General features: G+C 45.2%; 2 protein-coding genes across 3 annotated transcripts; both read left to right on the forward strand.

Moving 5' to 3' along the window:
* The first annotated feature begins 2,449 nt into the window (after nt 1–2,449).
* On the forward strand, nt 2,450–22,420 carry LOC120978033 (protein kinase C delta type-like). The gene is made up of 7 exons (XM_040406271.1): nt 2,450–2,618; nt 3,651–3,904; nt 4,020–4,111; nt 4,354–4,416; nt 4,702–5,161; nt 22,156–22,286; nt 22,369–22,420. The coding sequence occupies exons 1-7, from the start codon at nt 2,450–2,452 to the stop codon at nt 22,418–22,420; spliced, it is 1,221 nt and encodes a 406-aa protein (XP_040262205.1).
* A 5,347-nt stretch (nt 22,421–27,767) lies between these two features.
* Nucleotides 27,768–36,703, forward strand: ZNF628 (zinc finger protein 628). Of its 2 annotated transcripts, none has more exons than XM_040405549.1 (2): nt 27,768–27,937; nt 33,134–36,703. In XM_040405549.1, exon 2 carries the CDS (start codon nt 33,148–33,150, stop codon nt 36,424–36,426), a length of 3,279 nt encoding a protein of 1,092 aa, XP_040261483.1. In that variant the 5' UTR covers nt 27,768–27,937; nt 33,134–33,147; the 3' UTR covers nt 36,427–36,703. The 2 variants fall into 2 exon arrangements, with proteins under 2 accessions (XP_040261483.1, XP_040261484.1); XM_040405550.1 differs by having other exon boundaries at nt 33,137–36,703.
* The last annotated feature ends 35,386 nt before the right edge of the window (nt 36,704–72,089 follow it).

Below are 72,089 nucleotides of genomic sequence, written 5' to 3' on the forward strand. Positions count from 1 at the left end.
TGAGGGGTCTCCTGACAGATGTTGGTTCAGGTTCCCTTGATGGTATAGGGTTTAAGGTGCAGGGAAGGCAGGGTCCCTGAGGTGCGTGATGCCAGCACCCTTGGGTGCAAAAGAGGTGGTAAAATAAATGCCTGGAACATTTACTGAGAATCACTTGCCTTGAGGTAGATGTACAGATTATTGCAATGCAAAGCAGAAGTTGGAATTCATTCAAAGGACATCACAAGTTAGCTGTGGCTGTAATCCTAATAACAGGCTCTTGGGGAGGTATTGACTCTGCTCACACTCAGGCTATTGTCACTTTTGGCCGATCTTCCAGGTGTGGCGTATACTTCCATAAACTTCTCTGTTTCACATGGCCGGTACATATACACCTTCCAGGCTTACTCACAATTTCTAATAACACGTCCACACCGTCCATGGAGGAATGTGGCTCCAAATGCAGCTTCTACTTCACTGCAGAGTGTGAACAGGCACCGTAGGCCAACTCCTGTCTCACAGTGAGTGCTAATGGAGTCTATAGGCTGAGGTAACCCTCTCACCTCCACTAGTCTCTCCTTATACTCTACAACACTCTGGGTTTCTGTTATTCCTGTCTTGAGGCCTACCCTTGGCCTGCGCACAATTCAGAGGGGTAGCTACTTGTCAACTTAGGCTACTTTCACACCAGCGTTTTCAATTCCGCTATTGAGATCCGTCATAAGATCTCAATAGCGGAAGAAAACGCTTCAGTTTTGTCCCCATTTATTGTCAATGAGGAAAAAACTGAACTCAACGAAATGGAATGCACCAATATACATTCTGTTCCGTTTAGTTGCGTCCACATGCAAGCAGCGATGTGGTGCGGAGCAAGACGGATCTGTTCTGGCACACAATGTAAGTCAATGGGGAAGGATCCGTTTTCTCTGACACAATAGAAAACGGATCCATCCCCCATTGACTTTCAATGGTGTTCATGAAGGATCTGTCATGGCTATATAAGACATAATACAACCGGATCCGTTCATGACAGGTGCATGCGGTTGTATTATTGTAACGGAAGTGTCTTTGCAGATCCAGGACGGATCCGCAAAAAACGCGAGTGTGAAAGTAGCTGTCTTCCGGGTTCAGCAGGTCCAATCCTAGCTTTGGTTGGTTGCTTATTTTGTCTGACTCTGCAGGAATTACAGCAATTGTCCATACAGATCATGAAATGACATACTGCAGATATATATATATATACACACAGGGCCCACTACTGATACGGAGTGAGACACTGCACGACCACTACTCCATGAAGATTTCTCCAGCGGCCTAAAATAACCAATAACATTCAAACATTCATCATGTAAACTACTGATTAGATACGACATCGGGTCTCATCTGTGGAGGCTACGACCACTGGGATCCCACCAATCCCAAGAATGAGAGGACTTCATGGTCCTTGGAGAAGCACATTGGCCCCTTTGGTTTCTGTCACCATACAGGGCCACTCGCCACCAAGCACCGTGATATAACACGCAGCACATTTACATTCAAGGAGGTTACAAGTCGCACACAGTGATAGATCAGGAGCGGTGCCGTCTCAGGAAAAAGCCAAAGAGCCATTGTCCCTTATGGAGCGTCACAGACCCTTCATTGTGGGCATCGGTCGGGTCCCAGCGATCAATCCCCACTGATCAGGCCATGACTGTAGATCTGATCAGTACAGTGTAAATGTCATTGTGGGATTGTTCAGTCTAATGCAGAGAAAGCTTAATCGTTATGTAATAAAAGGTTCTGCAAGTTTTTATTAAACTAAATTTTTAGGATCCTTACATCTCATGTGAAGATCTCTGCTTCATGTCAGGAGATGAAAATGTGGAAAGCCATCCTGTACACCTGGTCCAAATGTCACCCACAGATATCAGCGATGTGTAAAGTTATGTACAGATATAGTATAACAGGCCTTAATACAGGGGTACACCTGGGGTACCCCACACCGCCACTCTCTCAGGACCCCCAGTGATAATGGGAGTAATAAGAGCAGGAAATACACAATCACTGACAACACACTGTCCTGACTACTGGACACAACTGCCCCTCACAAGGATTATTTCATTCCTTTATTTCCCAAACCGTCGTCATTTCCAGCAAATTTACTGATTATCAAACCCTATAAAGGCCTGAAATGAAATATGAGCGCCACCTCCACCCCAGATATACCCGTCACATCAGCTCCATCTTGTATGTTTTATATCAAATCATATACAATTTCTAGGAATTTCTATCTCTACCGCTCATGGTGTCCACAGTACAATGTATGTGGCAGAGCGGGCACACGGGGCACCTACATGGCAGGTGCCAGCTGAAGGTTCTATTGCCTGTCCTGAGGTCATGTGACTGGCGCACGCTCAACTGCCGTTCACTTTCCAACTGTCAACTGCCGCGAGTGGAAGAGAGTTGGATTGCCCTGCGAGATTTGTGCGAGATGACGTCCAGTGCAGAAGAAGACGAGGAGAAGAGGAGCGAAGAAGAGAAGAAGATGAGTGGAGGAGAAGAGAAGAGGAAGAGGGAAGATGACAGCCGACAGAAAGACACCAAGAAGAAGAGGATTGCACCCAATGCCAGAGTGTTGGAGGATGAGGAGCCAAGAGCAGGTAATGGGGGCACTGTCTTCATATGGGGCACTATTTCATCTCCACACGTTTCTTCCACAATGTGGATGGAGATTTATTTGCAGTACATGTTCCCATATAGACAAGATGAGGAGATCTGTACAGGAGCCATGTATTAGATGTCACTACATTTATATGGGACTGCAGATATTAATGTCATTGTATTATCAGCACTATGCCCCGGTCATACATTGCAGTGAGGGGGAGGGGGGGTTCTTCGGGGGGCGGTACGTTACCTCAGGGGACGGATGGTCCTTATGTACAGTAAAGCTGTATCAGTAACAGGACGGCTGCAAAGTGACAGGTTACAGTTAGGACATCAGGTAGAAGGGTAATGTCTGAAATATGGGAAATATTCAAGACAGTGCCATGTTTAGTTTTCAATTCCATGAAATACACCCATACGGTTTTGCAAAAAAAAGAAAGATCAGGCAGACTTATCATCCAGCATCAGCCACTGTAATAAATCTGTCTAGGGTAAGTTCACCCTGTATAACTATTAAACAGCAGTAGTAAATCTGCTCCATATTTCACAATGTATTTACACCAGTCTACTAGCATCAATCCATTGATTTACTCTTCTACATCTTCTGTTTCTCATCACATAGTATATTGTAAAACTGCTCCCTGCAGCCACCACTAGGGGGAGCTCACTGCACAGGAATTTATACAGTTACCATTGAACCTATAACAATCTCTATGCATTGAGCTCCCCCTAGTGGTGGCTGCAGGAAAATATATTTGTTTTATCTTGGAAAGGAGCTCAGCAGTAGTGTGGTCTGCCTCCATGGTGAGTGCACCACTGTCTATACATTACTATATATTATTTTGTTGGCCGATGTATTAGTAAGTTTAGCCTTTTTCAATATATGTGATGCCAGGTATGAACACGTCCTATGATAATATGGATGCAGCATGTAGAAAAATCATTATATACAGTGAATATACGTTTATCGGCTTATCGACTGATCTCATGTTCTCTGCTAATATTCTATTCCTTATTTTTGCCTCCAGGACCCAGCACGGCTATAACACCCAGAGCCAACACCCGACTTTCCATCAGCGGGTTCAGATTCCATCAGGTGCTGGGTCGGGGCAGCTTCGGCAAAGTGGTCCTGGCTTCCGTCCGTGGCCGAAACATCTACAAGGCCATCAAGATCATCCCCATAGAGGACAATGCGGAAGCCCTACAGCGAGAGAGGCAGATACTCCTGGAGGCCAGAGACTGCCCATTCCTATGTCATCTCTCTGACGCTCTGCAGTCTCAGGTACAGAGAGGTCTCCCTGCTCCACTCCTCTTCTCCACATACAATAGACTATGTGTTACCTGGAATCTCATGTTCTGCTTTATACCAGTGATGTTACTGCTCCTTTCTTGTACAGGCCCATGCCTATTTCATCATGGAGTACTTGTCCGGTGGCAGCCTTGAGTCACTGATCGACATGAGCGGCAAGCTGAACATCGAAAATGTCCGGTGAGTGACTAATGGCGAGATATGGGAAAGAAAATGTCCTGAAGAAGGTCCATCATGGGGGATAACACTCATGTCCTGCTCCTGATGATCTTGGGTAGTGTAGTGGTTAATACCTGGTACCTGGTGGTCAGTGGTGATCCAGGATTACTCTACAGTCAGCAGATGAGGTGACATCTTCCTTTACAGCAGTTATACAGATGGTTTCAGGCCCCCGATACTAAATCCTCCCCTTTCTACATCAGGTTCTACACGGCAGAAGTGATCTGCGGCCTCCAGTTCCTCCACGGCCATGGCATCGCCCATCGGTAAGAGGAGCAGTAATCATATTGTCTAGAGGACAAGTCGCATACAGAAGATGAGAGAAATTTCTATGACTGAATATCAGTTCCATCTATCTGAATAGGGCTGTTTCTGCAAACCACATTCAGATGAATGGGACAATCAAAGAAATCCCTGCAACAAATCTGCTACTCCAATATAACACGTGTCTGCATTTCTGACCTTCTGCCAGTCTCTTCTGGTGCTCAGTCTCACCTACTACATGTGTCTTGTGTGACGTCAAAGCCAGAAATCTTTTTATTTCTTTGCAGAGACATCAAACCAGCCAACATCATGCTGGACACAGATGGTCACATCCGAATTATAGACCTGGGGCTGGCGCAAGACGGTCTGACCGCGTCCACTAAGATCTATGGACGGGCGGGAACATACCGCTACATGGCCCCAGAGGTGCACCTGGATCAACCATACACCGTAGCAGCAGACTGGTGGAGCCTGGGGGTTGTCGTGTCCAAAATGTCAACTGGACATTTCCCATTTAAGGACAGCCACCAGATGCAATTGGTCTACCTGGCAATCACCAAAGCAAAGCCAAGATTTCCAACATGGCTGGAGGTAGACCTGAAACATCTCATCAAGAAGCTGCTACGGAAAGATCCAGAGAGGCGCCTGGGTGTGTCAGGAAACATCAGAGACCACCCATTTTTCGGAACCATCTGTTGGGAGGAACTGGAGATGAGGAGAGCGCAGCCTCCCTTTAGACCTTTCCAAGTAAGTGATGACTAGTTATAAACTAGAACTAGAACCACAGTTAGAAAGTGAAATGACGGATATCTCTGTGCACTTCCTTCTCTTGCAGCACGCTCTAGAGAGGAGCCATCTGGAGTGGCCGGAGGATGAACCACCTCTTCACCCCATGTCCAGCTTTTCATTCCTGTCACCTAGCTGGACAAAGTAGGATGAAGCCGGCCTCTCCAGAACCCTGCGCCTCCTCTGCCCGCTGCCTGTGTAGCTGACCTTGGCTTGCTCTGGACTATGCCTCTCTCTGCTGATACACTGCCGTCAATGTCACCATAATGCTGCCCCGGTCTCTTGGCTCCGAATCCTCTGAACTCTGGCCTAACATCTCTTCAAGACGGCGTGTCAAGAACTCACAGCTTTCCATCTCTACACCAGACATGTGAGTATGTATATGGGCATCTGATCCAGGGACTATTGTCCCACTGCCATATTTGCAGTCAGTAAGGAGTGTTTTTCCCCTTACAGTAGGACAAATTGGCATCGTCATAAAGGGTTTTTTTCTCGCCTTCCTTTGGATCACAGAGCTGCCCTCCCCAAATTGAAAATACAATTCGGCTAGCCTTTTTGGGGACAAATTATTCGGTCATTGTTTCAGGGACTAATCTGACTGCCATACGTGGAGTCGGGAAGGAATTTTTCCCCCTCCTGGGGGTTTTTTCGCCTTCCTCTGGATTCATAGGATCTGATCAAGGGAAATAGTCTGACTGCCCAAAGTGGAGTCGGGAAGGAATTTTTCCCCCTCCTGGGGTTTTTTTCGCCTTCCCTTGAAATCAATGAAAGTCAATGGATGTAACATATCCTTGACTTGGAATATACATCACAGCATCTGTCCCCTCATTAATACAAATATACCTGAAATAAAATTATTTTTTCCACCCCTATATCTTTGTGTACCTGGTTTTATTTCCATTGACCCTTCGTGTGCTGATCAGGACAGGGGCAGAGACTGACGGCTATGGGGCCCTGCGCAGGAAGAGTGTCTGGGCCCCTATCTCTTCAAGGAGAACAAAGCTAGACGAAGATACGTAGAAACATACACGTCACACACATTGGAAGACACTGCACAGAAGCCACTCACATGTATGTGCACACGCCACTCACACATACGACACATGTTGCACACATGCCACTTAGACATAAGGCAAATTGTACACACATCACACCCGTAGAACACATGCCACTTAGACATAGGGCGCATGCAGTGAACACACTTGGGCCTCGTTGTGGAACTACAACTCCCAGCATAATTCTGTGCAGAACTACAAATCACACACAGCCGTGCACCACACAAGTAATCATAAGAAGCAGGTACCTTGCAATCACACTACCAGCCTAGTACTACATGTCCCAGCTTGACTGATCAGGGGTGACTGCTGAGAGTTGTAGTTCACCCAGCTACTGAGGGGACATGGACTAATGCTGACACACCACCCCCTACTGTCAGTGTGCGGAATTACCTGATCACAGCACAGCTGGGGAACGGCCTCATGTACCGCCATCTTGTCACAGTGGACACCACAGATATTTTCTGTATATTGAAGACGCATCACTTCAAGAAGAAGGTAAGGAGGGCTGGAATTAGGTTATATGGATCCCTGTGCGGAAATGGGTATCCCCCCCCCCCCCCTTCCCTCCACAACAAATTGGATTGGTGTCTGTCTCACTGTCAGAGACTTACAATATGAGCTATTACACAGGTCGGCCCATGAACATTTATCCTCCAATACACAGTGCACCATAGAGTCTGGGCATCTATTCATATCACTGTGTGTTGTGCTATTCCTCTATTATTCTCTCTAGAAGTTTAAAAATGAATTGTCAGCAGTTTGCAATAAAGGTTTGGATGGGTGTCACCAGTTGAGGGTGTGCCCCCTGCAGACTGTGCAGGGACACCCCTCAACTGGCATCAGTCAAATGGACCTTTACTGCAGGCTGCTAGTAATTCATTTATTAAATTCTAGAGGGAATAATAGAGGAATGGCACATCATAGAGTTATATGAATAGATGCTCCAGAAATGTTATTACATGGGGGAATACAAGTAGTTAATAAAATAAAACATGGCAGGAGAGGGTATAGATGGTTTTTAAAGGGACGAGTCTACCACCAGACTCCTTTAAGACCGTACTTTCAACCAGACGGCTTAGCATCCAGCTGTACAATCTCTATATGTCACTGACAACATAGAGACCAACTCAACTAGATTATTACTACTAGCGCTAGTAGAGCTGTGACTGGTTCTAGAGCTAGAGGCTCAGCTAATGACAGCTGCCGCCCCCTAGTGGGGAAAGACTAATACTGTTCTCTGATCTGTATCCTGGCCTACAAGGGTAGACTGGCCCCTGTGTGCATATATTTTCTCCATGTAACCGGCTTGTACTCTGCTCCGAACATGAGACCCGGACATTAATTCACATTGAGTCCTGGGTGAAGCCCCAGATTTGCAAACTCTTACCAAATGCTAATTATCAACATGCCCAACTGTGTCGTAGAAACCGTCCATTATGTACATATCCACGTAAAAATGTGTTAATCCCCTGAGCGGTGCCACGCTGGCCATACACGGTAGATAACTGCCGGCTGAATATTGCTGCGGCCTGCGGTTAACCCTGATTACTCCATTAACATGCATGACTAGCCCGGCCAAAAACACGCATGTAACCTCTAGGCAGGCGGAAGATGAGTGGTTGTCAGACAAGTCTCTTTCCTAGGTATAAAAATATAATAAAAACACATCGATGTCCCAACTGAGGAGTAATGGCAATTTTAATTTTTGAGGGAAAAAAAAAAAAGAGGAGTTTAAATCCGCTCCTCAGTGTGTATTGCTGCCTCCCAGTGGATAGAATTGGTCATTACATTTTTTTTTTGTAAAGGCATAAGGCCAGCACTAACCCAAAGCTTGAGAATTAGGCCTCATGCACACGACCGTTGTTGTGTTCAGTTCCGCAAAATGGGTTTCTGTTGTTCCGTGATCTGATAATGACTGTACCAGCTTTTCTGATTGGCTAAGAGGGATCACCTGACCTGATCAGGAAGGGCTGTCAATCATTCTACTGGTAAACCCACATTGAGCTGCTCAGCATTGTAAACAGTGGGGACAACACAGCAGGAATCAGTATATTTTTTCATACTATGCATTAACCCCTTCACGATACATGACGTACTACTATGTCATGAAAGTCGGTGACTTACCGCATCTTGACGTAATAGTATGTAATGGATTTCACACCTGCGTTCAGGTGTCCGCTCGTGCGCTCCGTTTGAAGGGGCTCACGAGCGGCCCCGAACGCAGCCGTTCAGCTCTAATGCATTCTCAGTGGAGGCCGATCCACTGAGAATGCATCCGCCTGCCAGCGCTCAGCCTCCGCTCCGCTCAGTGAGCGGACACCTGAACGCTGCTTGCAGCGTTCGGGTGTCCGCCTGGCCGTGCGGAGGCGAGCGGATCCGTCCAGACTTACAATGTAAGTCAATGGGGACGGATCCGCTTGAAGATGACACCATATGGCTCAATCTTCAAGCGGATCCGATCCCCATTGACTTTCAATGTAAAGTCTGAACGGATCCGTTCAGGCTACTTTCAGACTTAGAAATTTTTCTAAGTTATAATGCAGACGGATCCGTTCTGAACGGATGCAAACGTCTGCATTATAGGAGCGGATCCGTAGCAGAAAGAACCGTTGGTGCCTCTCTGCAGGCAGCCATTCTAGCCTGGTGACTGCTTGCAGAGAGGACCTGTGCCCCTCTGTGCTGCTCGTTGTCGGCTGGGACTTGTGGTTCTACCACATTAATCACTGCTTTTCATTCAGAGCTTTTCAGAAGAAGAAGAAGAAGAAAAAGAACAACACCTTGCACAGCTGTAGTAATCTTTGGTTCATCTGCAGCTGTTACAGATCCCCATTCCCTGTCCCTGTCCGCCCCCTCCCCCCCTTCTCCGTCCTTTTTTGTTTTTGTTTTTTTGGCTATGCACCACTTTTTCTGATCAGCACTTGTGTTTTTTTTTGTGTGCCAGATAGCTATATATATAAAAGTCAATTTTAGTTAGTAGTATTTTTGAACCCACACACATGCCGTCTGCTTGCGTGTGTCCTGCACCTGCTGAGCGCCGGTCAGTACTGTCAATTACTGACTGCGTCTGCTCAGGTTTAGTGCCTTTTTTTCAAAATTTTTATCTTATTCTTTAACTTATCTTTTTCTCTTTTCTTTCTTTCTCTTTTTTAGTTGCAATAGATTTTTTTTGAGTGATTTATGCAGTAAAACGAACAAACACTGTGGACGCAGCCACATGATACAAAATAGTACATAAATTATGCATTAATATACTCTAATATTGTCACGAGTTGGAGGTCCCAGGAGAGACCACCGCGTCGTCAAGCAATAAACAAACGGAAATCAGGTACAGACACACAAGAGTTTATTGCACAAACAAAAACCAGGGAAGGCAGCACAGATAAAACATGAGCTCTATGTACTGTCAGCACAGTGGGAGAAAAGCCCCACTGCGCCACTGTCTAGTAATACTCCAGAGGGGCGTGACTAAGCAACTCCTGGTATTCACTAGGGCCCCAGATGGTAGGGTTAGGCTTTGCAGCAGGAAGTTGCCAGGGTCCACTCTGGAGCGTGAACTAGACAGTGACAGCAGGAACGAATGGACAACAGGTACCAGAAGGTACCGACGGCACATAGGCATACATAACATAGACAGGCAATACAAACAGGGCAACTAATAACACAAGCAGGAGTACATAGCAAGGAAACAGGAGTGACAATGAGCAGAGAAGGACTTGCTCCACCAGTAGTAAACTGCATGGCCTTACCCATGGCACTCTGCTGCAAAGAAAGGTGCAGCAAGGGCTTGCTGAACAGAGACATGAATACACACAAGGTAACTAAAACATAACTGGCAGGACAGATAACAGAAACACAGGAAAGAGGACATCAATTAACAAGTAGGAAACCCACAGAGCACAGACAGACAGACACAGATCCCATGGGTCAGCAGCATGAGAGAGAGTACAAACAAGGAGCAGGACAAGACAACACACACCAGGAGAGCTGACACAGAACTGAGGAAACCTCAGCCTTAGGCCTCATGCACACGACCGTTTTGTGCATCCGTGGCCGTTGTGCCGTTTTCCGTTTTTTTTCCCGCTGACCCATTGACTTTCAATGGGTCCGTGGAAAAATCAGAAAATGCACCGTTTTACAGCCGCATCCGTGATCCGTGTTTCCTGTCCGTCAAAAAAATATGACCTGTCCTATTTTTTTGACGGACAACGGTTCACGGACCCATTCAAGTCAATAGGTCCGTGAAAGAACACGGATGCACACAAGATTGGCATCCGCGTCCGTGATCCGTGGCCGTAGGTTACTTTCATACAGACGGATCCGAAGATCCGTCTGCATAAAAGCTTTTTCAGAGATGAGGGGTTAATTATGCACATCATAGCCCCCTATAAGAGATCAGGGGCTGCCAGGCAGAAGGGGGCAGACCACCCTCCCTCCCCAGTTTGAATATCATTGGTGGCCAGTGTGCGGCCCCCCCCGCCCTCTATTGTAATATCATTGGTGGCCAGTGTGCGGACCCCCCCTCCCTCTATTGTAATATCATTGGTGGCCAGTGTGCGGCCTCCCCCGGCCCCCCTCCCTCCCTCTATTGTAATATCATTGGTGGCCAGTGTGCGGCCTCCGTGCGGCCCCCCCTCCCTCCCTTTATTGTAATATCATTGGTGGCCAGCGTGCGGCCCCCCCTCCCTCTATTGTAATATCATTGGTGGCCAGTGTGCAGCCCCCCCCCCCCCCGGCCCCCCCTCTATTATATTAATATCATTGGTGGCCAGTGTGCGGCCTCCCCTCCCCCCCCCATCATTGGTGGGAGCGGAGAGTTCCGATCGGAGTCCTAGTTTATTCGCTGGGGCTCCGATCGGTAACCATGGTAACCAGGACGCTACTGCAGGCCTGGTTGCCATGGTTACTTAGTAATATTACAATATTAGAAGCATCATACTTACCTGCTGCGCTGTCTGTGACCGGCCGGGAGCTCCTCCTACTGGTAAGTGACAGATCATTAAGCAATGCGCCGCACAGACCTGTCACTTACCAGTAGGAGGAGCTCCCGGCCGGTCACAGACAGCGCAGCAGGTAAGTATGATGTTATTAATATTGTAATATTGCTAAGTAATCATGGCAACCAGGCCTGCAGTAGCGTCCTGGTTGCCATGGTTACAGATCGGAGCCCCAGCGATTAAACTGGGACTCCGATCGGAACTCTCCGCTGCCACCAATGATCGGGCGGGGGGTGGGGGAGAGGGGAGGCCGCACACTGGCCACTAATGATATTACAATAGAGGGAGGGAGGGGAGGCCGAGGGAGGCCGCACACTGGCCACCAATGATATTACAATAGAGGGAGGGGGGGTCCGCACACTGGCCACCAATGATATTACAATAGAGGGGGGGGCAGACGGAGGCCGCACACTGGCCACCAATGATATTACAATAGAGGGGGGGCCGGGGGGGGGCCGCACACTGGCCACCAATGATATTCAAACTGGGGAGGGAGGGGGGTCTGCGCCCTGCTGCCTGGCAGCCCCTGATCTCTTACAGGGGGCTATGATGCGCACAATTAATCCCTTCAGGTGCGGCACCTGAAGGGTTAATTGTGCTGATCACAGCCCCCTGTAAAAGATCGGGTGCTGCCAGGCAGCAGGGGGCAGTCATCTACACAGTTCGTAGTATATTCTAACTAGAAGCGTCCCCATCACTTTGGGAACGCCTCTGTGTTAGAATATACTGTCGGATCTGAGTTTCACGATGTAACTGAAATCCGATGGTATATTCTAACATAGAGGCGTTCCCATGGTGATGGGGACGCTTCAAGTTAAAATATACCATCGGATTGGAGAAAACTCCGATCCTATGGTATATTAACTCCTGACTTTACATTGAAAGTCAATGGGGGACGGATCCGTTTGAAATTGCACCATATTGTGTCAACATCAAACGGATCCGTCCCCATTGACTTGCATTGTAATTCAGGACGGATCCGTTTGGCTCCGCACGACCAGGCGGACACCAAAACGACTTTTTTTTCATGTCCGTGGATCTTCCAAAAATCAAGGAAGACCCACGGACGAAAAAACGGTCACGGATCACGGACCAACGGAACCCCGTTTTGCGGACCGTGAAAAAATACGGTCGTGTGCATGAGGCCTTATATACAGGTTCCATGGGTGCAGCAGAGAGGCCTAATAGGCACACAGGGGAGTTAACCCATACAGAACCACAAATACACAGGAACGGAACTGCAGCGAGAGCATAGACAGGTCACAGCCAGAGGTAACGACTGTGACAAATATACTTGGGCACCAGGGCACCCGCTCGGGTGCTGCCAACCTGGTACATTTATTTTGCTCATTACATTCAGTTGAGAGTAATAGAGAGCATCAAATGTGACTATCCGCGTTAGCGGTAGTGTACATATATGTAGTCGCGTGCACAGAAACAACAGTACATGAATAAAAAATATATATAAACCAACAAAAACCGTAGTACAGGCATACGGAAATTGTGCATAGACTCTTAGCTTATCCATATGTGGGATAATGAGGAGGGGAGGGGGGGGGGCAGGGGGGATCTAGGGATCCGGGGAGCATACCGTAAACTCTTATAAAATAGCATCTGGAAGAGGTGAAGCATGGGAACTTGAGAGCCAGGACAACCATTGGTTAAGGGCCTTAGTTCTGGAATGTAGGTCAAGTAAATACATTATTTCATGCTGCATATGCTGGTTTACCAATTGTTGGACCTCAGTGATAGGGGGTGTGATGCCTTGTTTCCAATGGCGGGCTATTACTTTACACGTGGCCGTAAGGATATGTGCCACTACCCATCTTTGTTCGCAGGGAATGTCGGATAGACCAATACATAGTATAGCTAGTTTTGGGGATGGGGAAACACGCATCTCAGTCACTTCTGAGATAAGAGCAAAGGATTGGTGCCATAGAGGAGAGATGAGAGGACAGAACCACCACATATGGGTTGGGTTACCCCTATATCCGCATCCACGCCAACATACAGGAAGATGATCCTCAATCAAATGTGCTAGTCTATCGGGTGTGAGGTACCATCTTAGTTGGATTTTTCTATTTTGTTCTGCATGAGTGAGGCATTTAGAGGGTTTAACTGCCCAAAAAAGTGCGTCATGCCACTTCGCTAATGAGAATGTGGCTTTAAGTTCCTCCTCCCATCTGATCATGAATGGCAACTTCTTCAAACTATAGTGAGAAGATAGGGATTGATACATTATAGACAGGCAGCCCTTTTTTTTAGCATTGGAAGCAAGGTTGAGGAACTTATTGTATTTATACCTGAGGGGTCATTGGAAGAGGTGGGAGGTAAGGAGTTCAGGAGGTGCCGGACCTGGAGATATTGATAGAAGACCTTATTGAGTAGGGCGTATTGGCCGTGCAAAGATTCAAACTGTAACATTAACTTCCCATCATAAAGCTTCCCAATGGTATCGATGCCTCTGGAGTGCCAAGATGAGAGAGATGGATTAGGGATAAGGTATTCTACTGATTTGAGAGGGAATAATTTCCTATCCAGAGGCCGAGCAAGGTCAGACTTAGAGAGCATGAATTTCTAAGCCGCTGAGGTGGCCAGCATGGATCCTATTGGAAGATTGGGTTGAAATGGTTTCAGAGTTTGTGCGGCTAAGTAGCCTCTGAGCGAGGATCCTCTAATCAGTGCTTCCTCGAGCTGTAGCCACCTCTGCGGATTGGACGGCTGCCACCATTCCTTGGCCTGCGAAAGCAATGATGCCCAATAATACATCTTTACGTCCGGCACCCCTAATTCCCCCTTGCGTATGGCCGGGTATAATGCTGATTTGCATATCCTAAGTCTGGTTTGGCCCCATATGAATTTCATCATAGCAACCTGAATCTTATTCAGTACCCATATGGGTATCCGTAGGGGGATACATTGTAATTTATAAAGGATTTTCGGCAAAACTAGCATTTTGACAAGATTAATCCTGGCTATCCATGACAGATTGTGCTTAGACATGTTTTCATAATCCTTTTTAAGTTCTGCCTGTAAGGTATCCAAATTTACCTTGACAAGCTGGCGTGACACTGGGGTTAGCAAGATACCGAAATAAGTAATATGATCTGACACCCAATTAAACCGGAACTTTCCCTGAATACGTTGTCTAACTTCATTAGGGATGAATAGTGGTAGCATGTTGGATTTAGTATCGTTTATTGTGTAGTATGAGACCCTAGAGAACCCCTGCAGGACATCCCATACTGCTCTCAGCGACTTTTCAGGTTCCGTTACAGTTAAAGTCACATCGTCAGCATATAATGTTAGCGTGTGATATTGTGCGCCGACAGGGATGCCCCCTATGTTGCTATTTGACCTAATGGCCTCAGCAAGCGGTTCCATTACGAGTGCAAAGATCAAAGGAGACAAAGGGCATCCCTGTCTCGTGCCGTTCATGATATGGAATGACCTGGAGAGAAACCCCGAAGCCAATACTTTAGCTGAAGGTTCAGAATATAGCCCCATAATGCCTTTGACAATAGGACCAGAAAAACCAAAATTTGCGTAACACACCTTCAAGAACCCCCCAGTGCACCCTATCAAATGCTTTTTCTGCATCCAATGACAGGAATCTGGAAAGCTCTGCCACATGTAAGAGGTCTATAATCCGTCCCTGCATTGTCTACCTGGTCTATATCCACCAAGGATGGTAGGACCTTATGTAATCTAGATGCTAGAATCTTCAAGAATAGCTTAATATCCGTATTCAACAAGGATATGGGTCTAAAGTTGCCAGGAGCATCTGCTGGCTTGCCAGGTTTAGGTAATGTGACTACAGTCGCATTTAGCATCTCAGGAGGAATGTGGCCTCTAGATAAAAAGGAATTGAATAGCCGCAACGGCTACGGATTCGGAACCAAAGGAGCCCGAAATACTTTATAGTACTCATTTATGTATCCATCTGGGCCAGGGGCCGAGTACAGTTTAGCTGATCCTATTGCCTTTCCTATTTCCCGTTCAATAATAGGGGCGTTTAGAGTGTCCAAATCTGAGATAGAAATTTGGGGGAGATAGAGTGAGTCAAGAAACGCTGCGATATCTGCAGGACTAGGTTGGGAGTTACTATCATTATTCCGTAAATTATATAGGGATTCATAAAAATGCGCAAAGGCATCTGAGATTTTTTGGGGATGAGTCATCAGCTGGGAGTTATCCGACTTAAGATGAGCAATCCTATTTGTTACATTCCTACGGTTTACTCTTTCATCTAGAAGGGACCCTGCCTTATCTCCAATATTGTAGTAGGTAGCCTTCGAGCGTCTCATCGAGCACTCATGATCATATAGTAAGAGGGTTCTGAGATTAGCACTGGCATCGAATAGCTGCTTGCGAAGAGAGGGACAGGGGTGCGATTTATATTCGGATTCTACTTTGGACAAAGCCTCTAGGGTGTCTGATAGGAGTTTAAGTCTATGTTTTTTCAAACGTGATGCTAGTTGTAAAAGAATGCCCCTCATGTACGCCTTTCTGTGAGTTCCAGAGGGTTGAGGTCGAAATTTCTGAGCTGTCATTTATATCAAAGAATTCTCGAATGGCCTTATCAATACTATCAACTCTATCTGGTTGTTTCAATAGATATGCGTTCAATCTCCACTGTGGGGGGGGGGGGGGGGGGGGGACTCGGCAACCCCGTTTGGATTTCTAGAGTTATGGGGGCATGATCAGACCAAGTTGTAAGGCCTATTGTGGAATCAGTAGACTTACATAATAAGTCGAACGAGATAAGGAAATGCGATAAATGGGACTGTGACAGGAACGTGTAGTCTCGTTCCCCGCCATGATGGTATCTCCATATATCATGGAGCTCGGTTTCTGCTATAAGGGATTTAAGGTCTCGTCTGTGTGTTGGGGATCGACTACTACAGTCTAATTCAACATTTGCTGGAATATTAAAGTCCGTTTCCCCCACCACAATGGAACCCGAAGCTACAGACCTAAGTTTACAAAAAAAAACGGCGAAGGAAGGATACTTGTCTAGTATTGGGCGCATAGACGTGGCTATAGTCACCAGTAAATTATCTAATAGGTCTGTTAGTATAACATAGCGCCCCTTGGTGTCCGTAAACAGGGAGGACTGAGTAAATGCCACGTTCCTCTTTATTGCCACCAGAACTCCCGCAGGAGAATAGTAGATATGTGGGAAATCGGGATGTTTACACCTGTGGGAGTCTGCTGGTAACAAATGGGTTTCCTGGGCCATAAGTACATTACATTGGGAAGTGGTGGCGTCAGCCCATAACCATCTCCTTTTATGAGGGGAGTTTAACCCCTTCACGTTTAGAGAATATACTTTAATACCCATTAGTGTAATAAAACATACTAGCTCTGCGCTGCTCAAGTTGCACATATGGAAAGTAAGCTACATCATTTGCCTGAATCATGGTTGTAACCATATGAGAAACTACAGGGTGGGCCATTTATATGGATACACCTTAATAAAATGGGAATGGTTGGAGATATTAACTTCCTGTTTGTGGCACATTAGTATATGTGAGGGGGGAAACTTTTCAAGATGGGTGGTGACCATGGCGGCCATTTTGAAGTCGGCCATTTTGAATCCAACTTTTGTTTTTTCAATAGGAAGAGGGTCATGTGACACATCAAACTTATTGGGAATTTCACAAGAAAAACAATGGTGTGCTAGGTTTTAACGTAACTTTATTCTTTCATGAGTTATTTACAAGTTTCTGACCACTTATAAAATGTGTTCAATGTGCTGCCCATTGTGTTGGATTGTCAATGCAACCCTCTTCTCCCACTCTTCACACACTGATAGCAACACCGCAGGAGAAATGCTAGCACAGGCTTCCAGTATCCGTAGTTTCAGGTGCTGCACATCTTGTATCTTTACAGCATAGACAATTGCCTTCAGATGACCCCAAAGATAAAAGTCTAAGGGGATCAGATCGGGAGACCTTGGGGGCCATTCAACTGGCCCACGATGACCAATCCACTTTCCAGGAAACTGTTCATCTAGGAATGCTCGGACCTGACACCCATAATGTGGTGGTGCACCATCTTGCTGGAAAAACTCAGGGAACGTGCCAGCTTCAGTGCATAAAGAGGGAAACACATCATCATGTAGCAATTTCGCATATCCAGTGGCCTTGAGGTTTCCATTGATGAAGAATGGCCCCACTATCTTTGTATCTTCACTATCTGTGAAGATACAAGATGTGCAGCACCTGAAACTACGGATACTGGAAGCCTGTGCTAGCATTTCTCCTGCGGTGTTGCTATCAGTGTGTGAAGAGTGGGAGAAGAGGGTTGCATTGAAGAGGCATACGCCATCCTTGTCTCTGAAACAGAGTCTGCAAGTGAGGGATAAGAGGATGCCACATTCCTCTACTCCTTCATCATCATCGTCATCCGGTGATGAGGGACCCTGAAGGAGACGCCCCAGGAGAGATGAAGTGGCCCCCCCCCCCCCCCCACAGTGATCCCCTATGGTCCACACCGCCTGAGGATTATGAGTCCCAAATTCCAGAGTTTGTGGGAAGCTCTGGAATCCAGATCGACTGCACGGGCTTCACATAAATAGATTTTTTCAAAATCTATTTCTCTGACGATCTCATAAATTTGATTGTGACGCAAACAAATTTGTACGCCCAGCAGTTTATTGCTCAAAACCCGACATCCTCATATGCTAGACCCCTAGGTTGGACCCCTGTAAATGCAGCAGACATTATGAAGTTTTGGGGGCTGTTGCTGCATATGGGCCTGGTAAAAAAAAAAAAGAAATGAGACAATATTGGAGTTCAGATGTCTTGTACCACACTCCAATTTACAATATGGCCATGTCCCGCTCAAGATTTGAATCCATTTTGAAATTCCTACATTATGATAACACACAGTGCCCCCCCCCCCCCCAAAATGACCCAAATTTTGACCGTCTATTCAAAATAAGACCCCTCCTGGAGCACCTCTACCCAAAATTTACAGAGGTGTTCACCCCAGAAAAAGAAATTAGCATAGACGAGTCCCTTGTACATTTTAAAGGAAGGGTTACATTTCGCCAGTACCTGCCCAGCACGGTACGGAATAAAAGTGTACAAGCTGTGAGAAAGTACCTCCGGGTACACCTACAGGTTCCCGGTTTATGAGGGGAAAGATTCCCGGATACAACCCCCTGAATGCCCCCCCATCCTAGGAGTTACTGGCAAGATTGTGTGGGACTTACTGCACCCACTGCTGGATAATGGTTATCACCTCTATGCAGATAACTATTACACCAGCATCCCCCTATTCATGTCCGAGGTACTGTGGCTTGCGGCACAGTGCGAAAAAATCAAAGAGGGCTTCCTAGATCCCTGGTAGGGCAACTACTCCGAAAAGGTGACAGTAAGGCTCTCCGCCATGAGAACATGCTGGTGGTTAGGTACAAGGACAAGAGGGATGTCCTTGTACTAACCACCATTCACACCAACACCAGTTCTCCTGCCCAAGTGCGAGGTACCACTACCCCTGTAAACAAGCCAGACTGCATCCTTGATTACAACAGGCACATGGGAGGGGTTGATCTGTCCGATCAAGTTCTGAGGCCCTACAGTGCCATGCGTAAAACTAAGGTGTGGTACTAAAAGCTTGCCGTATACATTGCACAGATGGCAATGTACAATGTGTACATTTTACATCGAACTACAGGCCACACAGGAACTTTCCTTCAGTTCCAAGAGGCGGTAATCAAGGCCCTAATTTTCCAAAGTCAGGAAGGGGAGGGCCCGAGTACTTCAGGAGGTCATGGTGCCCGTGTTGTACCAGGACAACATTTCCCTGGTGAATTGCCACAAACAGGAAAAAGGAGAAAGACCCAAAAAAGATGTTGGGTTTGTTACAAAAGGGGAATACGAAAGGACACCATTTGTCAGTGCGACACCTGCCCTGATAAACCAGGCCTCTGCATGAAAGAATGCTTCCGAACCTACCACTCATCCATGGATTTTTTATTTCATCCTTTATGCGTCCTTTAATATTTCCATATCTCTGATTTAGTCCACCTCACTTGGATATCCACTTTCCAACAACCACTACATAATCTTTTCTGTGAGACACCTGTTTGGTGAAATACCCTTTCCACCACTTAAAATGTTCGTACGGGGGTGCTATTTCAGAAATGGGGTCACTTCTTGGGGTTTTTCATTTCTGGGGACCTCTGGAATTTTTTTAAATGCGACATGGCAGCTAAAATCCATGTCTGACAATTCAGGCCTGCAAAAAACATATTTTGCACTTTGCCTCTAGAGACCTGCTGTGCGCCAAAACAGCAGGCTACGAGCACATATGGGGTGTTCGCAAAATGGGGAGAAAATAGGGAACATATACTGGGGTGAATTTTCTCCTTTAACCCCTTGTGAAAGTGAAAAATTGGGGTCTGCTAGTAATTTTTCATTTTTACAAATGTGTGCTTTGAAATGCTTGTCTCAAGTAATTCTGCCTTCTGTGAGACGCCTGTTTTGCAAAAAAGTACCCTTTCCACCACTTAAAATGTTCGTAAGGGGGTGCTCTTTCCTAAATGGGGTCACTTCTTGGTGTTTTTTTATTTCTGGGGACCTCTGAAAATTTTTTAAAAGCAACATGGCAGCTAAAATCCATGTCTGCCAATTCAGGCTTGCAAAAACCATATTTTGCACTTTGCCTGTAGCGGCCTGCTGTGCGCCAATACAGCAGGCTACGAGCACATATGGGGTGTTCGCAAAATGAGGAGAAAATGGGGAACATATACTGGGGTGTATTTTCTCCTTTAACCCCTTGTGAAAGTGAAAAATTGGGGTCTGCTAGTAATTTTTCATTTTTACAAATGTGTGCTTTGAAATGCTTGTCTCAAGTAATTCTACATTCTGTGAGACACCTGTTTTGTAAAAAAGCACCCTTTCTACCACTTACAATGTTCGTACGGGGGTGCTCTTTCCTAAATGGTGTCACTTCTTGGGGTTTTTCATTTCCGGGGACCTCAGGAAATTTTTTAAATGCGACGTGGTCCGCAAAACACGGATCCACAAAAAAAAAAACGGATCAGGTCTGTGTGACATACGTATTGCATCCCATTTTTGCAGATTTAGTATAACAATGCCTATCCTTGTCCGCAAAATGGACAAGAATAGGACGTGTTCTCTTTTTTTTGCAAAACGGCCATGCGGACATACGGAAACAGAATGCACCGGGATTTATTTCTGATTTTTTGCGGACCCATTGAAGTGAACGGTTCCGAATGGGCCGCAAAAAAAACTGAACGGACACAAAAAAAGAATACGTTCATGTGCATGAGTCCTAAGGCCTCCTGCACACGAACATATTTTCTGTCCGTGTCCATTCCGGTGGTTGCTCCGTGTGCATTCCGTTTACATATGTCCGTATTTTCGCATTACGGAAAAGGATAGCACTGTTCTATTAGGAGCCTGCTGTTCCTTTCCATAAAATACAGAATGCACACGGACGTCATCCGTATTTTTGGCGGATCCGTTTCTTGCGGAGCACAAAATACATACAGTCGTGTGTATGAGCCCTAATTCTGAGCAGATTTTAGCAAAAATGGGAGAGTAGTTCAATTTATATGATCTAGACATGGAAAAATATCTCTGGTTGTCAAGTTTCTGTTGCGTTCTAATACAGGACAGTAGAGGGGGGCGTGTAATGTCCCCGAATCTTCATTATACATGCAAACTCTTCTGGAATATCTCTGAGACTTCCAGAAAAAGGGGACATCTGCCATCATCAGACATGACCTCTACTACACAGTCAGTCACTATTATTGGCTGATGAGCTAAACTGATCAGAGCTAGAAATTGTTATTTGTGTGACATGCTGCCCTCTGGTGGAGATCATTAGGAATGGCACCCGGTAGTGTCAGCGTAGAAAAATGAGCACGAGCTCGAATCAAATTTTACGACCGTGTTTTTGCCCCACATCCGATCTGCATTTTTTGCGGATCAGATGCAGACCTATTCATTTCAGTGGCATCGCAAAAGACAGAACATGCCCTATTCTTGACTGTTTTGCAGACAAGAACAGGTATTGTTGCAATGGGTCTGCAAATAAAAAACGGATGCAACACGGACGTCGTCTATATTTTTGTAGATTGGGCACGGCCGCGTGCATGAGCCTTTATTACCTATGCGGAGGAGTCTGTTTTAATATTTACTCTCATTCCCCACGTCGTTGTTGGCCATCTATTCTTCTAACTGTAAGGGTGCATTCAGACGACTATGCCGTGTTTTGCTCTCTGCAAATTGTGGATCTGCAAATCACAGATGCTGCCCATGTGCCTTCCGCAATTTGCCGAACAGTACGGACGGCCCATTATAGAAATTGTTCTTGGCGGACAAGAATAGGACACGCTCTATATTTTTTGCGGGGCTACGGTGTGCTGTCCGCATCTTTTGCGGTCCCATTGCAAGTAAAGGGTCCTCAACTTTCTGACTGATAGGGGCCTGACTGGCTTAGAATGAATGGGCCGCATCGCTAGTTTAGTCCTTTCCACAGCAGCTCCAGGTCACCAACGGCGCAGAGGTTCCCAGTAGCTTCCTGCACAGCTGACGACTGGGACCATCACTGTACTGGGAAGCTGATGAAGGGAGACCTCTTTCTAAGGTCTCCTTGGGTCCCATCAAACTTTCTGTAAAGGGAAACCTCTTATGGGCGGTTATTTAGGCACTATATGGTGGTATTGTGTGGGTTGCTTTTTGCCCAGTGACCCATTTTCCAGAAAATAAAAATCAGAACACAGATCTCCTTTTTTTCTGCAAAGCTACAAAGTTCTGGGCTCCTCTTCCGTCATCCAAGTTGGCCACACCACTTTTTTAGACTACCTGATGCATCAGGTAGACACTTCCTGTTTGTACAGCCCTGCTCTTTGATTGGCTAGGACTGCTCACATGAGCAGTGGCGACCAATCCAAGGGCAGCAGAAAGTGTCTTGGACTACCAAATGCACGTCTGAGAAGCTTCTGGATTACAGAAGAGGAGCCTGGGATTTGGTGGATCTGGAGGTCACCAGGTAAGTGTTCTGTTTGTTCCCCAGTTCTTGTGATTTTTTTCTCTTGATCTGGAGCATCTCTGTATAATATGTCTTATTTCAGAGTCCTAAGTTATCAGAAAAGTGGAAAATACGAGAGCAGCAAAAATGTTTAGAGCTGAAAGGGTGCACTGAGTGCAACAGAAAACATCTCAAGATGTCTGTATCTCAGCGTAAATCATTTCTGCCCTCCTGTAATATCTACAATCAAAGCAGGCCAGAAAATCCACCCCCCGTGGTGACGGCTTGCCAGTTTCCAGGAAAACCTGAGGTAGTTGGAGTCTTTTAAACTCACCCAGATGTTGGCATCTGCTAGTCTAAAGAGACCTCTTAACTACTGAAGCAACTGAAACGAATTCTGAGGCGAAGCCTTCCTGGTTCCATGGTGAGGGAAGGAAAGGGACATAAGATGGCAGCATGCTTTGATTACACAAATTTCCCGGGGTGCAAACAACATAATAACTCGGAAACAACTGAATTATTTTTATTCCGAGAAACCAAAACACGACCATCAGAACGTCTTCCAGATGTTCCAGTATGTAATGTGTTTTCAGCGGTGTCCTCCTGTTTGACCCCCGAGACATTGTATTTGTAGCAGCGTCGGTACTGTCTCCCTCCATATTCGTGGACACCTTTGATTTCCATTTCCAAAGATGTATGCTTTGATGTGAGGGCCGTAATACCAAGCAGAGGAACACTGGAAGGCTCGACATGACCCAATGTACTCATGGCTTGTGCATTTTTCTGCTTTCATAAATGACAGATTTATGCCAAAGAAGGATTCACAGGAAATTCCCCATAGTCATCCTTAAGTACGTCCATGTTCTTAAGATGAGGCCTAACCCAGGATGGCTAAACTATCTTCTATGGTGTTGAGTAACATGTTCCTGGGGTCTGTAGGCATCTGGACAAGCTAAGGAAAAATCCAGGTGACCAGTTGCTTATGGATATGTGACAGCACAAGGTCCTCCAAACAGGCGTTCACCAGGACTCAATGGGGTATTTACGTACGTGACAGGAACGGGGAACAAGAATATGGAGAGGTGGCCACACGTGCAAAGCTTTCTACATTTGCTTCTATGGCCGTTCCGAGAACAGCTGAGTGCAATTGAAGTGAATGGAGAAAGCCATGCAGCCGCAGTCACCTCACCATACCCTGCACCTGACTTCTCCAGACAGAGATGTGGATGTGGAAATGCTGTAAAAGTCTGAGATGGTACTACTCCTTTAACCCCTTCCTGACCGCCAACGTACCTTTACAGCGGAGGTCGGGTCTTTAAAGATGGCGCCCACTCGCAAGCTCAGCGGACGCCATAGCCACCAGGTTTATGCTGTTTTAAACAGCAGAAACCCCGGGCTAATGTCTTCGATCGGCGATAACGGAGAACACAGATATTTAACCCCTCAGATACCGTGTTTAATTATGACTACGGCGTCTGAGGGGTTAAATGTCTCTCTGAAGAAACCCATGCTTTTGCAGTTGTAGTTCCTATGGGACTACAAAGGCAATTCATTGCAATGTAGTGGTGAAGAGATCTAATAATTGTTTCTTCTAGACATAAAAAAAGGAAAAACAAAAATACACAAAAAAGTAAAAATATATAAAATATAAAAATTCAAATCCCACCCATAATTAAAATAAACAATAAAAAATTAAAAATCATCGCCACATCCCAAAATGCCCAAACTATTAATAAATAAATGTATTTATCCCATGTGGTGAGCGCCGTAACAGGAAAAAAAATATCTAAATGGCTGATTCACCTCCCCAAAGAGATTGAATAAAAAGTGTTTAAAAAGTTACACACACGGCAAAATGGTATCAATAAAAACTACAATAAATATGAGCCCTCAAACAGCTCCGTAGACGTAAATATAAAAAAGTTATGGAGGTCAGAATATGGCAATGAAAAGAACAAAAATCATTTTTTCCAAAGATTCAATTTTTTCCCCGTATTAAAACACATGAAAAACTATAAAAAAGTGGCATTGTTGTAACCTTACTGACCTGGAGAATGAAGGTAACAGGTCAATTTTACCACATCAGAAACACCGTAAAAACTAAACCCATAAAACTATGGCGGAATTGCTTTTTTCCCCCCCACTTCTACCCCATTTGGAATTTTTTCCGGCTTCCCACTACATTTTATGAAAATATTAAATGGTGCGTTTAGAAAAGCACAACTTGTCCCGCAAAAAACAAGCTGATAAAACTGTTAAGAATATGGCATAGATAAGTGTTTATGAGGTCAGGAGATCAGAGATAAGAGGTACACATGAGCCTTCAGGTGACGAGATTCAAAGAAAACACAAAGTGACAGCTTGCAGCAAGACTAATTTTTAACCCTTCTATCTCAGAAATGGCTGAACATCTTTAATAAAGACTTTTTAGCCAGTCATAAAAATAAAAGTTGGAATGACTGACTTTGGCCACTTCAGCCGACTGGAAGACTAGTGCAAATTTTTGTTCGCGATGTAATTAGCCATGCTGGGAAAATGCCCTTAACCCCTTCATGCATTATCACGTACATGTATGTAATAACGTGTGAAGAAATGTATGGAGCGAGCTGCTACGGTGAGCCCGCTCCATACGTGGCAGGTGTCGGCCGTATCATGCAGCAGGCGCCCAGCCACACCTTCAGGGAACGCTGATCACGCCGAACCCCATTTAACCTCTCCGATGCTGCGATTGGGGTATCTGTGAGGTTAGGCAAGAGGGACGCGGCTCCTTCTGCCTTCCAATTAGAGCCCCCGCAGTGAAATCGTGGGGTTCCTATCAGTTACCATGAGAGCCTGGAGCCTGCTGAGGCTTCCCAGGGCTGTCATAGTAATCTGCCTGCTGAGCTATGCACGAGGCATAGCCCAGCAGGAAGTGTGTCACAATCCCTAATAGATCTCTATTAGGGCTCATGTACACAACCGTATTTTGCAGTACGCAAAAAACGGATCAGCAAAAAAATATAAATGACATCCGTGTGCATTACATGATTTGCGGAACGGAACAGCTGGCCCCTAATAGAACAGTCCTATCCTTGTCCGTAATGCGGACAATAATAGGACATGTTCTATTTTTTTTGTGGAATGGACATACGGAAACGGAACGCACAGAGTAACTTCAGTTTTTTGCGGACCCATTTAAATGAATGGTTCAGCATATGGTCCGTAAAAAAAAACTTAACGGACACGGAAAGAAAATACGTTCGTGTGTATGAGCCCTCAGGGTGAAAAGGACAGGGGTTCCAAAAATCCCAGGTTCTAGCCCCCTATGTGGGGGTAAACGCTTTTATGTAAAAAGTAAAAAAAAAAGTTTAAAAAACCAAAACAAAAATATTTAAAGTTTCAATAATCCCCCTTTCCTAATTTTAAATATAAATTAACAATAAAAAAAATAAACATATTAGGTATCGCTGTGTCCGAAAATGTCTGAACTATTAAAATATAAAAATTATTTTCCTGTGCGGTGAACGCCGTAATGGGGGGAAAAAAAAACACACAATTCGCCATTTTTTAGTCACCCCCCTAAAAATTGAATGACAATCAGAAAGTCGTATGTACCACAAAAATGGTACCACTAAAAACGAGTTTGTTCTGCAAAAAACAAGCCCCCCTACAGCTCCATGGATGGAAATTTTAAAAAGTAATGGCTGTCAGAAAATGGTGATGGAAGTAAAGTTTAGATTTTTTTTAAAAAGTAATTTTTAGTAAAACGAAAAAAAAAAACACAATACAAATCTGGTATCGCTGTAACCGTATTTACCCGCAGAATGAGGCAATTTTTTAGTGCTTAGTGAATGCCGTAATATTAAAACCCTAAAAACCTTGGCAGAACTTTTTTCTTTCAATTTCACCCCTTTTTCCAATACGAGATATGGTAAATTAAATGGTGCTATTAAAAATAAACCTTCATATGGCTATGTGAACAGAAAAGTTACAGCTCTTGGAATGTGGGGAGGAAAAAACAAAAATGCGCTTGGTCTTAAAGGGGTTAACTGAGACTAACAAATGCTCCCCCATATGTCGGGCCCCTCACACTGAATCTACTTACCTGGCTCCCCGCACCGCCGCTTCTCCCCATGCGCTGATGAAAACATTTGGGGGGGGGGGGACGACGCAGCCAATGGCAGGCGAGGATAGGGACGATGCTAGGGAGGCTCGTCCACATCCCCGCCTGCCATTGGCTGCTCCCCTCCGACACTAGATGTTTTCATCCGCGCATGGGGAGAAGCGGCGGTGCGGGGAGCCAAGTAAGTAGATTCAGTGTGAGGGGCCCGACATATAGGGGAGCATTTGTTAGTCTTGGATAACCCCTTTAAGGGGGTTTTTCTGTGAGTTTCCTGACATGTCAAGCCAAGGCAGGAAGTGGAGTCCATCGGGGATCGGAGCCACTAGCCCAGGGACCAGCAACCTCCGGCACTCCAGCTGTTCAGAAACTACAACTCCCAGAATGCTCCATTCACTTCTGTGGGAATTAGAAGAACGGCTGAGGAGGTTTGTAGGTCTCACAGCAGCTGGAGAGCCGAAGGTTGCTGATCCCTGCACTAGTAGGTAAGCCGAGGTCGGTGGAGGTGAGGAATGATTCTTTTTTAAGTTTTACGCTGGGTTCACACCTGAGCGTACCGAAGGAGCGCTCTGTATGCACGATTTTATCGGGCGTTTACAGACACGGCTCCGGCAACAAGCGAACGCCCATTGTCGCGTGTTCCCGGAAGTCTATGTACGGGAATGCGCGACCATACGCCCCAAAGAAGCTCCTGTACTTCTTGGGGCGTAGGGCGTTTTACAGCGCGTTCGTACGCGCTGTAAAACGCTCAGGTGAGAACCATGCCCATAGGGGATCATTGGTTCTTGCCTGTTGAGCGTTTTACAGCGCGTCGGAACGCTCAGGTGTGAACCCAGCCTTAGGGTTCATGCACACAAACGTATTTTCTTTCCGTGCCCGTTGCTTTTTGTTTGCGGAACCCTTCTTCTCGATGGGCCCGCATTGTAATGTATCCAACATCTACAAGATGGGGATAATAAGAGTCTTATCAGTGGGGGTCCCTGTTGATTACAAAAACGGGGGGCTAACAAGCATGTGTGTACGCGGCTCCATTCACCCCGACGGGACTGCTGGAGATGGCTGAGCAGATGTACTTGTTCTCCATCAGACCCCATATTTCTGAATGCAGTGGTGTTGTCTGCCGCTCCATTCAAATGCTGAAACACAGGACCCCACTCTCATGATCGGCAGGGGCCACAGCGGTCGGACCCCCTCAGATCAGACACATTCTTCCCTGGAAACTCATAGTAACCAATCATATCCGAGCTTTCATTCTGAGCTGGAGTGGAAAAATGAGAGCAGTGATCTGATTGGTTTCTGTAATAATACAGTCCCCCCCTGTGTACTACGGAGTCTGCACCCGGCGCGCACGCCGTCTAGAATGTATGGGCTCCCGGGAGATTTACGTTCCATCCCCCTCCCCTCTTTTCTTTCGCACCCCCCTCGCGCTGTCGCTTCCTGGTGGCGCGTCGTGATGACGTCACTCGCCAAGTTGCCGCGCCCCGAATGTGCGTCATCACGAAGGCCTAGTAACGGGAGAAAACAGGACGGGAGGAGTGACTGTCGGGATGTGACGGGGTGCCCGGGACGGCCGGTGGGTGAGACCTCCTGTGCCCCCACCCCAACCCCCATGTTATCCTTGGAGGACTGCGACTCTGTGTCATTCTGAGGCTGGAAAGGCTTGCTGAGAGTTGTAGTGCCTTCCTTAGGTTATATGGATTTTATAGCGGCAGGATGATCGCGGCTGCCCCTTAGGTGGTGCCATGTAGTGATACAGCCCAGGACCCTTCAGATGCATCCCCCCAGTGTATCCGTCATACAGAGGGGTCACCAGGTGGTCTATAGCTGTAGAAGCCGAGGGGTCTGTTCACACTTGGCAGATACTTTGCAGATTTCCATGTGACAAATTTACAGCATTAAAAAAAATAGAGGCGGATTTAAGAAATCTCGCATCAAAAATTTTCATCGGAAATTGACCCACGCTGCGGATCGGAAATCTTCTGCCTGTCGATGTAGGCTGAGGGTTTCCTTCACGGGGGCGAAATTCACAGCCGTTTGTAATACTTCCGTCCCCCCACTGATCCGTATAAAAAATCAGTGCTGCCATTGTCAGACTGTGCAGGGACCCCCCCCCTGCTGGTGACACCCATCTGGACCTTCATTGCAGACTGTTAGTAATGCATCCATAACTTCTAGTAGGGATAATAGAAGAATGGCACAACATAGAGCCATATAAACAGATGGGGAATACAACTAGTTACTATACCAGGCTTGTCAGGAGAGGGGGAGGGTCCTCTTCAAAGGTACATTCACGCGTGACTTAAACTACAGCGGACAAGTACGTTGCGGTTTTTGCCACGGATCTGTGGCAAAAAAAATGTATGCATAATTATAAATTGCTGTGGATTTTACCCTCTCGCACCATAAATTGACACGCTGCAGATTATAATTCCACTGCAGGTTTACGCAGCGTGTAGAGGTGCAACACTGTCAGGAGAGGTTACAGGCCTTTATAGGGGTTGTCCTGCATCTGAATACTTTTTGTAATTGCATGTGATTAATAATTTAGCACAGCCACTGAGTTATTCAATAAAATCTATCTGTATAGCGCCACCTGCAGTTTTTTTGCTTCTTATTTCTCTGTCCTGCTCACTGAGAAGGCCGCACTTGCTCAGTTTAATCCTTCAACTGCAGCAGAATGGACACGCCCCGCTTAGCGGCAGCAGAATGGACACGCCCCACTAGCTGGAGCAAAATGGACACACGCCCCCTTAGCGGCAGCGGAATGGACACACGCCCCCTTAGCGGCAGCGGAATGGACACACGCCCCCTTAGCGGCAGCGGAATGGACACACGCCCCCTTAGCGGCAGCGGAATGGACACACGCCCCCTTAGCGGCAGCGGAATGGACACACGCCCCCTTAGCGGCAGCGGAATGGACACACGCCCCCTTAGCGGCAGCGGAATGGACACACGCCCCCTTAGCGGCAGCGGAATGGACACACGCCCCCTTAGCGGCAGCGGAATGGACACACGCCCCCTTAGCGGCAGCGGAATGGACACACGCCCCCTTAGCGGCAGCGGAATGGACGCGCCCCCCTAAGCGGCAGCGGAATGGACGCGCCCCCTAAGCGGCAGCGGAATGGACGCGCCCCCTTAGCGGCAGCGGAATGGACACGCCCCCTTAGCGGCAGCGGAATGGACACGCCCCCTTAGCGGCAGCAGAATGGACACGCCCCCTAGCTGTCAGCTTGATATAAATCGAGCAGAGTAATGAATGGGGAGATCTCTGTGAGGTGCAGGGCTGGAAAGTGAAAGTCTTGTACTATATGATGTCTGATTTACATTTTTTTTTACATTAAAAGGGTTTTCCAGGATTTTAATACTTTAGGTAGGTCATCAGTATTTGATTGGTGGGGGTCCCGGGTGTCTCACTCCACTAATCAGCTGTTTTGAGAAGGCCCACTGTGAGCGCCGCAGCCTTCTCGCAGCTTGCCAAGCACAACGCCGTACATTGTATAGCGACTGTGCTTGGTATCACCCCTCAGCCCCATTCACTTATATAGGGCTGAGCTGCTCTTAGGTCTCGTGACCGATAAACATGTCGTCACTCCGCCTAGGAATAGCTGAGAGAAGGCCGCGGCGCTCACAGGCGTGTCGGTGCCTTCTCAAACAGCTGATCAGCGGAGGTCCCCGGTGTCGGACCCCCACCGATCAGATACTGATGACCTATCAAGATGATAGGTCATCAGTATCAAAATCTCGGAACACCCCTTTAAAGGGATTCTGTCACCTGGATTTTTCCTATAGAGCTGCGGACATGTGCTGCTAGATGGCCGCTAGCACATCCGCAATACCCAGTCCGCAATAGCTCTGTGTGCTTTTATTTAGGCAAAAAAACGATTTTATATATATGTAAATGAGGAAAGTAAGGAGCCCAAGGGGCTGTTACTAACGTCTCAGGAGCCCAGCCACGCCCGCTGTGAAGGGGCCCAGCACCGCCCGCATCCTCCGAATCTCCTCCTTGCTCCCCGAGGTGACCAAGTTAGAGCGCCGTAATCTCGCAGCTAGCGCATGCGCAGTTTGTTCCTTGAGGCTGATGCCAGCACAGGGAAGGGACACTATGCTGGCCCTGACATGCCGCTGCTCTCACTTGGTCACCTCGGGGAGCAAGGAGGAGATTCGGAGGAGGCGGGCGGTGCTGGGCTCCAGAAACATTAGTAACAGCCCCTTGGGCTCCTTTCTTGCCTCATTTACATATATATTTAATCGTTTTCTTACCTAAATAAAAGCACACAGAGCTATGTGGACTGGGTATTGCGGATATGCTAGCGGCGATCTAGCAGCCCATGTCCTCAGCTCTATAGGCAAAATCCAGGTGACAGAATCCCTTTAAATGGGTTTTCCGGTAATAATAATCTTCAGAAAATGTCCGCAGCCTGCAGAAGATTTAAACTTATCTGCACCCTTCCCCGCACTGTTTCCTCCAGCAGTGCATGGTCCAGCCTGTAACTGGCTTCAGCAGTGATGTGGCCACCAGTAGCCGGTCTTTGGTGGCCATGCACTGCTGGTGGAAACAATGCAGGGAGCGGAAGCTGGAGGCAGTGTGGAGTACCGCAGCAGTAGGGAGCAGTTATTTTTTTTTAAAATGAAATAATGCAGCTAAAAACTCAATTGCCCTAAAATAAAGTGTGAGCAAAATTCATGTGTGTGATGTCCCTAAAGAGGACTTGTCCCCTCTCCTGACATAATAACTACTTGCGTTCTCTTTGTAATAACAATTCTGGAGCGTCTATTGTTATGACTCTATTATTCCTACTAGAAGTTTATGAATGAATTGTCAGTAGTGTGTAATAAAGTCCCATCTGTTAAGCTGGGACAGGCCATTCCACCACAGTTTCATAGATTTTGTTTTTATGGCGTTCCCTATGTGGGAAAACTGACCTGTGCCCTTCGTTCTCCAGGTCAGTACTATTACGGAGATAACACATTTATATAGTTTTTCTTGTGTTTTAAATGGGTTCTCCAGTCTTTTAATATAGATGACCTATCCTCAGGATAGGTTATCAATATCCGATTGGCGGGGGTCTGACACCCGGCACCCCCGCCGATTAGGGGTGGGCGATATGGCCTAAAATCTATATCGCAATATATTGTTTTCTATATTGGAGGGGGGTGTTTAAACTTTTTTTTTTTTACTTTTTATTTAATAACTATTAGCCTCCTTAAGGGCTAGAACCCTTGTCCTATTCACCCTAATAGAGCTCTATGGTGAATAGGACTTTACACTCTCCCTGCTGCCCTGTGCTTTGTGCACACAACAGCAGGGAGCTGACCATGGCAGCCAGCCTCTCATGTGCCCCCCAGACCCTGATCCGCCCCCCTAGCCTCTGATCCGCCCCCCCCCAGCCTCTGATCAGCCCCCCCAGCCTCTGATCCGCCCCCCCAGCCTCTGATCAGCCCCCCAGCCTCTCCCTCTTATCAGCCCCCTCTGGTAACTCAAACCCCCCCCCCCAGTATTAATCATTGGTGGCAGTGGCCACAGGGTCCCCCTCCTCCTCCCCCCCATCATTGGTGGCAGTGGCCACAGGGTCCCCCTCCACCCCCCCATCATTGGTGGCAGTGGGCAGTTCCGATCGGAGTCCCAGCAGTGTCACGCTGGGGCTCCGATCGGTTACCATGGCAGCCAAGACGCTACTGAAGTCCTGGCTGCGATGGTATGTTAGTGAGCAGCATTATACTCACGTGCGCCGTGGCCGCCGGTCGCTCCTCCTTCTCATAGGTCTGTGCGGCGCATTGCTAATGCTATAAGCTTTAGCAATGCGCCGCACAGACAGAAGAAGGAGCGGCCACGGCGCACGTGAGTATAATGCTGCTCACTAACATACTATGGCAGCCAGGACTTCAGTAGCGTCTTGGCTGCCATGGTAACCGATCGGAGCCCCAGCGTTACACGCACCACGTGACTTCCGCTATAGACTTTTGGCAATCTATAGAGATCTAGCCGAACACCGGCACATTTATTGGTGGCGCAGAGGCCACAGCCCCTCCTCCTCCTACTCTGTCCTCATTGGTGGTCAGCGGCAGCCGCGCACAGTGGGGAGGGACTCCCTCCTTCTCCACTGTGCCGGCTCAGGAGAAAATGGTGCGCGCAGAGAACGCGATCATATCGCGGTCCGGCGATATGGCGAAGATCCATATCGTGGCCCAAATTTATATCACCCACCCCTACCGCCGATCAGCTGTATGAAGGGAAGGCGCGCGTCGTGTGCACGTGCCTTCTCCCTTCTCTCTTCCTGTTCACCACTGCGGTCTATGGCAAAGACCAGAGCAGCGGCAAACAGGAAGGGAGAGGGGAGACGGAACGTGCACACGACGCGCGCCTTCCCTTCATACAGCTGATCGGTGGGGGTGCCGGGTGTCGGACCCCTATCCATCTGATACTGATGACCTCTCCTAAGAATAGGCTATCAGTTTCTGGAGCCCAAAAAAACCCTTCAAGGTGTATTTTAATACGTAGAATTTATCAGCCAATCCAACTACTCTCACATTTAGCAGTCATTTCCAGCAGTAAAACCTCCAATATGTAATAGTGTTTTTTTTGTTTTGTTTTTTTACATAAACTGTGGTTAGATGATGATGATGTGTATGCAGTTCATTAGGGGCTTTTGATAATCTTCCCTTCTGAATTTATTCCGATTTGATAGAGCTGCTCCCAGAAATATAAATTATATTGCAGATGGTTATTACATGTTGACACTCACTTTTTTTTATTTCCATACTTTCTTAGCAGAGTTCTTCAGAATGGTGGGCGCTGGTCAGGAGATGGAAGTTCAGACGTCCTCAGCACAGCAGCCACCCCTGGTGCAGTCTACGGACACCAGTAGCCACCAGTATGAGTGTCACGATTGTGGGAAAGTCTTTAAGTGGTCCTCTAGACTGATTCATCACCAAAGGACTCACACGGGAGAGAGACCGTATAAATGTTCAGAGTGTCCCAAGGCCTTCAAAGGTTCTTCAGCGCTGCTCTATCACCAGAGAAGCCATACTGGGGAACGGCCGTACAAGTGCGGCGACTGCGGCAAAGCCTTCAAGCGTTCCTCCTTATTGCAGATCCACCAGAGCGTTCACACTGGATTTCGCTCTTTCAAGTGCAATGTTTGCGGGATGGCGTTCAAGTGGTCCTCTCATTATCAGTACCACATGAGGCAACACACGGGCGAGCGGCCGTACAAATGCAACCTCTGCGACAAGGCGTTTAAGAACTCCTCCAGCTTGAGACGACACCGAAACATTCACACCGGAGAGAGGCCGTACGTGTGTACTGTATGCGGCAAGGCCTTCACCCAGTCTACAAACCTGAAGCAACACGAAAGGATCCACACGGGGGAGCGTCCCTACAAGTGCAATGAATGCGGTAAATCCTTCACCCATTCCTCTAACCTTCTCCTTCACCAACGCACACACACTAACGGGCACACACACAAATGTGACTTGTGCGGCAAGGTGTTCATTTCAGAAGCTTTCCTGCAAAAGCATTTGCAGTCACACACCGTTGAGCAGACTTTTGTGCCGGCTGATACCGAAGTCTTCTTGACCACGACTGCCGACATGGAGACGGTGGAGATGCTCTATAAATGTGGCACTTGTGACTTGACGTTCAAGAACGAGGATTTGCTTCTCGAGCATCAGCAGAGCCATGCCGTAGAGCCGATGTATTCTTGCACGGCTTGTGATAAGACGTTTAAGAACGCCTCAGGACTGTCACACCACCAGCATACCCACTCCAACGAACGGCCTTATAAATGCTCCATATGTGAGAAGACGTTTGTGCAACTCTCCAACCTTTTGATGCACCAGAGAACCCACACTGAAGAGCAACAGCTGATCCAAACCGAAGCGGAGGTCACCTGCCCACAAACCATTGAAATAGTTCAACCGTTTGCAGCAGCCACCCCTCCGGAGGCTGTCGACCGCCCGTACAAATGCACAGACTGTAACAAAGCCTTCAAAGGGTCTTCAGGACTCCGTTACCACATGCGAGATCACACCGGAGAGCGTCCTTACAAATGTTCGGAGTGCGGTAAAGCTTTCAAACGCTCGTCACTGTTGTCCATCCACCAGCGGGTGCACACTGGCGTCAGGGCCTTCAAGTGCGCGGAGTGCGGCCTCACGTTCAAATGGTCTTCACATTATCAGTACCACTTACGACTCCACACAGGGGAAAGGCCTTACAGTTGCCCAGAGTGCGGCAAGTCGTTCAAAAACACCTCCTGTTTACGCCGCCACCGGCAGTTGCACACGGGCGAGCGCCCGTTTGCCTGCGTCATGTGCGGTAAGACCTTCACGCAGACGTCTAATTTACGGCAGCACGAAAGGACTCACACGGGAGAGAAGCCGTACAAGTGTGAAAAATGTGATAAAACCTTTACCCACTCTTCCAATTTGCAACTACATCAGCGCACACACTCCACTGACCGACCTTACCGGTGCACGGTGTGCGGCAAAGGCTTTGTCATGTCCTCTTATCTTCAGAGACACATGCGTACCCACGCGGTGGGGGGTGCCGAGTTGGTCGCACAGACGCCGCTTGGAGCTCAGAATGGACAAGCCCCAGCTGCCACCCCAAAATTGCACTTTATATCTGATATGCCCGCAACATTAAATCTCGAGGTCTGCAACCAAACCCCTTCGTTAAACCCACAACCCACCTTTTTCTTGGTACAAGTCCCACAGCAGAACGCCCCCAAGCTTATATTACTGCCCTCTCATCAAATATTAAACTGCCAGCAGAAGGTACCTGTAGCACCTAGTACTAATACCAGTCTAGCGACCATACCAAACAATGCAGGTCAGAAAAATCAGCAGAGTAGGGTTTCGCGAAAGAGAGCGAAGCAGAAAACCTCCATTGCGGTTCCTAATATTACGCCCCCGAATAAGAATATTCTCATTATGCCAAATACTAGCCAGGCATTGCCTAGTGTGCAACCCCTTCAATTTCAGGCTATTCAAAGCTTTCCCAGAGCGCAAACGTTATCCATGGGGCAGAACATCATTTTGTTGCAGAATGTGACCGAGCAAAGCCCTCTGCAGCTACCAGCGATGCAAATAAATGCAGCGCCGCCTGCTCCGAAAGCCGCCAACGTGCAAATCCAGCAGGTTTCCAGTCCACAAGATGTAACCCTTCAAAGTTTATCTAGCTCTCAGGAAGTATCGAACCTTCAAATGAAGACCCTACCACCTCCAGAAGAGATGTCCAGTATCCATGCCCTCTCTAACCCCCAAAACGTACATATCCACCAGGAACTACCCAATGTGCAGCTCCAGCCCAGCCCGAATGCAGCACACCTTTCAGATATCCACATGCAAGCACTTCAAGAAACGCAAAGTATCTCCAGCTTACAGGAACGTCAAAACTTGATCGTCGTGCAGAATTCCCCAGGGGAGGAGCTGCTAAGCACCAGCGAAAGTGTGGAAGGCTTGCAGTCTATGGAGGAAGTTCAGGACGTCCATTTTGAAACCCTTCAGACTGAAGACGGTCTGCAGAACGTCCTGGTGTTGCGGAACGCCGACGGCGAGCAAACGCGTTTGTGCGTGCAAGGAGTGGAGAACCTTCAGGGCTTACAAGACGTTTCGAACGTTCAGCTGCAAGCCATGTCCAATATGCAGGAGGCGGCAAACTCGGCTGGCGAATGTCAGAAAGTATTTATTATCCAGAGCTCTCAAGGGGAACAGACTCTGCAAGTGGTCGATAACTTTCAAGGAGATCAGAATCTGCACGTGGTAGAAAACATTCAAGGGCTGCAGGCCGGGCAGAACCAACTGCAAGTTGGGCAGAACCAGCTTCAGATGCTACCAGGCCTGCAGAGCCACAACACTGTGCAGCTTCCACAGAACATGCAGCTGAGGACTGTCCCGAGCAGTCAGGGGCTCCAGAACGTACAGACTGTCGGCTCCGGAACCCAGAACGTACAGACCATCCAGCTACTTCAGAAGAATACTGTGCAGGGATTACAGCACGTTTTGCCCTTCATTCAGATTGTACAGAGTGCTCCGAAAGTTCAGCTTGTCCATACTTTCTAATGTAGGCTGCGTTAAAGGGGTATTCCGGTTGGTACAAGTTATCCCCTATCTCTGGAACTCTCATAGAAATGAATGGAGCGGCCACCCAGGGAAACAACAGAGGGCCCGTTCTCATGATTGGTGGGGGTCCCAATGGTAGGACCCCCACCGATCTGATAGTTATCCCCTATCCTGTGGATATGGCATAACTTGTACCTACCAGAATACCCCTTTTAAAGGTTCACCTGTCAGGCCTGTTATGTTGCCATCTCAGAGAGGGGTCAAAATTCTTTATTTAAAGGGGTTGTCCCGGACATACCCTTTTTTTCACCCAGGCAGCCCCCCTGAGGCTAGCATCGGAGTTCCTGTCAGCCCCATGGAGAGCCCCAGTACGTCACCGGATCTCCTAAAAATGCCTTTGCCCTGTGTGATTTAGCGCAGGGCAAAGGAGAGCATCGGAGCATGAACTGCTCCAATGCTCATGTCAGGGGGGCTGCCGGGGTGAAAATGGAGGGATGTCCGGGTTCAGCTCTGAACCCGGACAACCCCTTTAAGGGGCAGAATACTTAAAAAAAAAAAAAAAAGCAGCATAAGGCCCCGTGCACACAACCGTATTTTGGGTCTTCATCGGATCTGCATTTTTTGTGGGTTGGATGCGGACCCATGCCTTTCAATGGGCCTGCAAAAAATGTGAACAGCACACTGTGTGCTGTCTGCATCCGTATGTCCGTTCTGTATCCTTGCAGAAAAGATATTTTTGTCCGTTTGTGAACAAGAATAGGTATTTTTATGCGGAAAGCACATATCCGATGTACGTGTTTTACGGATCCATGATTTGCGGACTGCAAAACGGATACGGCCGCGTGCATAGGGCCTTACGCACATTGCCTCCCTCCTGCTGTTGCTGTACTGGTGCTTACCATGTTCCTGCGGTTGTCTGCTTCATGGTCATGAAGATGATCCCTAGCTGAGGCAGGTCACCGTTGCTTCCATTGATTGGCTGAGCAAATATCTCCTGCCGTTTCCTGTGTGTCAAGCTGCCACCAGGAATTGGGGACCCGGTAAGAACTGCGATGGCAGCGACAACATGTTGGGGAGCAAACCTTTGTGTATGTAAAATATTTTATCCCGCTGGACAAACCCTTTAAGTGCAGGAGATTTTCATGACAGATCCGACAGTTTCCTTTTAAAAAGGGTCTGTCAACTCTCCAGACTAGTCCTAGAACTATGTTGTAGCATCTTTTCTTTAAATTCTGCCGTTCCTCTGTTATTCCTCCCAAAATATCAGCGTACAAGTGAAATGATAACATCCATTTTGTTCTCGTGTTTCCAGGAGGGATGACAGAGGAACAAGACCTTCCAGAATTGTCAGAAAAGATGTTATTTTTATGCAGGTGTCTGCTGACAAAGACCTGTTCGGAGAGCTGCCCGTATAGTAAGGACTCATGCACAGGACCGCGTGCGGCCAGGGAAACACGGCCAGTATGTCGGCCGCATCTCCAAGAACGACGCTGGTCATCTGACCCGAGCTTACTGCATCCTAATGATGAGTACAGTACAATAGACACGCAGTCAGATAGGAACTCGCTGCTTCCTAAATTACTATGATGCAGTCAGTTCGGGTCAGATGAGCAGCCGTCGGACCGGGAGATGCAGCCAAACAAGGGTCGTGTGCATGAGCCCTAAGGCCGTGTTCACATTTTCGCGTCTGTGTTTCATCTGCAAAGAATCCGCGGTTGTCCGTGTGTCCGTTTTTAGCATCCGTGTGTCATCCGTAATTCACGGACGTTGCTCAGCTGGAAAATTCATTTCCCAAGAATCTCCTATTAGTCTTCAATGAAAAACAGACACAACACGGATGCCAACCGTGTTGTGTCAGTGATTCTTACTGACCCAAAAACTTAAATGGGCGTGCTTGGACCGCATCACGGACCAAAGTAGTGCCTGTCTCCGAGTTTTTTTTTTTTACTGACCCACAGTCAGTAAAAAAATACTGAAATGTGAACAGACACATTTAAATCGATGGGTACGGTGCTGTCCGCAGAAAATGTGAACGAGGCCTTAGACTGACACTACAGCAGTGCCTGATTTGCACGTGCCGCCATACACAAGAAACCTTGGACCAGTCTGAACAGCTCGGCTATAGTTTGCCCGTTCTCCACGACCCTTGCCTTACAGACGCCTCCAGTCATGCATGGCAGTGTCCGCAGGACGGTTTTCAGTTCCCTAGGATTTAATATATATCGTTTCTAGTATATCTACTAATGCTATCATGTTAAGCGACATTCTGTCCGAGCCAATTATCTGCCATTTTTTTTTTAAACAAAAATATATAGCACTTTCTTGGAGAATGATTAGTGGTCTAGATTCCCCCTCCGTTCCCCGATCATTTCCCGTATTGTAGCACGAGCATGCACCTTCCTTGGATTTCTTTAGACAAAAAATGTTTTAAAAATAGCTGCGGTAACGTTAAAAGTGAGCGATACTTGGCATAGTATGAATTAACATTTTTCTATTCTCATTGGAGCGTCTGGGGGCGATAGTTCTGTAGAATCCACATACATTGCATTGAGCCTATTGGCTGGGAGTGGTCATTTCTTGTAAGTCAAGGGGGATCGGTAAGGTAAAATTACACACGGTCGAAGTCGATGAGAATTTTGCAAATGAAATTTGCAGTATAAATACCTGCACGTAACCTCGTGCGCGAACCTGTAGCATTTTTATGATAATTTCAGTAACAGAATCGGCGCCATTTGGTGCGGCTGGTGTGAAGTATCGTCAGATCTGGTACAGATTTTTCTCTGCAAACCTGCTACTGTGGCTATATCCAAAATGTTTTTAGTGGTTGAATGGGTCAAGGGAACAGTTAGGACTCATGCATACCGCCATTGTCAGCCGGTGTCCGTATTGCGGCCTGCAAACAGCAGGTCCGCAGCATACGGGCATTGGCCGTGTGCGAACCATATCACTTGAATGGGTCCGCAGTCCGATGACTACAGAGTGCTTCCATGGGTTTTCTGTCATTGCCTCCGCATGGCAAAAAACTAGTGCATGCACTACCTTCTTGTGATGAGGATCGCGAACCCCATTCAAAAGAATGGGTCTGCGTCCGCAGACGGTGAGCACAGGGTCGGTGCCCGTGCATTGCAGACCGCATCCTGTGGCTGGTAAAGCCTCCCTTAGCACATGATTACAATTCATCTACATAGGGCTCTGTTCACACTGTCATTGTAAACTCACTCCGTAGTCTCTGTAGATCTTATGGAAAGAAAAGCGCAGCATAGTCAAACGTCGGAAAAAAACTTACACGTAACCGGCAAAGTAGCTGTGATATGCGAGATCTGTGTTGTATTTTTTTAGTTTTTTTTTTTTTTCCCTTACCCATTGACCTCAATGGGTCAATAAAAAAAACGGATGCAACACAGCCGTCATACGTATTTTGCAGACCGCAAAATACATATGGTCCTGTGAATGTACCCTTACTCTGTCCTTGGGTATCGGTAATATCTGTCATGCAGTGGATCCTGCATGGAAGTGACTTTGTAAATGCATGAAATCATCATGTTCTGATCCTGTCTTCTACTTTTTAGTTAATTTACAGTACTGCAGGCTTCAGAGCAGAACTCTCCTGGCTTAGTGTATGTACAGAGCATGCTCTGGAGATTTGCATTCTGGAGAATGTCTGATTTAGACCCCATGCACTTGACCGTATCAGTTCCGTTATTTTCAATGGATCTGTGGTTCCGCATTTTGAGAACATAATCTATCTTTTTGCACAGTGGATATAAGGATGCGGAAAGCACGTGGATGATCAGTGTGCTTTCCGCATCCATATATCCGTTCCGCAAAAAGATACAGCATGTCCTATACTTGTCGGGCAAATACGGACTGTGGACCCATTGAAAAGAACAGGTCCGCAAATAAAATGGGGACTGCACACGGGCCGCATCCATATTTTTGGAAAAAGGATACGGTTGTGTACATGGGGCCTTAGAAAAGACAATGGGACACATTTACTAAAATCCTCTTTGTACGCCGGTCTTAGTTCCCCCCTTGCGCTGCTTTAAGATTCCTATAACTTATGATCAGGTGTTCCCCTTGTCATCAATTAGGCGCATCTATAGCAGTCCTTGCACCTGTCCTTTGTCAACATTTACGCCTGTAAATGTTAGTAAATTTGCCAGGTCTGAAGTCCCAGCACCGCCCCCATCCCGTCCAACTGGCGAACACGGCGTAAAACCGGCCGTACGACTAAGTATTGTCGCACGGCTGGTTAAAAAGGGGACTTGAGACTACTGTTTGGCTAAAATAGTCCCTTAATAAATGTGCCCCTATCGCTTCCATTTTAATATAGGAGCACAACTCAGCGGTTAGTGGTGTGCCTGTACGTAAACTTGCAACCAGCAAAATTGTGAATGCTGCTCTGGATTAGGCCTCCTTCAGATGGGGGTGTCCAGTGCGGAAAACATGCTCCGTGTGGGAGCAAGATCTCCCATTATGCTCGTTTTACAGCATTCTAATGCTGCGCGTCTCTGTCCGACCTTGCATCTACTGATTTATACCGACCTCAAGCTGTCGGTATAATTCAGTAGATACAAGGTCTGGCAGAGATGCGCAGCATTAGAAATGTGAAAAGAGCAGTGTCCAGTACTCTCTGCTCTGCACTGATGAGGGGCAATTACCCCGAAACGGCTGTCTGCAGATGAGGTGCTGGCTTATTTAATATCCGAGTCATGTCGCAAGGCCTGTTTAAAGGGTCGAACAATGACTTATAGGATAGCTGCCTTACCTCTGGTGGCATCAGAAGCAGAGCGTGTTAATCGCTCATTTGCCTTCCATTCTTCCCAGAATTCCAGAGGAGCATGTATGACCTATAAGCCTCCTCACGTGCTCTCGTCAAGGAGACCTAGTACCCCCCCAAATCATAACGGGAAATGACGCTCCCACACTGAGCTTGTTTTTTCGCATGTTTTTGATGCGTGTCTGAAAGAGGCCTTATGCTGGGTTTCTCGCCGTGGCAGCTAATGTCCACATCATTTTGCAGGATAATGGAGATATTTTCTTCAAATTCATTTGGCTGCTGGCTGGGTGGATCAGCGGGTGTTGTGACCACCGCATCACAGCCTCACCATGGAAACTCAACCTTAGGCCTCATGCACACGACCGCGCCGCGTTCTACAGTCCGCAAAACACAGATAGTGGCCGTGGGCCACCCATAATAGAAATGCCTATTGTCGTCTGCAAAACGGACAAGAATAGGACATGTTCTATTTTTTTATATTTTTTTTTTTTTGCGGGGCCACGGAATATGTGCTGTCCACATGTTTTTGGGCCCCATTGAAGTGAATGGGTCCGCATCCGAGCGGCACGTGTGCGCGAGGCCTTATAATACAGGGTGTATATAAGTGATTTCTTTGGATGTAGATTATGTCTGTATGTAAAAATAGGACATACGGGGGGGGGGGGGGGGGTAAAAGTGTCCGCAACGAGGGGGGGGGGGGGGGGGGGGGGGGAGTGTCCGCAAGGTGAAGTTACTGTACCACCATTCTTGACAGATAACGTCACAGAAGTAGCCAATATGAGCGGGACATGCAGTTATTTCAGCAGCACTCCGAACCTGCTTCTTGTTCCTCACTTGCATATATTTATTAAATCTAGTAATTAAGTTATGAAATTGTGTAACGCGTCTCTAGTTTTCTGCTATTAAATGATTTTTAAGAGTTATTGTTTTTTGGCTCCAGAGACTCTCTAAGAAAAAAACAAAACAAAATGGAAACCTGTAGCTAAAGAAATGGTATGTTACTGACCGATAAAAGGGGCCTTTACATATACAGTCTAACCTATGTTATGCTAAAATAGTAGAATAAAGTATCGGGTACAGCCACAAGCATATCGATGGCGCTGAGCTGGTCCCCGGCACGCTTTGGCTTCTTCGTTCTTCTGATTGCTGAGGGTGCCGGGTATAGAGCAAATAGTTTTGTAAGACGGAGTGTCCCTGAAGCTGAGGGCGTTCGCCCTGCCACTGAATTGACAGGGTAGCGGCGCAGGTACATTCACTGCTCCAGCAGTGAAAGTAGGGCCTCCGCGCTTGCGCCACTATTCGGCACAGGCCCTGTCAATCAAGCGGCAGAGGGAGCGTCTTTTTGCTTTAGGGACAGCCAGTCTTAACGAATCAATTTCCTAATCTCTAGAAAGTCATATTTCAGCTACAGGTCTGGACTAGTAGCCAAAATAGCACAAAAATGTTATGTAATTAGACTACTTAAGGAATATAGTGTACTCGGTTACAAGTCCGATGTATGTACGAGAGGGGTACACACCCTGCCTAGCCTGGGCACAGATCGCCAGGTAGCTGTGAATGCACAAAGCTAGCTCAGCCAAATGTAATGATACCTTACATTTAGAAATCAGTTAATTCATCCTGAATTTTTTTTTTTACTTTTAGTCCATAGGCAAATGAGCAGTTAAGTGCACTGAGGGCAGGCCCAAGTTACTCTGTGCTTCACATTGCCAGGTTCCTGCATACTGTATTTTTCGCCCCATAAGACGCGCCCCCCCCCCCCCCCCCCCCAAAAAAAAAATGAATGGAAGCTCTCATTAGTACCAGAGGACTGGGAAGTGGTGAAGGCTCTGTACTCACTGCTTTCTGGTCCTTGGCTGTGCTGTGGCTGCGCACAGCGTGAGGGCGCTCTGTGACCTCATGCTGTGCACGTCGGGTCACAGCACAGCCGACAGCAGGAGGAGCGCTGGCGGAGAGCAGCGGTGTTGTCCGGAGCAGGAGAGGTAAGTGTTTTTTTATATTTTATTTTATGTGTTTTAGATAAAATACTTGAAAAGGCAACAGACAAGAAAAAAGGTTTCCCTGAAGAGAGACCCCAAAGAAAAAACTTTCCCTTTCGTTCCTATGGGTCAAATGATAGGTCCTATAGGGGAAAAGGGAAAACGGGAAGATGGAGCTACCCCAAAGATGGAAGAGGCAGGGGTTTCCTTTTTAATCCCCAGAATAGAAATACCAAAAATAAATGACGCCAGAGTCGGGGGAAGGCTATCAAAGTTCCTAACCCAATGGGAAAAAATTACATCAAACCCTTGGATTCTAGACATAATTGCTGAAGGATACAAGATAGAGTTTACAGCCCTTTCCCCAAAGAAATTTGTAATAACAATGCCTCCATCCATTCTACAAAAAAAAGAGACTCTGGAAAGGGGTTCAAGAATTGTTGAATCTGGGGGTTATAACGCAGGTTCCCCCCTCTCAAGAAAAACAGGGGTTTTACTCCACACTGTTCCTAGTGTCCAAACCAGATGGAACATTCAGGACAATAATACATTTAAAACAACTCAACAAAAACATACTCTACAAAAAATTCAAAATGGAATCCATTTCGTCAACTATCCCTTTAATAAGTCTGAGTTCTTTAATGTGTTCTGTAGATCTCAAAGACGCATATTATCACATACCTATCAGACAAAAATCACAAAAAGTCCTGAGGTTTGCGTTAAAAGACACAACAGGGAAGGTGCATCATTTTCAGTTCAAGGCCCTGCCTTTTGGCATTTCCGCAGCACCAAGAATATTCACCAAAATAATAGTGGAAGTAGTGGCCCATCTAAGAAAGCAAGCCATAATAATAATCCCATACATAGACGACTTTCTGTTATTAGCAGAATCAAAAGAAAAATTTGAAAGGGACTTAAGATCCTTTCTATCCCTTTTAGAACAGCTGGGTTGAATCATAAATATAAAAAAATGAATGGAAGCTCTCATTAGTACCAGAGGACTGGGAAGTGGTGAAGGCTCTGTACTCACCGCTTTCTGGTCCTTGGCTGTGCTGTGGCTGCGCACAGCGTGAGGGCGCTCTGTGACCTCATGCTGTGCACGTCGGGTCACAGCACAGCCGACAGCAGGAGGAGCGTTGGCGGAGAGCAGCGGTGTTGTCCGGAGCAGGAGAGGTAAGTGTTTTTTTATATTTTATTTTATGTGCTATGAGGCCGCTGGGGGCTGATGAAAGGTGCATGGTACTCTTATCTCAGGTCTGATAGGGGGTCATGATTGCTGGTCTGACGAGGTCTAATGAAAACTAATTTTTGCCAATTCACCACCTTGACGGCAGGAGGAGATTGACCCCTGACCTGCCTTAATGAATACTTCTGTTCAGTTTTTACAAAAGAAAAAGGAGAAGGACCTCCACTAGAAAGAATGACTATTAAATCGTTTGATGCATGTATCTTTACAGAGGAAGATGTTCTAAGTTTGCTGTCTAAGGTGAAGACAGATAAGTCACAGGGGCCTGATGAGATACACCCAAAATTATTAAAAGAGCTTAGTGGTGAGCTGGCAAAACCGTTAACAGATTTATTTAACCAATCATTAGTAACAGGAGTCGTCCCGGAAGATTGGAAATTGGCAAATGTCGTGCCCATTCACACGAAAGGTAGTAGGGAGGAATCGAGCAACTATAGACCAGTGAGTCTGACATCAATAGTAGGCAAATTAATGGAAACCCTATTAAAGGATAGGATTGTGGAACATCTAAAATCCCATGGATTGCAAGATGAAAAACAACATGGGTTTACTTCAGGGAGATCATGTCAAACAAATCTTATAGATTTTTTTGACTGGGTGAATAAAATAATAGACGGTGGAGGTGCAGTAGACATCGCATATCTAGATTTTAGTAAGGCTTTTGACACTGTCCCACATAGAAGACTTATCAATAAACTGCAGTCATTGAGCATGGACTCCCATATTGTTGAGTGGATTAGGCAGTGGCTGAGTGACAGACAACAGAGGGTTGTAGTCAATGGAGAACATTCAAAACAAGGTAATGTTACCAGTGGGGTTCCACAGGGATCTGTACTGGGACCGATTTTGTTTAATATCTTCATAAGTGATATTGCAAAAGGCCTCGCTGGTAAGGTTTGTCTTTTTGCTGATGACACAAAGATATGTAACAGGGTTGATGTTCCTGGAGGGAAACGCCAAATGGAAAAGGATTTAGGAAAACTAGAAGAATGGTCAGAACTCTGGAAACTGAAATTTAATGTGGATAAGTGCAAGATAATGCACCTGGGGCGTAAAAACCCAAGGGCAGAATATAGAATATTTGACACAGTCCTGACCTCAGTATCTGAGGAAAGGGATTTAGGAGTAATTATTTCAGAAGACTTAAAGGTGGGAAGACAATGTAATAGAGCAGCACGAAATGCCAGCAGAATGCTTGGATGTATAGGGAGAGGTATGAGCAGTAGAAAGAGTGAAGTGCTTATGCCGCTGTACAGAACACTGGTGAGACCTCACTTGGAGTATTGTGCGCAGTACTGGAGGCCATATCTCCAGAAGGATATAGATACTCTAGAGAGAGTTCAGAGAAGAGCTACTAAACTAGTACATGGATTGCAGGATAAAACTTACCAGGAAAGGTTAAAGGACCTTAATATGTATAGCTTGGAAGAAAGAAGAGACAGAGGGGATATAATAGAAACTTTTAAATACATAAAGGGAATCAACTCGGTAAAGGAAGAGAGCATATTTAAAAGAAGAAAAACTACCACAAGAGGACACAGTTTTAAGTTAGAGGGGCAAAGGTTTAAAAGTAATATAAGGAAGTATTACTTTACTGAGAGAGTAGTGGATGCATGGAATAGCCTTCCTGCAGAAGTGGTAGCTGCAAATACAGTGAAGGGGTTTAAGCATGCATGGGATAGGCATAAGGCCATCCTTCATATAAGATAGGGCCGGGGGCTATCCATAGTATTCAGTATATTGGGCAGACTAGATGGGCCAAATGGTTCTTATCTGCCGACACATTCTATGTTTCTGTAGGGGCAGGAAACAGAGAAAGGTTAAATTGCCCCCGCCCTTCATCATCCTCAGTGTTTTCCTGCCCCTACAGCGGACAGGGCAGAGAAAGGACCTCTCTGGAGAGAGGTGAACCAATGTACCTGGCAGTGGAGGTCATCGGTGGCCAGGCCTCCCATGATTTTATTTGGCTGTGAAGTACTTCTCTGCTAGCCGGCGGTATTATTCCAATGCTGAGCCGAGGAGGGGGGACGGACTTCGTATCTGTACATCGGGTACCTGTGTCTGGCGCGTGTATCGCGCACGTCTTCCTTGCTCTCATATGAGCCTAAGCAGACGCAAACCGGAACCCTCCCCCACGTGATCTTCAGCGTCGGACGCCACTTCCGGTGACAGTGGAACCCAGGGAGACGTTCCGGAAATAAAGAGGTGGCAGCAAGTTCGGTTGCAGGAAGCCACGTTTGGATTCTGATCCGAGGCGGAGGATCACATCCACAAACATGTCGGCAGCAGATCAGCCATTAGAGCTGGACACTCCTGCTCCGGTGATAGTAAGTTCCCATAGGGGAATATGTACTAATATCTCAGCTAGTGTATACCTCTAGATAAGTTCTAGATCTAATTTTTTTATATGTAGGGTTATTGGTGGCTGATTGCTCCTCTCCAATAGGCATCTAAGGAGGCAGAAAAAAGACCCTGAAAAAGTGTCAAGTGCATTTCATGCTTTAAAAAACTCCCAGAGTCGTATTCAAAAAAATTATGTAAAGATTGTATTTCTCAAGTGATGAGAGAGGAACAACCATCTATGTTGGAGGAAATTAAGTCATTGATAAGAGACTAAGTAAAATCCTTTTTAAGTTCCTTAAAGGACACCCGTCAGGACCCTCCTCCACCCAAAAAACACAGATTAATAGTCCCTTCTTCCTCCAAATCTGAACGTGAACTAAATGAAGGGGAACCTTCTACTCATAAAGTAGATGAAGATTCTATTTCTGAGGGGGAAATAGTGGAAGACGCAAAAAAATTCTACTTTTCCTCGGAAGAAATGGCGGATTTACTAAAAGCTGTTAGAACTACAATGGGATTTGAGGAGGTACAGAAACCCCAAACGATCCAGGATGAAATGTTTGGAGGATTAAAAATAAAAAGATCAAGAGTCTTCCCCATAAATGAAAATATAAAGGAAATTATTTTAGACGAATGGTCGAATCCGGAGAAACGTCTAGGAATCTCAAGAGAATTCAGACCCATCAGAGTCAAAATTATTTGATGTCCCAAAGATAGACGTACAGGTAGCAAAAGTGAATAAAAAAAACTCACTACCCTTTGAAGATTCCTCTCAGCTGAGGGACCCAATGGAAAGGAAAGCCGATGGGCTTTTACATAAAGCATGGGAAACAGCTATGTTTAGCATAAAAACTAATATCACTGCGACTTCGGTCGCAAGATCTATATATTTCTGGTGAAATGAGCTTGAAAATCATTTAAAAAATAAAACTCCTAGAGAAGTGATTTTAGACTCCATGCCACTGCTTAGATCAGCCACAGCTTTTCTTGCAGGCGCTTCTGCCGAAACCGTTAGGTTTGCAGCCAAGGACTCTGCACTTTCAAACTCAGCAAGGCGGGCCTTATGGATGAAGTCTTGGTCTGGCGACAAAGTTTCAAAATTGAAACTCTGCTACATTCCTTTCTCCGGGGAATATGTATTTGGCCCTGTTTTAGATAAAATACTTAAAAAAGGCAACAGACAAGAAAAAAGGTTTCCCTGAAGAGAGACCCCAAAGAAAAAACTTTCCCTTTCGTTCCTATGGGTCAAATGATAGGTCCTATATGGGAAAAGGGAAAACGGGAAGATGGAGCTACCCCAAAGATGGAAGAGGCAGGGGTTTCCTTTTTAATCCCCAGAATAGAAATACCAAAAATAAATGACGCCAGAGTCGTGGGAAGGCTATCAAAGTTCCTAACCCAATGGGAAAAAATTACATCAAACCCTTGGATTCTAGACATAATTGCTGAAGGATACAAGATAGAGTTTACAGCCCTTCCCCCAAAGAAATTTGTAATAACAATGCCTCCATCCATTCTACAAAAAAAAGAGACTCTGGAAAGGGGTTCAAGAATTGTTGAATCTGGGGGTTATAACGCAGGTTCCCCCCTCTCAAGAAAAACAGGGGTTTTACTCCACACTGTTCCTAGTGTCCAAACCAGATGGAACATTCAGGACAATAATACATTTAAAACAACTCAACAAAAACATACTCTACAAAAATTCAAAATGGAATCCATTTCGTCAACTATCCCTTTAATAAGTCTGAGTTCTTTAATGTGTTCTGTAGATCTCAAAGACGCATATTATCACATACCTATCAGACAAAAATCACAAAAATTCCTGAGGTTTGCGTTAAAAGACACAACAGGGAAGGTGCATCATTTTCAGTTCAAGGCCCTGCCTTTTGGCATTTCCGCAGCACCAAGAATATTCACCAAAATAATAGTGGAAGTAGTGGCCCATCTAAGAAAGCAAGCCATAATAATAATCCCATACATAGACGACTTTCTGTTATTAGCAGAATCAAAAGAAAAATTTGAAAGGGACTTAAGATCCTTTCTATCCCTTTTAGAACAGCTGGGTTGAATCATAAATATAAAAAAATCATGTCTTCCTCAAAACAAGATAACATTTTTAGGTATCCTCCTAGACTCTTAAAATCAATCCTCTTTTCTACCAAAAGAAGGAGTTTTAGGGCTGAAAGAAAAAATTCCAAAGAAAAAATCGATGTACCGTCAGAGAAGCAATGAGTCTCCTGGGGGCTTTGACGTCCTGCATGACATCGGTTCCTTGAGCCCAATTCCATTTCAGGACTCTTCAATTATGGATACTTAAACGCTGGGACAAAAAACAAACATCCCTGGACAGGTCAATAGGTATCCCGTATCATGTAAAATGATCCCTTAAATGGTGGACAGAATTAAAAAAAACTACTTAAAGGTTTATCATGGCGGAACACCCCATTTATTCAGATCTATACAGATGCCAGCCAAACGCGGTGGGACGCAAGTATGGAAGGGGAACCCTTTCAAGGATTCTGGCCAGAAAGCATTGTAAATCAGTCGTCAAACTACAGAGAGCTGAGAGCAGTGTGTGAAACAATCAAAGCGGCACCAACCCTTTTAAAAGGACACCATATAAAAATCTTGTCTGACAACTAAACAACCGTGGCTTACTTAAGACAGCAAGGAGGAACCAGATCCAGAAAATTAATCAAGCTGACGGAAAAAATATTTTCCTGGGTAGAGGGAAACCTATAATCCATATTGGCGGTACACTTAAAGGTTACTCAAAATCAGATAGCAGAAATTCCTTGGACCAAGGAGAATGGGCATTAAATCCAGAGACTTTCAATCGCATTACAGGAAAATGTGGCCATCCGGTCTTAGATCTTTTCGCCTCAAGAGCAAATGCAAAAGTCAAAAGATTCTGCTCCCTGAACCCAAACAACAAACCATGGGCAGTAGATGCATTCTCTCTTCCCTGGGATTGGAAACTAACTTATGCCTTTCCACCGTTCCAACTTATACCAAAAGTAATCTAAAAAATCATTATGGAAAAACCAAATCTGATTCTAATCACCCCATTCTGGCCGAAGAGAAGTTGGTTCGCGTCCCTAAAAAAATCGGACAACTTCAGAACCATGGATTCTTCCCTTCAGAGAAGACATTATGATTCAAGGGCCAGTGAAACATCCATGCCCCAAACTATTCAAGTTGACAGCCTGGATCCTGAAACAGAAAATGTAAAGAACCAGGAGTTATCAGAAAAGGTTATTTCCACTATGAAAGCTAGTAGAAAAAAAGTGACTTCCAAAATATATAAAAAGATATGGAAAAAATTCTGTTCATGGTGGGGACTGGAGCGAATCGATCAATCAACCCCGAACATTCAGAAAATCTTAGATTTCCTACAACGGGGGTTAGACTTGGGATTGCGCCCTTCGACCCTTAAAGTTCAGTTTTCTGCACTCTGTGTATTTTATGATGCAAATATCTCAGAACATAGATGGATCAAGAGATTTTTTTAGGGCCGCAAGTCGTCTTAAACCTTTAGTCAGATGTAGAGTCCCAAATTGGGATTTGAACATAGTACTTAAGGGTCCTAACCAGAGTCCCTTTGAACAGCTAGAAGAAATATCAGTCAAGATGCTCTCTCAAAACAGTCTTTCTCATCGCAATCACATCTGCTAGGAGAAATCCAAGCTCAATCAGGCAGCCATATTTTAACAATTACAGATGATAGAGTGATCCTGAAACCCTACCTCTCTACCTAAAGTAGTGTCAGACTTTCATAGGAATTCAGAAATCGTACTTCCATCATTCTGTAACAATCCAAAAAACAAAAAAGAAGAGGACTTTCATTCCCTTGACGTTAGACGCAGTGTAATTAAATATTTGGAGTTAACTAGCCCAACTTTTAGGACAGTAGATAATCTATTAGTGCAATTTGCAGGAAGAAATAAAAGGAGAGCGGCCTCTAGCGCTTCCATTGCTAGATGGATCAAGCAAACCATCCATAACTGTTACAGACTCCAGAACCTTCCTTGTCCGATAAATCTTAAAGCCCATTCTACTAGGGCGATGGCCTCTACCTACGCAGAAAAAGCAGGTGCTTCCTTGGAACAGATATGTACACCAGCGACCTGGTCTAACATTCATACCTTTGTAAGACACTATAGACTGGACTTGTCAGGATCTTCTGATCTATAGTTTGGTAGGAAGGTCCTTCAAGCCATAGCCCCCTCCCCCCCCCCAACTGATTAATCTGGTAATTCTCCTCCTGCCATCATGGTGGTGAATTGGGAAAAACTGAATTAGACTTACCGGTAATTCCTTTTCCTTGAATCCACCATGACATCACTGTATTCCCACCCTACAAAAAAAAAACCATATAAATAATATTAATATATATATATTGGGGTTAAATCCCGAGATGCTATAGTAATCTGGTAAACACTGACGAGGATGAAGGGCAGGGGCAATTTAACCTTTCTCTGTTTCCTGTCCCTACAGAGGTCAGGGGTCAATCTCCTGCTGTCATGGTGGATTCAAGGAAAAGGAATTACCGGTAAGTCTAATTCAGTTTTTTTCTTATTGTCCTCCTCTAAAACTTAGGTGCATCTTATAGGGCGAAAAATACGGTAGTTATCTCTCCTGGCACACAAGAAGAAGAAGGAGGGGCTGGCAGGAGGAGCAAGGGTGCACCGAGTGACTTGGGCTCACCCTGACTGCACTTAACTGCTCATTTGCATGTGGATTAAAAACAGTGACTCATTATGTGAAAGGTGTCATTACTTTTAGCTGAGCTAGCCCTACAAGGCATTGAGGGAAATTTATCAAAACTGGTGTAAAGGAAAACTGGCTTAGTTGCCCAAAACAGCCACCTTTCATTTTTCAAAGCTCCTTTGGTGGAAGACACTTTTCCTTTGCACTAGTTTTGATAAATCTCCCCCATAGTGCCTGGTGGTAGACCTGAAAAAGCCCTTAGGAAAGGTCAAAGCTTTCTTTTGGTGTTCAACCATCTATTTAGAGGTGCTGCTCGGCCATTGACAATGCTGACCGACTAAACAGTGCAGCCTCATTAGTCAAGAGCCACCTGTGGTCCGTAATACCACAGTGTACGCGGCCGCGGCACAACCGTGACATGACTGCGCCGTTTGGTTGTACAGCTGCAGGTGGCCCAGAATTCTTTGTGTGTGGGCACACAGTGGCAAAATTCACACCAAATGGTGCAGATTTTAGTGTGGATTTTGTGCAGAAATGCCGTAGATTTGCCACAGATTTTACCCGTTGCATTGAAAAGGGTGAAATCTGTGGCAGAAATCCACAGCATGAATTGACATACTATGGATTTAAAATTCACACTGTGTGTGAATTTGTAAATGTAAGGCTACATGCACACGAACGTTGTTTGTTTCCGTGTCCGTTCCGTTTTTTTGCGGACAGAATAGAGACCCATTCCTTTCAATGGGTCCGCAAAAAATGCGGACAGCACACAGTGCGCAATCCGCATGTCCGTTCCGTAACCCCGCAAAAAAAATATAACATGTCCTATTCTTGTCCTTTGTAGGCATTGTTACAACGGATCCGCCCAAAAAAACGGATGGCATATGGATGTCATCCATTTTTTTTTGCGGATCCGCAATTTGCGGACTGCAAAACACATACGGTCGTGTGCATGTAGCCTAAGCCCTCATGCACACGACCGGTGTGTGTTTTGCGGTCTGCAAACCGCGGATCTGCAAAACACGGATGGCGTCCATGCGTGTTCCGCAATTTGCAGTACGGCACGGACAGCCTTTAATATAACTGCCTTTTCTTGTCCGCAAAGCGCGGACAAGAATAGGACAGGTTATATTTTATTTGCTGGGCTACGGAACGGAGCAACGGATGCAGACAGCACACAGAGTGCTGTCGGCATCTTTTGCGGCCCCATTAAAGTGAATGGGTCCGCATCCGAGCCGCCAAAACTGTGGCTTGAATGCGGACCAAAACAACGGCTGTGTGAGGCCTAAAATGTATGAATTTCACTGCGACCCTTTCTGTAACGTGCAGCTGACATTTTCTGAAATCCCTTGTGCAGCGAGCCCGTGCAGAGGATGGGAGTGGTAGTGGCCCTGATGCAGTGTTGTGTCACGGTGTACTCCCTCAGGCCGTCGCTCCCTGTGCAGTGAAAAAGGTGATGATGAAGGAACCAGGCAGAGATTGTAGAGCACAGAACGTCTTTCTTTACTGCATAAACAATGAGTTATGGTGGCAGAAGATGACACTCAGAAGTTGGTTAGCGGACAATGTCTCTCTCCCGATTCCCTTCCTTATGGCTTCACTTTGGCACCTGTGGCTGTAGGTGTCCACTGATGATGCAGGCTTCTACAGGTGCATCTCAATAAATTAGAATATCATCAAAAAGTTAATTTATTTCAGTATTTCAATTCAAAAAGTGAAAAATATATAGATTAATTACACACAGTGATCTAGTTGAGTTTCTAGTGTCGAGCGAATCGACCTTTGGATCCAAGATCCAAAGTTGATTCGCTCAAAACTTCATTTGAATGCTGTGTGGAGATTCATTCAAATGTATGGGCTCCAACGAGGTGAAATTAGTTATCACCACAGTCTCGGGATTTGATTTTTCAACTTGAATATCATTTTAAAACTTGGATCCGAAGTTGGCTTCGGTACCCAGGTCCCAGCGGGGACCGAAGTCAACTTTGGATTCCTGTTTTAAAGTTTAAAAATCGAATGCCGAAGTTATTCACCAGAGTCTCGCGATAACTATTTTCAACTCGCCGGAGCCCATACATTTTAATGCTGTACAAAGCATTAAAATGTCTCCATCCAGCATTAAAACGAAGCTTTGAACGAATCGACTTCGGATCTTGGATCCGAAGGTCGATTCGCTCATCCCTATTTATTTCTTATAATGTCGATGATTATGGATTACAGCTAATGAAAACCCAAAAGTCAGTATGTCATTAAATTAGAATATTGTGAAAAAAGTTTAATATTGTAGACTCAAAGTCTTTAAATGGTCCCTCAGTCTTGTTCAGTAGGCTACACAGTCATAAGGAAGACTGCTGACTTGACAGTTGTCCAGAAGACAGTCAGTGACACCCTCCACGAGGACAGTAAGCCACAAAAGGTAATTGCTAACGAAGCTGTCTGTTTTGTCATTGTGCTGTATCTAAACATATTAATGGGAAGTTGATTGGAAGGAAAAAGTGCGGTAGAAAAAGTTGTACAAGATTGTCATGAAAAGGCCATTCAAGTTTTTGGGGGAGATTAATAAGGAGTGGAATGTGACTGGAGTTAGTGCTTCAAGAGCGACCACACGCACAGATGTATCCAGGACATGGGCTACAGCTTCCTTGTGTCAAGCCACTCACAACCCAGAGACATTGTCAGAAGCATCTTACCTGGGCTGGAGAAAAAGTCCTGTTTTCACATGAAAGTAAATTTTGCATTTCAGTTGGAAATCAAGGTCCCGTAGTTTGGAGGAGAAATGGAGAGGCACACAATCCAAGTTGCTCGAGGTCCAATGTGAAGTTTCCAGTCAGTGATGGTTTGGGAAGCCATGTCACCTGCTGGTGCTGGTCCACTGTGTTATATCAAGTCCAAAGTCAGCGCACCTGTCTACCAGGAAATTTTAGAGCACTTTATGCTTCCCTCTGCTGACAAGCTTTAGGCCTCATGCTCACGACCGTAGTTTCAGTCCGCATTCTTTGTGGATTGGATGCGGACCCATTCATTTCAATGGGGCCACAAAAAGTGCGGACAGCACACCGTATGCTGTCCACATCCGTATGTCCAGTCCATGGCCCGTCATAATAAGTAGAACATATCCTATTCTTGTCCATTTTGCGGACAAGAATAGGCATTTCTAACAGAAGGGAGGACGTGTGGATCCGCAAAATGTGGAACGCACACGGCTGGTATCCATGTTTTGAAGATCCGAGATTTGTGGACCTTAAAAACTGATCTGGTCGTGTGTATGAGGCCTTATGTAGATGCTGTTTTCAATTTTCAACAGGACTTGGCACCTGCCTACACTGCCAAAAGTACTAATACCTGGTTTAACCACCTCAGCCCCCAGTGCTTAAACACCCTGAAAGACCAGGCCACTTTTTACACTTCTGACCTACACTACTTTCACCGTTTATTGCTCGGTCATGCAACTTACCACCCAAATGAATTTTACCTCCTTTTCTTCTCACTAATAGAGCTTTCATTTGGTGGTATTTCATTGCTGCTGACATTTTTACTTTTTTTGTTATTAATCGAAATTTAACGATTTTTTTGCAAAAAAATGACATTTTTCACTTTCAGTTGTAAAATTTTGCAAAAAAAAACGACATCCATATATAAATTTTGCTCTAAATTTATTGTTCTACATGTCTTTGATTAAAAAAAAATGTTTGGGTAAAAAAAAAAATGGTTTGGGTAAAAGTTATAGCGTTTACAAACTATGGTACAAAAATGTGAATTTCCGCTTTTTGAAGCAGCTCTGACTTTCTGAGCACCTGTCATGTTTCCTGAGGTTCTACAATGGCCAGACAGTACAAACACCCCACAAATGACCCCATTTCTGAAAGTACACACCCTAAGGTATTCGCTGATGGGCATAGTGAGTTCATAGAACTTTTTATTTTTTGTCACAAGTTAGCGGAAAATGATGATTTTTTTCTTTTTTTTTTTTTTTCTTACAAAGTCTCATATTCCACTAACTTGTGACAATAAATAAAAACTTCCATGAACTCACTATGCCCATCACGAAATACCTTGGGGTCTCTTCTTTCCAAAATGGGGTCACTTGTGGGGTAGTTATACTGCCCTGGCATTCTAGGGGCCCAAATGTGTGGTAAGGAGTTTGAAATCAAATTCTGTAAAAAATGACGAGTGAAATCCGAAAGGTGCTCTTTGGAATGTGGGCCCCTTTGCCCACCTAGGCTGCAAAAAAGTGTCACACATCTGGTATCTCCGTATTCAGGAGAAGTTGGGGAATGTGTTTTGGGGTGTCTTTTTACATATACCCATGCTGGGTGAGATAAATATCTTGGTCAAATGCCAACTTTGTATAAACAAATGGGAAAAGTTGTCTTTTGCCAAGATATTTCTCTCACCCAGCATGGGTATATGTAAAATGACACCCCAAAACACATTCCCCACCTTCTCCTGAGTACGGAGATACCAGATGTGTGACACTTTTTTGCAGCCTAGGTGGGCAAAGGGGCCCATATTCCAAAGAGCACCTTTCGGATTTCACTCGTCATTTTTTACAGAATTTGATTTCAAACTCCTTACCACACATTTGGGCCCCTAGAATGCCAGGGCAGTATAACTACCCCACAAGTGACCCCATTTTGGAAAGAAGAGACCCCAGGGTATTCGCTGATGGGCATAGTGAGTTCATGGAAGTTTTTATTTTTTGTCACAAGTTAGTGGAATATGAGACTTTGTATGAAAAAAAAAAAAAAAAAAAAAAATCATCATTTTCCACTAACTTGTGACAAAAAAAAAAAAATTCTAGGAACTCGCCATGCCCCTCACGGAATACCTTGGGGTGTCTTCTTTCCAAAATGGGGTCACTTGTGGGGTAGTTATACTGCCCTGGCATTTTCCAGGGGCCCTAATGTGTGGTAAGTAGGTAAATGACCAGTGAAATCCGAAAGGTGCTCTTTGGAATGTGGGCCCCTTTGCCCACCTAGGCTGCAAAAAAGTGTCACACATCTGGTATCGCCGTATTCAGGAGACGTTGGGGAATGTGTTTTGGGGTGTCTTTTTACATATACCCATGCTGGGTGAGATAAATATCTTGGTCAAATGCCAACTTTGTATAAAAAAATGGGAAAAGTTGTCTTTTGCCAAGATATTTCTCTCACCCAGCATGGGTATATGTAAAATGACACCCCAAAACACATTCCCCACCTTCTCCTGAGTACGGAGATACCAGATGTGTGACACTTTTTTGCAGCCTAGGTGGGCAAAGGGGCCCATATTCCAAAGAGCACCTTTCGGATTTCACTCGTCATTTTTTACAGAATTTGATTTCAAACTCCTTACCACACATTTGGGCCCCTAGAATGCCAGGGCAGTATAACTACCCCACAAGTGACCCCATTTTGGAAAGAAGAGACCCCAGGGTATTCGCTGATGGGCATAGTGAGTTCATGGAAGTTTTTATTTTTTGTCACAAGTTAGTGGAATATGAGACTTTGTATGAAAAAAAAAAAAAAAAATCATCATTTTCCACTAACTTGTGACAAAAAATAAAAAATTCTAGGAACTCGCCATGCCCCTCACGGAATACCTTGGGGTGTCTTCTTTCCAAAATGGGGTCACTTGTGGGGTAGTTATACTGCCCTGGCATTTTCCAGGGGCCCTAATGTGTGGTAAGTAGGTAAATGACCAGTGAAATCCGAAAGGTGCTCTTTGGAATGTGGGCCCCTTTGCCCACCTAGGCTGCAAAAAAGTGTCACACATCTGGTATCTCCGTACTCAGGAGAAGGTGGGGAATGTGTTTTGTGGTGTCTTTTTACATATACCCATGCTGGGTGAGAAAAATATCTTGGCAAAAGACAACTTTTTCCATTTTTTTATACAAAGTTGGCATTTGACCAAGATATTTATCTCACCCAGCATGGGTATATGTAAAATGACACCCCAAAACACATTGCCCAACTTCTCCTGAGTACGGCGATACCAGATGTGTGACACTTTTTTGCAGCCTAGATGCGCAAAGGGGCCCAAATTCCTTTTAGGAGGGCATTTTTAGACATTTGGATACCAGACTTCTTCTCACGCTTTGGGGCCCCTAGAATGCCAGGGCAGTATAAATACCCCACATGTGACCCCATTTTGGAAAGAAGACACCCCAAGGTATTCAATGAGGGGCATGGCGAGTTCATAGAAATTTTTTTTTTTTGGCACAAGTTAGCGGAAATTGATATTTTTTATTTTTTTCTCACAAAGTCTCCCGTTCCGCTAACTTGGGACAAAAATTTCAATCTTTCATGGACTCAATATGCCCCTCACGGAATACCTGGGGGTGTCTTCTTTCCGAAATGGGGTCACATGTGGGGTATTTATACTGCCCTGGCATTCTAGGGGCCCTAAAGCGTGAGAAGAAGTCTGGAATATAAATGTCTAAAAAATTTTACGCATTTGGATTCCGTGAGGGGTATGGTGAGTTCATGTGAGATTTAATTTTTTGTCACAAGTTAGTGGAATATGAGACTTTGTAAGAAAAAAATAAAAAATTCCGCTAACTTGGGCCAAAAAAAAGACTGAATGCAGCCTTACAGAGGGGGGGGGGGGATCAATGACAGGGGGGTGATCAATGACAGGGGGGGTGATCAATGACAGGGGGGTGATCAGGGAGTCTATATGGGGTGATCACCACAGTCATTGATCACTCCCCTGTAAGGCTGCATTCAGACGTCCGTATGATTTTTACGGATCCGATCAGTCTATCAGTGGATCCGTAAAAATCATGCGGACATCTGAATGGAGCTTTACAGGGGGGTGATCAATGACAGAGGGGTAATCAATGACAGGGGGGTGATCAGGGAGTCTATATGGGGTGATCACCACAGTCATTGATCACTCCCCTGTAAGGCTGCATTCAGACGTCCGTATGATTTTTACGGATCCGATCAGTCTATCAGTGGATCCGTAAAAATCATGCGGACATCTGAATGCAGCCTTACAGGGGGGTGATCAATGACAGAGGGGTAATCAATGACAGGGGGGTGATCAGGGAGTCTATATGGGGTGATCACCACAGTCATTGATCACTCCCCTGTAAGGCTCCATTCAGACGTCCGTATGATTTTTACGGATCCGATCAGTCTATCAGTGGATCCGTAAAAATCATGCGGACATCTGAATGGAGCTTTACAGGGGGGTGATCAATGACAGGGGGGTGATCAGGGAGTCTATATGGGGTGATCACCTCCGTCATTTATCACTCCCCTGTAAGGCTGCATTCAGACGTCCGTATGATTTTTACGGATCCGATCAGTCTATCAGTGGATCCGTAAAAATCATGCGGACATCTGAATGGAGCTTTACAGGGGGGTGATCAATGACAGGGGGGTAATCAATGACAGGGGGGTGATCAGGGAGTCTATATGGGGTGATCAGGGGTGATCAAGGGCTAATAAGGGGTTAATAAGTGACGGGGGGGGGGGGGTGTAGTGTAGTGGTGCTTGGTGCAACATATTACTGAGCTGCCTGTGTCCTCTGGTGGTCGATCCAAACAAAGGGGACCACCAGAGGACCAGGTAGCAGGTATATTAGACGCTGTTATCAAAACAGCGTCTAATATACCTGTTAGGGGTTAAACGATCGCCGCTGGCAGGCTGGAGATCCACTCGCTTACCTTCCGATCCTGTGAACGCGCGCGCCTGTGTGCGCGCGTTCACAGGAAATCTCGCGTCTCGCGAGAGGACGCACCGGCGCGTCCACCCAGAACAACAGGACCGCCGCAAAGACGCAATCCTGCGTACGGCGGTCCTGAGGAGGTTAATAACCACGGTATCGCTGTGCTTGATTAGCCAGACCCAAATCCTATAGAGAATGAATGAGAGACACCAGACCCAACAATGCAGACGGGATGAAGGCCACTATCAAAGCAACCTGGGCTTCTATACCACCTCAGCAGTGCCACGGACCGATCGCCTCCATGCCACGCCGCATTGATCCAGTAATTCATGCAAAAGGAACCCCGACCAAGTACTGAGTCCATACACTGTACATAATTATTAGTAGGCCAACATTTCTATATTAAAAATATTTTTTTTAATTAGTCATATGTATTCTAATTTTCTGAGATACTGACTTTTGGGTTTTCATTAGCTGTAAGCCATAATCATCAACATTAAAAGAAATAAACACTTGAAATAGATCACTCCGTGTGTAAAGAATCTATAGAATGTATCGGTTTCCGTTTTTGAATTGAATTACTGAAATAAATTAACTTTTTGATAATTTAATTTATTGAGATGCACCTGTAGCTATGCTGTCCTGACCTGCGGTGGTGGTGTCTGAACGTGTTTCCCCTCACTTTTGCAGCAAAGTTTGTATAGTTTGATTGCATGATCACTCTAATATGCCATAGTTTACAGATCTGTAGCCTGGGACCCTGCAGGCTCTCTGGAGTAGTTGAACCAATACTCAAAAATATATGGATCAAAATTTTCATAAACTGTAACTCCACCACTGGATATACTTTCAAATAATCATCATTTTTATTAAATATTTCAAAATTACAAAAAACTGGCTTCACATAATTGAGAACATTTAAAATCTCATAGGCTGTAGGTGTATGGTAATTTCAATTCATCCATATAAAGTGCAAGTGCAAGGATATACAGGGAGTGCAGAATTATTAGGCAAGTTGTATTTTTGAGGATTAATTTTATTATTGAACAACAACCATGTTCTCAATGAACCCAAAAAACTCATTAATATCAAAGCTGAATATTTTTGGAAGTAGTTTTTAGTTTGTTTTTAGTTTTAGCTATTTTAGGGGGATATCTGTGTGTGCAGGTGACTATTACTGTGCATAATTATTAGGCAACTTAACAAAAAACAAATATATACCCATTTAAATTATTTATTTTTACCAGTGAAACCAATATAACATCTCAACATTCACAAATATACATTTCTGACATTCAAAAACAAAACAAAAACAAATCAGTGACCAATATAGCCACCTTTCTTTGCAAGGACACTCAAAAGCCTGCCATCCATGGATTCTGTCAGTGTTTTGATCTGTTCACCATCAACATTGCGTGCAGCAGCAACCACAGCCTCCCAGACACTGTTCAGAGAGGTGTACTGTTTTCCCTCCTTGTAAATCTCACATTTGATGATGGACCACAGGTTCTCAATGGGGTTCAGATCAGGTGAACAAGGAGGCCATGTCATTAGATTTTCTTCTTTTATACCCTTTCTTGCCAGCCACGCTGTGGAGTACTTGGACGCGTGTGATGGAGCATTGTCCTGCATGAAAATCATGTTTTTCTTGAAGGATGCAGACTTCTTCCTGTACCACTGCTTGAAGAAGGTGTCTTCCAGAAACTGGCAGTAGGACTGGGAGTTGAGCTTGACTCCATCCTCAACCCGAAAAGGCCCCACAAGCTCATCTTTGATGATACCAGCCCAAACCAGTACTCCACCTCCACCTTGCTGGCGTCTGAGTCGGACTGGAGCTCTCTGCCCTTTACCAATCCAGCCACGGGCCCATCCATCTGGCCCATCAAGACTCACTCTCATTTCATCAGTCCATAAAACCTTAGAAAAATCAGTCTTGAGATATTTCTTGGCCCAGTCTTGACGTTTCAGCTTGTGTGTCTTGTTCAGTGGTGGTCGTCTTTCAGCCTTTCTTACCTTGGCCATGTCTCTGAGTATTGCACACCTTGTGCTTTTGGGCACTCCAGTGATGTTGCAGCTCTAAAATATGGCCAAACTGGTGGCAAGTGGCATCTTGGCAGCTGCACGCTTGACTTTTCTCAGTTCATGGGCAGTTATTTTGCGCCTTGGTTTTTCCACACGCTTCTTGCGACCCTGTTGACTATTTTGAATGAAACGCTTGATTGTTCGATGATCACGCTTCAGAAGCTTTGCAATTTTAAGAGTGCTGCATCCCTCTGCAAGATATCTCACTATTTTTGACTTTTCTGAGCCTGTCAAGTCCTTCTTTTGACCCATTTTGCCAAAGGAAAGGAAGTTGCCTAATAATTATGCACACCTGATATAGGGTGTTGATGTCATTAGACCACACCCCTTCTCATTACAGAGATGCACATCACCTAATATGCTTAATTGGTAGTAGGCTTTCGAGCCTATACAGCTTGGAGTAAGACAACATGCATAAAGAGGATGATGTGGTCAAAATACTCATTTGCCTAATAATTCTGCACACAGTGTATATCCAAGGGTAGTATAATCAGTGCTACTCTGACCACAGTATACCGAGATCACAGTACCAGCATTACTGACACTTAGACCTACACGGACACAACATAGCACCATGCCATACATCAACACCGTGTAAAGTTAGCATAATACACAGCATACTAACCCAATTGTAGACCACACCACCGCCAGACCGTACCCCGACACTTGTTCCGCTGTCAGCTTTTTCAAGAGGTTATGACATCTATTAGATAGCCGGGTATATGTAGCCATAAAAGTAGGCGGAGTCCCATACATTAAACCAATGAACACTGACTAAACTAAAAGTGGGCTGAGTGACATAAACATTCTCACCTGTGTTAAGTCAAACAGTATGCACCGCTGTGTATATGGCGCGCGACTCGCCGCGCACCGCCAGTACGTGCGTGCGCGGTCACGACAATGACGGGAGCTTGGAGCACAGAACGCATCACGTTAGAGCCCAGACCACGTCCGCGGCTGCGCAGAAGGACGCGCGCTCTGCGGGCCCCATCTTGAGTTAGGGAGTAGACGTCATCCAACCCACTTATAGGATACAGATCGATCATCACTTATACAGATCACATAAAATCCACAAGGGACATCAAAATCAATACATGAGTACATAGTAGGATATAAATACAGGACTTAACATGTTTCTCCGCAAAAAATCATCAAATACAATGTGCACATACAATAATAATTTTAAAATGCAAAACAATACACCAGTGTTGTTATTATTTTTATTTTTATAAATCCTTTATTATTTTCTGAACCAAATATACAGATTTCCATATCAAACAGTTCAAGTCTACAGAGATATTTTACACAAATTAGTACATTTGATCCTTTTAACCCACCCCTCCCCTTTTAATTCACTGCTGCGGGGTCCGCCCGTATTTTAATATCTACCTTAATTTCTGTTTCCAAAAATTCACCAGTGTTGTTATTCAATATAAAATTACAATGAATATCTTAAAGTGACAGTGCCTAGTTATAAAGTAAATTCACAATTATATCAATCAATGTGCTATTATTACTATCAAGTAGTGAGAACCAATTATATAACATGATTAAATATAAAAAAATATATGAAAAGGGTTATATATTAAGATATCCTACCATATATAACCAACGCTACTACACTATATATCCCCCATACTAAGTCAACAATTGATAAATCAGTGATACCCAAAAGCACAAATTTATAAGCATATATTCTATGTATATATATAAAAAACATGTGATCATATCGATCAATTAATGTCATTGTGTACATCAACAATTCCCATTTGAACCCAATGATGATGATCATATCATGAGGAGAGGATAGATTTCCAGTGTTCACATCCCATAGCCAAATTAAATAAACATCCTACATAAAGAATAAAGAAGAAAAAGATCAAAATTAGTAATTATCAAGTAACATGACCACATTACTCCGGCTAGAAAGTCGCTAAAATAAAATAAATATTTATTAACCTGTCTAAAACACCACAATTCAAGGAAGATGCTGCACCTCACAAAAATGATGCAAATGGAATCTTGTCATTTAACCCCTTAGGGACCCATGACATATCGGTACGGCATGGTTCCCGAGTCCTTAAGGACCCATGACGTACCAGTACGTCATGTATAGTTCCAATCACCGGCGGGCAGTGATCGGAACCTGGTGCCTGCTCAAATCATTGAGCAGGCACCTAGGCTAAATGCGCGGGGGGGTCCGGGGCCCCCCCGTGTCAGCGATCGCCGCAAACCGCAGGTCAATTCAGACCTGCGGTTTGCGGCTTTTTATTGTGCTGTCACCTTGCATCACAAAAAGTACAACAGCAAGCGATCAAAAAGGCATTTGCCCACCAAAATAGTACCAATCTAACCGTCACCTCATCCCGCAAAAAATGAGCCCCTACCTGAGACAATCGCCCAAAAAATAAAAAAACTATGGCTCAGAATATGGAGACACTAAAACATCATTTTTTTTGTTTTAAAAAAGCTGTGTAAAACTTACATAAATAAATAAAAATTATACATATTAGGTATCGCTGCGTCCGTAACGACCGGCTCTATAAAAATATCACATGACCTAACCCCTCAGATGAACACCGTAAAAAATTTATAAATAAAAACTGTGCTAAATAAACAATTTTTTGTCACCTTACATCACAAAAAGTGTAATAGTAAGCGATCAAAAAGTCACACACACTCCAAAATAGTGCCAATAAAACCATCATCTCATCCCGCAAAAATCATACCCTACCCAAGGTAATCGCCCAAAAACTGAAAAAATTATGTCTCTCAGACTATGGAAGCACTAAAACATGATTTTATTTTCCTTCAAAAAAGAAATCATTGTGTAAAACTTACATAAATAAAAAAAAAGTATACATATTAAGTATCCCCGCATCCGTGACAACCTGGTCTATAAAATATCACATGATCTAACCTGTCAGATGAATGTTGTAAATAACAAAAAATAAAAACGGTGCCAAAACAGCTATTTCTTGTTATCTTGCCTCACAAAAAGTGTAATATAGAGCAACCAAAAATCATATGTACCCTAAACTAGTACCAACAATACTGCCACCCTATCCCATAGTTTCTAAAATGGGGCCATTTTTTGGGAGTTTCTACTCTAGGGGTGCATTAGGGGGGCTTCAAATGAGACATGGTGTAAAAAAAAACCAGTCCAGCAAAATCTGCCTTCCAAAAACCGTATGGCATTCCTTTCCTTCTGCGCCCTGCCGTGTGCCCGTACAGCTGTTTATGACCACATATGGGGTGTTTCTGTAAACTACAGAATCATGGCCATAAATATTGAGTTTTGTTTGGCTGTTAACCCTTGCTTTGTTACTGGGAAAAATGGATTAAAATGGAAAATCTGCCAAAAAATTTAAATTCTGAAATTTCATCTCCATTTACCAATAACTCTTGTGGAACACCTAAAGGGTTAACAACGTTTGTAAAATCTGTTTTGAATACCTTGAGGGGTGTAGTTTCTTAGATGGGGTCACTTTTATGGAGTTTATACTCTAGGGGTGCATCAGGGGGGCTTCAAATGGGACATGGTGTCAAAAAAACAGTCCAGCAAAATCTGCCTTCCAAAAACCGTATGGCATTCCTTTCCTTCTGCGCCCTGCCGTGTGCCGGTACAGTAGTTTACGACCACATATGGGGTGTTTCTGTAAACTACAGAATCAAGGCCATAAATATTGAGTTTGGTTTGGCTGTTAACCCTTGCTTTGTAACTGAAAAAAAATTATTAAAATGGAAAATCTGCCAAAAAAGTGAAATTTTGAAATTGTATCTCTATTTTCAATTAATTCTTCACAAACATGGGGGTAGGTGTTAATATTTTATCAAGATCACCATCCGATTTTAAGATGGGCCAAAATTATTTAAAAATACCTCTCATGTTATGCCACTGTGTGTTATAGTTAGTTATCATCCGTACCGTAGACAGTGCTGATGACTCATCCCGGGTTTTTGAGGATAGCAGAGCCTCCCTTGGTGTGTTGATCGCACGCATATAGCCTTGCTGTATGTCAGACTGGTTGTAACCCCGTTGTGTAAAGCGTTTTTTCAAAGTATCAGACTCCCTTTCAAAATCCTCTCTGGATGTACATATGCGCTTCGCCCTCAGAAATTGGCCAATGGGTATTGAGCTTTTCTGATGTTTAGGGTGGAAGGAGGTAGCATGGAGCAATGAATTAACAGCAGTAGATTTTCTATAGACTGAAGTTTCAAGATCTCCAGTCATTGTCACTTTGATGTTTATATCCAGGAATTCAATTTCCTTTTGGCTTACCGTTTTGGTCAAGGCGATGTTCCACTTGTTTTCATTCAATTTTTCAAGAAATAGAACCAAAGATTCCCGTGACCCCTGCCATATAAACAAAATATCATCGATGAAACGCATCCATGAAATCACCTCTCCGGCCACTTCATCCATAGATGCTTGTACACATTGTCGTTCCCAATGACCTAAAAACAAGTTTGCGTAGGATGGCGCACACGTCGCACCCATCGCCACCCCACGCAATTGTAGGTAATGGTGATCTTTAAATAAAAAATAATTGTGCCTCAGTATAAAATCTAATAATCGCATCAAGAGGTCCACCAGATCCGATGGTAAGTTCCTAGTTTGTAAAAAGAAACATGAGGATTCTAACCCAATGTCATGTGAAATACATGTGTATAATGATTCCACATCACACGATATCAAAAACATATTATCCTCCATTTTAACATTGTCCAAGCGTCTCAAAACATCCGTTGAATCACGGACATATGAGGGCAAGCTCTCCACACAGGGCTTCAAGTAGTAATCCAAAAAACGACATATGGGTTCATTTAGACCGCCACAACCAGAGACGATTGGTCTCCCTGGAGGTTTCGTGACAGATTTGTGAATCTTTGGCAGTATGTATAGTGTTGGAATTACCGGAGATTTCACTGAGAGACTGTTCTACACAGACTTCGTGATGATGCCTTCATCCACCGCCCTCATTAGGATATCATCCAACTGGTCGGGTTATTAGGTAATCGTTTATAGCATACCCTATCACGGAATCTGCCAAACGACCACATTTCCACCCTTGTCCGCCGGCTTAATCATCACATTTTTCATCCTTTTCAGTTCCTGAATTGCAGTCCGCTGATTTCTAGATTTCATAACGCCTTCTTGTAGGCAATTTGTATAATTCCTGCACTACCATCTTAACAAATGTTTCAATGGCTGCATTACAGAACAAGGGTGGAAATGCGGTCGACCGACCACGAGTAAATGGAGGAAATTTAGATGTGCCTACCTCCTGTTCAAGTAACATAGTAACATAGTAACATAGTACATAAGGCCGAAAAAAGACATTTGTCCATCCAGTTCGGCCTGTTATCCTGCAAGTTGATCCAGAGGAAGGCAAAAAACCCTGTGAGGTAGAAGCCAATTTTCTCCACTTTAGGGGAATAAAAAATTCCTTCCCGACTCCAATCAGGCAATCAGAATACCTCCCTGGATCAACGACCCCTCTCTAGTAGCTATAGCCTGTAATATTATTAAGCTCCAGAAACACATCCAGGCCCCTCTTGAACTCTTTTAGTGAATTCACCATCACCACCTTCTCAGGCAGAGTTCCATAGTCTCACTGCTCTTACCGTAAAGAATCCTCTTCTATGTTTGTGTACAAACCTTCTTTCCTCCAGACGCAGAGGATGTCCCCTCGTCACAGTCCTGGGGATAAATAGCTGATGGGATAGATCTCTGTACTGACCCCTGATATATTTATACATATTAATTAGATCTCCCCTCAGTCGTCTTTTTTCTAAAGTGAATAACCCTAATTTTGATAATCTTTCAGGGTACTGTAGTTGCCCCATTCCAGTTATTACTTTAGTTGCCCTCCTCTGAACCCTCTCCAGCTCTGCTATGTCTGCCTGGTTCACAGGAGCCCAGAACTGTACACAGTCCTCCATGTGTGGTCTGACTAGCGATTTGTAAAGTGGTAGGACTATGTTCCTATCACGGGAATCTATGCCCCTTCTGATGCAACCCATTATCTTGTTGGCCTTGGCAGCAGCTGCCTGACACTGGTTTTTGCTGCTTAGTTTGCTGTTTATTAAAATTCCTAGATCCTTTTCCATGTCAGTGTTACCGAGTGTTTTACCATTTAGTATGTACGGGTGACTTGCATTATTCCTTCCCATGTGCATAACTTTACATTTATCAGTGTTAAACCTCATCTGCCACTTATCTGCCCAAGCCTCCAATCTATCCAGATCCCTCTGTAGTAGTATACTGTCCTCTGTAGTATATATATATACAGTATACTGTCCTCTGTAGTATATATACAGTATACTGTCCTCTGTAGTGTATATATACAGTATACTGTCCTCATCAGTGTAAATTACTTTACACAGTTTAGTGTCATCTGCGAAAATTGATACTTTACTATGCAAGCCTTCTACAAGATCATTAATAAATATATTGAAGAGAATAGGGCCCAAGACTGACCCCTGAGGTACTACACTAGTGACAGTAGTAATCATTCTAATGCTCGAAGCGCATTCTCTGGAGTAGGGGTCCTCCCAGACTAGCCGACTCTGTGGTCCTCCCAGACTAGCCGACTCTGTGGTCCTCCCAGACTAGCCGACTCTGTGGTCCTCCCAGACTAGCCGACTCTGTGGTCCTTCTAGACTAGCCGACTCTGTGGTCCTCATGGCCCAGAGAAGCGGGAGCTGTATTGCATGTTCCTTCACTTCTCTTCCACACACTCCTCTAACTAGCTCTACCCCTCCCTTGGCTGGAAGTCGGGCCAGCCCACTCCTACCAAGAAAGGAGAAATGGATTGGAAAGTCTCTTTCCTGTGGCCAACCACTGCCAACCATACCTCCTCTGCTGGTATAAAAACTGTATAGCATGGCATTACATTTTATTACAAACCATTTACAATATTAGTACCTCCAGATCTGTGGTACTTCACTGCTGCGTCAGAGATTCTGCATGCAATTCGAAATTGGAAAATCTGCAGCAATCATACAACATGTGGCTTGGCTTTGTAGTTTAGTGCGCCCCTATTCCAGCAGTCTGGATTATCTACAGCAGTATTCTGGAGAGCCACACATAAGGCTGGCTTCGCACAGCATGGTTTTTCCCAATCCCCATTATTTTCAGCTTTTTTTTTTTTTTTTTTTTTTTTTTTTTTGCTCTCTTACTTTATTTATTTTCCTCAGCCTCAAAGGTGCGGGTGCGTTGCGGGAACATGCTCAATTTTTCCGCGCGAGTGCAAAACATTGTAATGCGTTTTGCACTCGGGTGAGAAAAATCGGCATGTTTGGTGCCCAAACCCGAACTTCTTCACAGAAGTTCGGGTTTGGGTTAGGTGCTGGGTAGATTGTATTATTTCCCCTTATAACATGGTTATAAGGGAAAATAATAGCTTTCTGAATATAGAATGCATAGTACAATAGGGCTGGAGGGGTTAAAAAAAATTAAACTCGCCTTAATCCACTTGCTCGCGCAGCCGGCATCTCTTCTGTATTCTTTTTTGCTGTGTGCAGGAAAAGGACCTTTGGTGACGTCACTCCGGTCATCACATGATCCATCACCATGGTAAAAGATCATGTGACGGACCATGTGATGACCGGAGTGACGTCACCACAGGTCCTTTTCCTGTACACAGCTAAGAAGAAGAGAGAAGAGAAGCCGGCTGCGCGAGCAAGTGGATTAAGGCGAGTTTAATTTATTTTTAATTTTTTTTAACCCCTCCAGCGCTATTGTACTATGCATTCTGTATTCAGAATGCTATTATTTTCCCTTATAACCATGTTATAAGGGAAAATAATAATGATCGGGTCTCCATCCCGATCGTCTCCTAGCAACCGTGCGCGAAAATCGCACCGCATCCGCACTTGCTTGCGGATGCTTGCGATTTTCACGCAACCCCATTCATTTCTATGGGGCCTGCGTTACGTGAAAAACGCACAAAGAGGAGCATGCTGCGATTTTCACGCAAAGCACAAGTGATGCGTGAAAATCACCGCTCGTGTGCACAGCCCCATAGAAATGAATGGGTCCAGATTCAGTGCGGGTGCAATGCGTTCACCTCACGCATTGCACCCACGCGGAAAACTCGCCCGTGTGAAAGGGGCCTAAGGCCTCATGCACATGATAGTAAAAAAAAAGTAAGTTAAAAACGGACACACTTTTTTCATGGTCAGTTTGCATCCATTTTCTGGGCGTGTCTGTTTTGAATCAGTTTTTCATGACCCCCATGGTGCCTCCAGCTAAAATAATGTCCCCCACGGTGTAAATAATTTTCTATAGTGCCCCCCTGCTTTAATTATGCCCCCCGTTGTGTAGGAATTTTTTTTTTTTACTGCCCCCAGCTTTAATTAATTATGCCCCCAATGTAGGCCCCCAGCTTAAATAATTTCTCCCATGGTGTAAATAATGCCCCCATAGTGGCCCGCAGCAGTTTTTTTTAGTTGATTTGACCCCTTCCCCCCCACCTCATCCACTTGCTCCCGCTGTTGCAGTCTCTTCTCTGCCAAAAGACCTGTGATGTGCGCAATAATGTCACCGCACGCTCCCACGTGGTTACGTCATCGTGCATATCGCAGGTCCTGCTCAATGGAGAGAAGAGACTGCTGCAGTGCGAGCAAGTGGATGAGGTGAGGTTTTTGTTTTAACCCCTAAATGGCCATATTGTTAAAGTGTACCCGGGTGCACTCCTGTCTAATCGGCCGTCAAAAACGGTCCAATTGATTTCAATAGGACGTCCTATTTTTGGACGGACGCTATTCACTGGCCGTTAGAAGAACAGCCATGTAAATAGCCCCATAAACTTTTATTGGTGCTAAAAATGGCGGTTTTTTCACTGTCATGTTACAGCTAAGGGTCCATTTACACGTCCGTAGTGCATTGCGGATCCGCAATACACCGGGCCGGCACCCCTATAGAAATGCCTATTCTTGTCCGCTATTGCAGACAAAAATAGGACATGTTCTATTTTTTTCGGGAGCCGCGGACCGGAAATGCAGATGCGAACAGCACAATCTGTGCTGTCCGCATCCTTTCCGTCCGCATTGAGAATGAATGGGTCGGCACCCGTTCCGCAGAATTGCGGAACGGATGCGGACTCGTTCTACGGAACGTGTACGGAACTATTCATTTCAATGGGTCCACAAAAAAAAAAGGAAGGTACTCCGTATACATTCCGTTTCCGTATTTCCGTTCTTCGGTTCAAAGATAGAACATGTCCTATTATTGTTCACATAACGGACAAGGATAGGACTGTTCTATTAGGGGCCGGATGTTCCGTTCCGAAAAAAAACGGAATGCACACGGTCATCCGTATTTTTTGCGGACCGCAAAATACCAAAAAGGACATGCGGTCGTGTGCAAGAGGCCTAAGGCTGTGAGGCATGAAAAACTGACAGTGTGTCCGTTTTTAGCTGACTTTCTTTTCACTGTCGTGTGCATGTAGCCCAAGTCTTTGGGAATTATCAAAAGCATCTTTTCTCGTAGTGATGTTTTTCTTTACTATCAGTTCGTTTTTGGGCGTCTTTTTGGCTTATTCGCTGGTGTTTTTAATCCAGAGCCTTCAGTCTTTTTTTTGCCCTTGCCTGAAAAAATATTTGTTAATGTATGCTGTGTATTTTATGGCGTTTTCACGTTTTTTTTAAATGCTTAGAGATCTAAGGAGGTAGTGACATCAGAGGGCGGTACATAGTTTTCGATTTAAAAACGTATGCAGTAAAACATAATGGCCCAGATTTACTAATGTGTCTGCACCAAATATCTGGCTCAAAAGTGTGGCAAATTAGCACAGTTTTGGCGCAACTAGGGTTTCTACACTTTTTCCTACTTGCTTGACAAGTGGATGGGGCTTGGGGAAAAAGTGGTATGACCTAAGATGCAATATTTTGCGGGAGATGTTTAAGAACTAGTAGATCCTTTCATTTATGAAAAATAAGAGGTGGAATCTGATTGGTTGCTATGGGCAACTAGCTAGTTTTCCTTTTCACCAGTTTTGATAGATTTTCCTATTTGTGGCAAAATTTTGCCACAATTCTAGCGTAAAATCCTTTCTCAGAGTGAGCCAACCAATAATGGGTTTAGATTTATATGTAAATGAATGAATTGCCAGCCATCTGAAATGGGTTGTGTCCCTGCGCAGTCAGTGCTGCCAGTGTCAGGCTGTGCAGGGACACTCGCCCAGTTGGTAACACTCAGCCGGGCCTTCATTGCAGACTGATGGCAATTCATTCATAACTTCCAGTAGGAATAATAAAGGAATGACACAACATTGAGTCATAAAAATAGATGCTCCAGAATTGTAATTACATGAGCAGAAGACATGTTAGGAGAGGTCCTCTTTAATTCTCGCATGGATCCATGTGGGGGGGAGGGTGTAATAACCACCTGAATACATCTCACTTGTAGGATCCTTCCTCTCCTTAGAACAACCAGGTTCTTTATCTATTACCTGGAAACCCGAAACATTAAACGCAGCCTGTTGACCCAAGGAACATGGAGGCATCATGTGTCATAACTGTTTTTAGCCGGCACTTGTCCTCATTTGCCTTTTATGAGTCACTGGTGGAGAACCAACCTCCCTCCATTATACCTGTCATCCTGGAACCTGCATGACTACTAATGCCTGACGTGAGAACACTCATAAATATCTGCCGAGATTTCCCGTAACTTGACAGGGGACGGAAATTTTCATCATTAAGACCCCTTGCGGACGAGCGTTTGTCACGCTGCGCAGCTCCCGGCCTGACCTCCCAGTACTGATGGGGGTCACATAGCATTATATTGATTTATTGCGCGGGTGCAATGCGGTAGGTGAACGTATTGCACCCGCACTGAATCCCGACCCATTCATTTCTA

Source organism: Bufo bufo, chromosome 8 (genome assembly GCF_905171765.1).
Source record: "Bufo bufo chromosome 8, aBufBuf1.1, whole genome shotgun sequence".
Taxonomy (NCBI): domain Eukaryota; kingdom Metazoa; phylum Chordata; class Amphibia; order Anura; family Bufonidae; genus Bufo; species Bufo bufo.

Coding starts and splice junctions, on each gene's coding strand:
- ZNF628 (XM_040405549.1), top strand. CDS start 33,148: ATGGTGGGCGCTGGTCAGGAGATGGAAGTTCAGACGTCCTCAGCACAG.
- LOC120978033 (XM_040406271.1), top strand. CDS start 2,450: ATGACGTCCAGTGCAGAAGAAGACGAGGAGAAGAGGAGCGAAGAAGAG. Junction 5,162..22,155: donor CTCCCTTTAGACCTTTCCAA/GTAAGTGATGAC, acceptor TTGATTGGCTAG/GACTGCTCACATGAGCAGTG. Junction 22,287..22,368: donor GTGGATCTGGAGGTCACCAG/GTAAGTGTTCTG, acceptor GTCTTATTTCAG/AGTCCTAAGTTATCAGAAAA.